Source organism: Falco peregrinus, chromosome 8 (genome assembly GCF_023634155.1).
Source record: "Falco peregrinus isolate bFalPer1 chromosome 8, bFalPer1.pri, whole genome shotgun sequence".
Classification (NCBI taxonomy): domain Eukaryota; kingdom Metazoa; phylum Chordata; class Aves; order Falconiformes; family Falconidae; genus Falco; species Falco peregrinus.
In genome coordinates this window covers 64,033,206-64,088,371 of record NC_073728.1, presented here as the reverse complement: position 1 = coordinate 64,088,371, position 55,166 = coordinate 64,033,206, and the positions used below count along the sequence as shown (strand labels likewise).

At 42.4% G+C, this 55,166-nt stretch overlaps 1 protein-coding gene and 1 long non-coding RNA gene across 2 annotated transcripts; one reads left to right on the top strand and one right to left on the bottom strand.

The window, feature by feature from the left end:
* Nucleotides 1-280: 280 nt before the first annotated feature.
* Nucleotides 281-10,528, top strand: LOC129785028 (uncharacterized). The gene is made up of 6 exons (XR_008748437.1): nucleotides 281-2,945; nucleotides 3,967-4,102; nucleotides 4,187-4,303; nucleotides 5,578-5,713; nucleotides 6,990-7,080; nucleotides 7,826-10,528. It is a non-coding gene; the product is annotated as an uncharacterized LOC129785028 (long non-coding RNA).
* A 136-nt stretch (nucleotides 10,529-10,664) lies between these two features.
* RAD50 (RAD50 double strand break repair protein) lies at nucleotides 10,665-33,798 on the bottom strand. The gene is made up of 26 exons (XM_055812310.1): nucleotides 33,725-33,798; nucleotides 32,428-32,604; nucleotides 31,941-32,024; nucleotides 31,556-31,707; nucleotides 30,761-30,946; nucleotides 30,407-30,611; nucleotides 29,815-29,943; nucleotides 28,880-29,045; nucleotides 27,858-28,051; nucleotides 27,074-27,280; nucleotides 26,024-26,206; nucleotides 25,681-25,838; nucleotides 24,602-24,777; nucleotides 23,663-23,900; nucleotides 22,056-22,245; nucleotides 21,007-21,133; nucleotides 20,579-20,772; nucleotides 20,189-20,299; nucleotides 19,522-19,614; nucleotides 19,329-19,442; nucleotides 18,399-18,526; nucleotides 17,435-17,659; nucleotides 14,299-14,384; nucleotides 13,809-13,951; nucleotides 11,479-11,612; nucleotides 10,665-11,130 (listed from the first exon to the last, which is right to left on the bottom strand). Exons 2-26 carry the CDS (start codon nucleotides 32,554-32,556, stop codon nucleotides 10,944-10,946), a joined length of 3,939 nt encoding a protein of 1,312 aa, XP_055668285.1. The 5' UTR covers nucleotides 32,557-32,604; nucleotides 33,725-33,798; the 3' UTR covers nucleotides 10,665-10,943.
* Nucleotides 33,799-55,166: the final 21,368 nt, after the last annotated feature.

The following is a 55,166-nucleotide window of genomic DNA, read 5'->3' as shown; positions in this document are numbered from 1 at the left end:
TGCAGAGGCTGGGTAATGTCTGAACCATGGCACTTGGGTGGAAGGCTTGGGAGATGCTGGGGAGGGGACATTTCCCATCATGGCTGAGCGATGCCGTGTGCCCGGCGTACCTGCTGGGACTTGCTGTTGGGATTGCACTGGGTTAGGAGGGCTGGGGGGGAGCTGAGGAAGTGCATGCAACGAGGAGCAAAAGAACTCTGCAAAACCGATCTGAATTGCTACCAGCAGTCGGATCCCTGGGCTGGGGGCTGGCAGCCACCGCTCTCACCGGAGCAGTGCCTGTCTCACTGCGCAGCCGACGTGGCCAGGCGCCTGTACATCCCCTGGGTGAAGTTTCCCAGCTTCGGCAAGAAGTTGCGCAGGTAGATCTCGTTTTCGTTGCTCAGGGAGCAGTTCTGGAGAAGGAAAAGCATAAATACATTAGAGCTGACAGTGAGATGTAGCAGCTCAGGCAGTGGGTAGCCAGGCCACCAGCCCACACAAGATGCTTTGTTTCAATTGCTTCTGTCTCCATATAAATAATTCAGCAAATAATTCAGAGTTGTGAGGATGATGCCCCAGGATGTTGGGAACTCATCCCTTGCCTCAGGACAAGCACCCAGCCCCCGTGCCTGGCAGTGTGACCCCCGTGGCCATGGGTCTGGGGTGGCTGGGGCTGGCGGGGACATTCACCCTCTTCCCGTGGAGGTGAATTATCTCACAGAGCCGCGCAGGTTTGCGATGCCCCGGTCTGGCCCCATGCAAGGTAAATACCGGCCTGCTCAGCCCTGTGGGTGCGTGGGGGAGCCGGCACGGATACGGGCCCCGTGCTCGGCAGAGCTGGCACCGGGGGCAAGGCTGCGCCGGGGGGCTGGAGCCGCACAGTGGGGCGGCGAGCGGGGAGGCTGCGGCTCCTGCTTACCGTCTTGCCGTGCAAGCTCTGCAAGTTGATGATGAAGGGCTCGTAGTCCTTCCTGCACCTGGTGACTTTCATGAGTGCCATGGCAGCCTGGCACAGCAGCTCCTGCTCTGACAGCTGGAAACCACAGGGAAGAAATCATTAGAGCCCTGTGTTTGATGTAAGTTGATGCTACTTATCGAGGTGTCCAGGACTGGTGGGAGGTTTCACAGAGACTTTCTAAACTGTTTTCGTTTTATGGCTGTAATCACAGCCCCGTGTGGTGACTTGGGCCCTGGGCTGGGGGCAGGGGAGCTGGGGGCAGAGGTGGTGGCTGGGGGCAGGTCCTTGGGCACAGCCGGCATCCATCTGTGCACTTGCCCCCAGCGATGGTGCTTGAGCGGCTCTAGCCCGGTGACTAATAAAACTACCTCTGCTACGTGGGCTGTGCACTGCAGTGAGGAAGGTGCTGGTGATGTTGGTGTGTATTAAAAATGTGTTTTCTGCCTGTGTCTCTATCATCTTTTACCTTTCGATCCGTGAAGGCAACCTGTGCCACTCGGGTGTCATTGCAAGGGACCTGGAGAGGTGACACAAGGGAGAGCCATTGTTACGAGAGACCATCATTACAAGGTAAGACCTTCCCCAGGAGCTGCCAGCTGCACCCTCCCCTGGGAAGAGGCACCATATCCCAGTCCCTCCGGCAGGACACAGTGCGGATGCACCCTGGGTGCTGCACCACCGAGACCCATCTTTCAGCAAATTGTTCCATAACAGGCTCCTGGGAAGTCGGGCCCTGGGGTTGCACAGCATTTGCAAGCAGTTGTTTGGGAAGGGGCAGGAGGGTCCCTGGGTGCTCTGTGGGTGCTATGGACCAGAGCAGAGCAGAACCCCCCTGCAGCTCGCACTGTGCCAGGCCACTGTGTCCCCTTCACCAAGCTGCCCCAGTCACCCTGACACAGCTCTGTGTGTGGCACAGGGAGGTTTGGGGGAGGTTCTCTTGTTCCTCGGCATTTTTTCCTGCAATGTGCCTAATGTCAGGTGCAAGACTTCACCCTGGCTGCCACCAGCATCCTCCTGTACCACCAGGTCAAATCCTGAGCACCCAAAGTCTAGGCTGAGATGGGCCAGGGTGCCCAAAGCTGGAGGTGGGATGCAGCGGGCTGAACCAGTCAGGAATGCCTGATGGCAGTGCCGGTGCCTGGCCTTCAGCACCAAGGAATATCATCATCATCATCAATAACGTTCCTCTGTCTGTAAGCAAAGAAACACCAGGAGGTGTAACAGCATTTACCTGTACTCCTGAGTTGAGCTGTTGGATGCGGTGGGTGATCTCTGACAGCTTTACTTTGGGAAAGGTGGTCATCAGTGGGGTGGACGAGATGAGCTCGAGCAGGGAGAGGAGCATGAATGCAGCCTTCAGCAAGGGGAGCATCCTGTCACCGCTGCTGGGTGCTTCCCGTGCTGGCTGGGCTGGCTGGCCGGGGCCTCTCTGCCTCGCTGCTTGGCAAAGCACCATTTTTATAGTGCGAAGAGGGACCGGCGTCTCCATTGAGTACCAAATATAGGTGTCTTCCTGTGCTGATGAGGCGCAACGGCCCAAAGAAGGCATTATGTAATGACAGCGCAGACTTTTCGCCCTTAACCAATGTTATCTGTTATTCAGCTACCATGCAGATTTTAATCACCTAATTGATAGATGAAGAGATACTGGGACAAGTTGAGAATTTCTCTTTGACGTTTGAGTATCTGTTTACTATTGAGTGTGTTTGCAACATGCTGCATGTGGAAAATGATGAATGTGTGCACGACTTAACCAAGCGCGTTGCAAGACCCGTGTAAAGTCAAGCCATCTTCTAATGTGCAGAGAAATATCTGTGAAGTTTTGCTTGTCTCCACAACGGAAAAGACAAACAGCTACACAGAAGGACCAGCTCTGGGATGTGTGTGCCTGGAAGCCTGCCGGGCTCCTGCCTTGGATATCGATGTCTCACGGGAGGACAACATGACCCCATCAAGTATCTGGTTGAATTTGGAGGTGTCTCCCCACCACAGCTTTGCTGTCCACGTGGGTCTGTGCCCAGCAGCTGCAGCTCGGGGATCAGTGTCACCCTCAGGTCAGAAATCCAGGAGGCGAAGTGACAGGAAAGCAGATATTTACTTTTGCACTTAAATGTGCACCTCTGCTGCCTGTGCACCTGCAGCTGGCTCAGCACCCACCTGCCTGGGGACACCACCATCACGGGGTGCAGGTGGGAGCACCCCAGTGTCTCATGCTGCTTTCCAGGACACCCCAGCCCCTTGCTGGTGTGGAAGACCTCTCCTCCTGCCTGGCCCCTTTGCCCTGGCATGGCCCTGGTGACATGGCAGCACTGCAGTGCCCCATGCCACAGCTCGGCCATCACCAGCAGAAAAGGGCATCACAGGTGATGGCAGCACTTTGGAGAAGCAAATGGCGTGTGGCTGCTGTTGAAGAGGAACAGCCGAGCCATGTGTCAGAATAAATTCATATCATTTGGTCATAATGACAGCAGCTCTGACAAGCTCAAGTAGCCAAAGTCAGATCTGAAAGAAAACAAAACCTCAAAACGTTTATCAAGATGTTAAAGATCTGCAGACAAAAAAATGCTCTTGCATGTAAAGGAAGAAGTAGCTGAGGGGGTTTTCTGCCGTGTGGGTGTTTGGGTTTTAACTAGGACTTGCTCAGCTCTGTAGCACGTATCCCATCCTGCGAGGATGGCTCCTGCAGCGCCTGGCTCGGCACGGCGCCTTGCAGCCTCGCACGGTGCAGTGCCCATGGGCTGTGACATCGCATGCCGTCCCACACCATCCCACATTGTCTCATGCCATCCCATGTTATCCCATGCCATCCCATGATGTCTCATGCCATCCCAGAGACATCAGAAACCCAACAGTAACTCAGGGACCCAAACCACCACATCCTGGAGCAGAAGAGCAGGTGTAAGCCCACAGTTATTTCTCACCATGGCTGAACTGTGGTGTTAGTGGGAATTTTGTCGGGAAGAAGGTTGGCTCACCAAAATGGCTCATTTAATTTCTCCTCCAAATTCTCAAATGCCTTTTTCCAGGTGCTGCTGCAAGCACAGGTGGAGCGGCTCGATGCCGGCGGCACCGGTGGCTCTGCTCACACTGGCACCCCGCACTGCTGCGGCCCCGGCTCGGGCAAACCCCCTCCGGGGAGACCCAGCCTTCGCCTTATACCTGGTTAGAGGCTTGTAAATTGTAAATTGTTAAATTGATGTGGAAAAGCTAGAAATATAAGTTTAACCCCCCCCTTTTTTTTTAAAGCTTTCAGTGAAGTCAAGGTGTTGCATAGCTCGAGGAAATGCTGAACTTTACCTTTCAAACAAACTGCTTCCAGTTCCACCGCATCCTTTTTGTGTTGGAAGAGTTAACGTCGCAACGGTAGGGCTGGGCTGCGGCATTCCTGTTTCATTGCTTATATTAGCCCGAAAAAGTTGATTTTACTGGGGAAAAAAAGATGGTGATGATTCTCAATCATCGAATTTCCTGCAAAATTGAAAGGCTGGGTCAGAGCCAGGTGGGAACCTGGAGGTTTCCCATCACAGGTATCGGGAGGAAGGTGTAGGAGCTGGCGTGTATCCAGGGCAGCACAGTGCAGTGTCTGTATGTCTGTCTGTCCCAAAGCCGTCTGTGGTCCCACAGCCTGTGCCCTGGCATGGGGCCCGGCACTGCTGCAGTGGTCCTGGAGGATTGCGGCGTCCTGGGGGGCTGTGGGGAGTGGGAGCCCCTTGGCTGGGAACACCCAGTTCTGCAAACCCTGCACAGAGAGCGGGTAGCATCTTCCCCAAAGGCAGATAAAATCATTCCCCCAAACTATTAATACAGTAACGTAAACCTGATAATGGGAAAAGCTGACATGTATCAATTTGGCTCGTGTGGGTGGAAAGCGATAGCTACAGAGCTGGTCCCAGTTCTGAGAAACGACGTAGAGCCGGGGGCTTGGGTGAGAGGCGGATCGGGAGAGGGGATCGCAGCCCTTTGGGAGCATCACTGACCTGAAGGGAACCAAAACAGCTCGTTCAGAGGCTTCGGCTGTGCTGAGCGTTAAACCTGGTGGTGACTGAAATAACGAGGGCAAGTTCTGACTGTGCGTCACCCCCAGTGCCGGCGGTGAGATGGGCGCTGCCCCGCCAAGGCACCGGGGTGTGTGGGGCTGGGACACCCCCCGAGCCCGCTGCTGCCGCCAGGGTGGGCACAGAACCCCAGGCGTGTGAACCCAGCCTGAACTGGGACTCCTTGTCATGGAAGCTTGGCTTTGCTTCCAGCTGTGGCCAGTGGCAGGATGCAGGCTTGTCCTGGGGCTCCAGCAGCTGGGGGTCTGTGCCCACCCTGTCTTGTCCCTCTCATGCTTTTCATGCCTGATTTAAGCACAACTCAGTCTCCAACCAATTCAGGAAAATGGTCTAAGTTGTTAATTTAGATGTTGCCATGTCTCCTATCAGGCTCCTCTTGGCCCCACGTGGTGGAGAGGCTGAGGGATGAAGGCACACTGGGCTGGTGCTGTTCGGGTCTTTCCATTGCTGCATCTCTGGATGATACCAGAGAACAGAGGAACCAGCTGAAAAGACCCTCAGTGCAACCAAACCCCGACATTTTGCTTTGTTCTGTGGCCAAAGCCAAGGCTTTTTGCTTTTTTTTCCCTTTCTTCCCAGCAGCAAAGCCCAGGTTGGTTGCCCCAAATCATCACACATAGACGAAGAGCAGTGGGCTGGGCTGGAGCTGTGGGCACCGTGGCACGGAGGGCATTGGTGGACATGGATGGAATCAGTGGGAATCAACAGAAAGAAACAGGTATGTCCAATGGCTAAGTCAGATCTACAGGGCTTAGAGCTCCCCGTGGCAGTGTCCCCTTCCCTTTCCTGGCTCTGTAGGAAATGTGGGAACAACGGTCTGTAATTTCAGATGGGCTAAATTTGTGCCTTTCCAGTTAAAAAGGCAGTAGCTTTGTCTGGGTACTGGGCCGCCTCAGCAGTCGGCAGGCAGAAGGGACAGGGGGCTTCCCAACCCAGCCGCATTTGGCCACCCCTGGCTCAGGATGGGGCGAGGACCCCGGCACCGCGGGCAGGGAGCGCACCCGCTTCTCCCAGGCGGTTCCCTCCCAGGGCTGCCCTTCTCCTCCCGCCGCTCCTGGCACGCTCCGCTTGCCCTCCCAGGCTGGTTTGGCAAACCAAAAGGCGTGCCCTCCCTCTGCCTTTGCTCTAGCAGCCAAGGGGACCCCTATGGCAGTCCCAGCTGCACCGAGTTGTAGGTTCTGTGCAGGGACAGGACAGGATCATGTCATTAAGAAACAATGTCAGAACTCATAATGTCCAGCAGATGGTTTAATTGAGGTGATATAAACAACTTCGGGTCTCTTCTATCATTTTTGAGGACCTGATTTTGGACAACCCTCCTAACCATTTGCATGATTCCAATACTATTCCAGCTTTGCCTTGTATGAAATCGAGAAGCCTCAACATTTATTTCCAAGCCATTTGCTAGCCTGTGCTGTTCCTTCCTTTCAGAAGATGGTACAGAAGTTAAATAAAACATTTTATAACATGAAAAAAAAGCTAAATGTGGGTCACCATGTAACATCTAGCATCAGCACATGTAATATCTCTTGAATCAGTGGTTGAGTTTACAAACTGTGTTTCAGACCCTGTGCTGGGCTGGCACTGCAGCCTGGCTGGTGCTGGAGCCAGCCTGCTTCCTTCAGCCCGTGCAGCTGGAGGGAAAGGCATGCTACAGCTACAGCAATTTATTTTTTCTGCAAAAAATCAAATTACACAGAGTAGGATGAAGCCGGATGAAGGAGAATTTGCAAATTGCATCACATTTCCCCAAGGTGTAATCTTGCAGTGAGTAGAGAATAAGTACTGGCTCCCAGCAGCTTGCCCCAGGGTGGTAGTAAACAGACTGTCATACTGAAATAGATTAGAAATGATATTGAGTGTGACATTTAAATGTTAACAATGTTACATGGAGACATTAAACAATTAAGCTTACGAAAGCAGCACCTATATTTATTGGTTTGGTTTATGGTGGTTTGTTTGTAGATAACCACGTTTGTTTTTTCACTTTTTAGTGTATGCAAAAGCTTTTTGCCTAAAATGTAGCCTGCACCAATAGAAACTTCATGGAGAAGTTGCTCCTGGGAGTAGCAAGATACATGTTCTGTAAGTCACTTTTTTACTTTAGGCAAGTCACAAAGCTCTGGTTACAAAAAAAATAATAAAAAACCCGCAACCCCAAACTCATCTTCTCTGAGGTTTTAAACACCCAAAGTACTTTGGGCCAAGTGTCTGTCTTTGTAGCACTGTGTAAGTGGAGAACAGTGTTGTACTGCATTAAGTAGTACTGAGGGAATCATCAGAAAATCCAAGTATTGGTTTTCCACTGCTAATATGAATTCCACTTAGAAACAAGACTGCCCAGACAGAGATGTCTGGAGGGCCTCTTTTTTTTTTTTTTTTTTTTTTTTTAGTGAAAGTATTTGCCACCTTGCTTACTAAGTGCAGATAAACCGAAAAGAACTTATGTTACTGAAGAAACAAATGATGTGGCATGGAAGTGGGAGGAAAGTCACTTGCTTGAGCAGTGCATGCTGGAGCCCTCCACCTACTGCAGATTCCGGGCTCTAAAAGCCTTGCCAGGGCTGAGGCTGCAGTCAGACCCAAATCCTTCGGAAGGGGTTGACACCCCACGCACCCGTCCCCAGCCTGCCCTGCCTTTGCTTGTGCAGGCAGCGGAGGCGCCTGGTGCCCTGGGAGGGGTGCTGGGTGCCAGCTTGGCTATGAAATCACTGTCCTGGGCCACTGCCTGGTTCTTGGCCTCTGAGCCCACTGCAGTCATGCTCACTGACAGTTCTGTGAAAGCATTTAAAATTATTTTTCGTTGCTATTTTTGGCTCTTAAATCATAGTGCATCTGAGCGAGAGCCTGCCTGTGGCTGTGCCCTCCTTGTGGCAGTGTGTGCGTGTATCTCGGCACGGAGGCCAGTGCTGCAGAGCCGCTCTCCTGCGCTGGCGTTTGGCTGCTGGAGACCCACCGCAGCGGTAAGTGACACGGCACGTGGGCAGCCAGGCGTTGCTCCTGCCCAGTGAGTTACTGCGACAAATCTGTGCCTCGCTTGCCTCAAAACGCCTCAGCTTGGTTCCGCACTACTGCTGGCGTTGAACATCTTGGATGGGCAACAACCCCTTCCCCGCCACCACCCTCGCCTCCAGCCCACCACCCAGGCTGGAGAGGAGGCAGAGCCTGACCCGGGACGCCAGCGGCTGCCGTGCAGGCTCCATGGTGGTGGCCACCGTCACTGGTACGGCACAGGAAGCCACAGCGGAGCAGGGATCCCCCTGACGTGGCACTGGGGGCGGCTGACGGCACCCATGGCAGCAGCCCTGCTTCCTGTGGGTGCAGCAGGGGAGGCAGCGGCAAAGCCCGCGCCGCAGCCAGTCGCAAGGGGGGCCCGTTTCTGTCCTCACTATCCCAAGGTGCCCATGAGCAGAAGATTGTGAAAGTATGTGAAGTTTCTCCTATGCTTGATTCAGACAAGCACGGTTTTTTTGTTTCCCAGTCCATATCAAAAGCATGGGGCTGGTTGAGTCTCTTTTCCACGCTGTTAACTGTAGAGAGCCTATGGTCTATTCAAATTAAAAATGTGGAACACAATCATTATGTGGATCATTTCTTGTCATTTTAACACTAACACTTGATGTAGGAGATGTTAGTTTCCCACCACATTTTCAGTCTTTTTTTTTCCAGGTTCTGGCAAAAGCTTAATCCCCAAAGCCTGTGCGTGTGTGAGGATAAACTTTGCAGCTGGGGAACGGAGGAGGGCCAATTTAAGTAAAAATGTGCCCGTTTTTATAAATACCTTATAAAGGAATTGCAAGCCACAGCTTTAACTTGGGGGAGAAAAAAGTATAGAATTCACAAAGGCTGGGGAGTTGCTTCTGAAGATAACTTAATTCTTCATGAGCTGGGATGTATGTGTCATGCTAAAACAAACAGGTAGTACAGGAAAATTTGTAAATTCAAAGTATTTTTTTTTCTTTCTTCTGTTGATTATATCTTTAAGAAAATTCCCCTTCAGGAAGTAGTACTAGAGTCAGTGAAGCTTTTTATTTAAAACTGCAAACGTAATGCATGTTAGTAGCATTTTCCTTTGCCTTCTCATCCCCAGTTTAATTCCTTTTACAGGGGATTGGTGAGAGAGTGTAATTGCTAGGAAGTCCTATTCATTTGCTTATCTTTGAGTGGTTGCCTAATGACTGGGGCCACCCTGACTCTAGTGACTTGCAGTTTCAGAAAATTCAGGTGGAAATAATTCTTAGTTCAAGTGCTCGGTTTCTGGCACTTACCCCTTTAAGACTCCTCATTGCCAAGTCTACTTCGCTCTGGCTGAGGAACATCAGCTGTTGAATGAAGAATCAGACCCGGGGTTCTGCTGGGTTTTGCTCTTTTTGGTGCAGGTGTCCAGAGCCCTTAGCAGGTGGCAGCAGTGGTATGAGTGAGGGGTGCGGAGAGCCGGGCCGGGGCCGCAGCACAGCCGTGGGCAGGCAGGGCAGGCAGCGCGGGCAGCGCCCTCCCCGTGGGCAGAGGCCTCTGTCCGTGGTGCTTAACCAGCCCCGGGCCCTGCCGGCGCCCGCCAGCTCTGCCCGCACTCCTACCCCCTCCTCGCCTGCTTTCGGAGACTTTATCCTTGTGAAAGAAAGGGATTCCTGCATTCTGAAGGAGAAGGCAGTGTGCAATGTTCTCAGCCTTATTTGTGTTATTTGCCAAAAAACAAATGTCCTGATGTTACAGAGATTAACTTTTTTTTCATGGTGGTTTAAATATTCTTCCTCTGAAACTGAGCTTTGGTCAACGCTGTCTGCTAAGGAGGTTCAGCTGCTCACTACTGTCTGCAAGGGCTTGAAGAGCTGTAAGTCTGGCTGCTGCTTGTGGACTTGTACCTGGTACCCAGAGTTCAAGGTAAAAGAGGTGGGCCCTTACTTGGTTATAAAGATATAGACCCGAAGTCGCATCCCTTGGCTTGCATGGCTTGAGGTGGTGAGGCACGCTGCTGAGGAACCCTGGTCTGAAACCTCAGGACTTGTGATGATCATTCGTCACAAGTGATGCATGTGTGGTGCTTTGCATTTTGAAGCGTGCCATCCCTGTCAGCTTTCTGTTGTCATTCTGAGCCGTTCCCTTTGGCCTGTGTTCTGCTGGGCTGGCGGGTATTGCTGTACCAAGGAAAAGAGCTTCAGGAAGAACACCAAGTGGTGCAGGTGAGGCTCAGCATCCACACACATGACCTCTCTAAGCCATTTTTGTGGCATTTTCACAGAACTTGATTGTATCTCACAGGGAATCAATATATGATGTAACTCTTATAAAAGTCATCATCTTGAAGCAGCAGAGAAGAAATGACAGTAAGCAAAATGACACTAAGCAAAGACAATGTGGTAAAATATGCTTCTGTCATCCATTCACCCATTCATCTAGCTAGAGATGGGATTTTCCTTTATTCTAGACAGCTGTTATATTTTGTGAAGATTCTGTCTTTGAACAGCCAGAGTAATGTTCCCTTGAAGAGAAAACAGTAAAAATTCTCTTTGAAGCTTGTGAATTGTGTGTAGACTAGGTGGCTGGCCACAAACACACCCTGACTAGAGATACACAAACGCCCCTGAACTTGCCATAACGCAAGCCCCATTCTATCGACAGACTGCAGCTGTTCCAAACAATCTGCATCTGGAACTCCCCAACAGCACATATGCAAAGAACATCATGACTTTATTTTCACTTTTAAAGCATCAAATGTATTTGAAAGTTAAGTGCATTGTATTTAATGGAATTATTCCAATTCATGGTGATTTGAACCCAGGCACAGAAGTATATAGAAAGACAGGAAGTTTAAAAATCTAATAGTTTAAGACTCTAGCTAAAATTCATTACAAGTCTTTGACATTATATGATACAAAGAATCTGTACTTTCAGATGCCTTAATATGACCTCTATCTAAGCCAGTCTATAATATGTAATTACTTGAAATGCTAATGAACATATGAGCCTAGGGAGCTGACACTGCATTTCATGATCTCAGAGCACTGGTCAATGTTCTTCTTAATCCTGTAGAATGACTCCACATATTCAGAACGGCCCAGAAGTTCCACAAAATCTTCATCGTGAGTGATCACCAGGAGCTGAAAGTTACGCTGGTGTGAGCGGCTTTTAATTATCCTACAAAGAGATATTATTCTGTGTATGTTTATCTAAATCGCATTCTAGTTTTAGAGAACTTGTACATACATAGCACAAAAATATTTAACTATTGATAACGAATGACATGAACCATCAAGCAAGCTAATACTGATTAGCAACTCTTCTTACCCACATAACACCCCCTCAAATTATTTAAGAAGTATTTTTTTCTTTTCCATATAAAGGAGAGGGAATCTAAACCCACTGCTTTGCATGTATATTTGCAGATGCCAACAAAGATATGTCATCTTAATCATAGTCAGCAGAAGGGAATTATATTTTAACATTTGAAAAATATAAATCTTTAAGCTTCATAAGATCACTTACTCCACCAGGGCATGTGCAAGAGACTCTATGTTTTCTCGATCAAGATTGGTAGTAGGCTCATCTAGTGCCAATATGCCACAGTTGAGACAGAATGTTTCTGCCAGAGCAAGACGAATAATAAGAGAAGCAAGCACCTAAGGAAAAAAAACCCCAAAACACACCATCAAAATCTCACTCTTCAAAGTGTTTATAGAAGAACTACATGTAACATGCTATTTTAAAGCCATTAGAAACCATAAGTAAAGTTTATATAACCATGTGCTGATAGTTCTCCAAATGATAGTAAATAATTACTGAAAAACTACATTAAAACCAAGTTTGAATTGAAAGATCCATTCTACAAAATACTGCTGGAAAAACATCAGAGAAGTCAAATACTTAAAATTCAGGAGATTTTGGAAGGACTCCAATCTGCGGTAAAGATGCTACGACACTGCCATCTGCATTACCCCTATACTGTTTCAGCCCCTCCTACTGCAGCAGGGATGGTGGATATGTGTACGCTTATCACTGAGTTTGAGTTACTGCACTCCTGACTACTTACTGAAACTGAAGACAGTAGGATTTACCACCTTACATGTTAGGTTTTTATTAACATGCCTAATCATATTATTATTAGATCTCCTGAACCAGTGAAAATTACAGAACACTTGATGGAAACTGTGCTGCCAAAAATACTTTCCAATTATCACAACTGCTGGCATCACAGTTCATGATCAAAGAAGAATTCTCAGAACATAAGCTAAGAAACTGAACAAGTTTCACTCTCATTTACATAGGACTCTAACGTAACATCCTAGACTACTTTAGGAGAGGACACATTTTTTGTCTATACTGCAGTTTTAGATGACTTGGATTTCCCCCAAAATTAGTATGGAATTTCAAAACTAAGTACACATCAACACTCAGGTGGGAATTAATTTGAACAGCATTTCATATTCAAGCAACATGTTCATAAAAATGAACAAGCAACAATACAGTATTTATCTTCTCATGAAATATCCTTTCATGATTCTTTTGCTGTATGTACTTAAAAATATTGTGTAGAATTTTGTTCTGTTCCTTGATTTCAGGTAAGGAAGTGGGCAGTTTGTTACTTCAGATAATGGCAATTCTTCCTCACCATCAAAGAGGTCTAAATCTGGTGCCATCATATAGCCCTTTCAGTACAGTAGAAGAAAGGGAACAAGAAAAACTCCAGCTCCGACTGCAGAAGGAGGACGGATCTCCCTCACACAGGCGCAGTGTGGGCTAGGCTGTCAGTGGCACCTTGCATAGACAGCCGTAAGTGTCTTAAGACCGGCTCTCCAGGTCTTCTACTATCAGTGCAGCGGGCACAAAGGATGGGCAGAAAATGTTCCAGCAGGGAAGAAATGTCTGCATTTTTGTTCCTTTCTACTATCTCTGCTTTTAGGAAGATGGCTTGTTCCAGTGGAAATGGTTTATCTGAGGAAGAAGCAGTGTTTCCTGCTGTAATACTGCAGTTAGCTTTGGTTGCCTGAGTGGCATAACCAATATGCCAAGTATCAAACGACTACAAGTAATATGTTCTTTTAAAGAGCTGACGTATGGGAAAAAAAGTACAGACGGTGATTTTGGAGGCAGATGAACAAGACTGGTTCTTTTCTCTTGCTTAGGACTGTTTTAGATGCTCAATCATAACATAACAGACAGGTGGAAACAACAACTTTCAAGCCCCAATATGTGAAAGAGGTGTGGTTGGTTAACTGTGATGATCTCTGATCATTGGTACTGTCAAGGCAGGTGTGATATCAGGCTGCTTGGCCAGTGGGCATTATTAAAGTTCCGAGACAGCTGAATGGCCAGACTGCAGAACTGATAGCTGACACAGATAGGACAGAATGAAATGCAATGCCTGAAAGTATGGCATGGTATGATTATTTGGTGACAAACACACAGTTGTGAAAAGAAAACCAAGGGCCGGTCCTCAGAAAGGAAAAAATATGGGAGCAAGTCAACAGAGCTAAAGATATGGGAACCCTCTGTGGTAACTAGCAAGTGACAGACTAGGAGGGTTTGAACTGTAGGAGAGAAGGAAGCTGAACCCTTCTCTCCTACAGGGACTCTGACCGCCCCCAATCAAAACAATGGATTCTGGCACCTCAAAATAGGGTTCAGATATTCAGAATCATATATTGCATACTGTCAGCAAAACCCAGATACAGTGAAGGAGAGGTGTACAGAATTGTAAATTAGAGTTGGAGCCACCTGTTCTTCAGGGTCACTTCAGAACGTGTTACTCTCTTGCATTCACCTACGTCCGTTTTCAGAATCCTAATTACTGCATACTAAACATAAAATGTGATTACCTTTTGCCCAGCACTACATCTTCCTCGCATATCCAGTGCTGTATCTCCCTTTATCATCACCACTCTATAATTGTAACTTCTTCTTTTATCAGAGGCTGAGACATTCTCATCTGCATCAGAACGGATTTCTAAATATTCAATATCTGAAAACAGGAAGGAGACACTTTTACATTACCAAAAAACTTTAAAAATATCATAGGGTTAAGTGGAAGTTGAGAGGTACAACAGGCAGTAACCACAAAATTCTATTCAGAACTCCCACTAATAGATCCATCTTTGAAATTCATTTTTCCAGAATTGAAAGAATGAACTCGTGCAGTTCCTGTTTCAAGGAAACCCTACCTTTGGAAAACATGGAAAAGGGAAAATTAGCTCTATTTATTCTGTAACTTACTACATAATGTGTAATACAAAGATTACAGCGGTGAACAACAAATGTAACCTTTAGAATGGAAACTATTTTCAGATCCTGGTTTTTCAATATTTATACCTTGTCCTTTGTAGGTGTTTCGCCAAAGGTCACGAATTATTTTGTTGATTTCTTCCATCTTCATGCTATGAAATGTCATTATTGCTCTAAAGAAGAACAACAAAAAATGGAAGTTGTTATAGGTGCAACCATGGACTGCTATGGACTACAGGAACTTTAAGGAAGGCTGCAGCTCCCTTCCTGTTTCTTAAATACTTGCACTAAAAATATAATAAACACTAGTTCTTTTTGAATGCAGAAGCATCTAAAGACTAATCACACTCTATTGCGTAAATAATTCTACTCGCACAAACAGCTCAGTCTCAAGAAGTAGGAGAGTAACAGACAAAAAGATTTGCATTCACTCAAGAGAGAGCAACTTCACCTGACTTTTAAGGAGATTTCTAATTTATGTGTGAGGTGTATTTTCAGACCGACACCAAGAAGACAAACCTGATGTTTAAGTCTTCCAAAGCAACAGCAGTGTTACTCACTGGCACAGTCCTCCAACAATGCAACTAACTGGGTCTCAGTCAGGAAGGAGAGCCTGTGAAGTTCCCTCAGAGCAGAGAATTCTTATCGAAAATATAATTACCCAGACAATCATTATGACTAGAGCTACCTTTACCTTCAGCATCAAGAGTATGATAGGATGTCATTGATAATTTTCCATTTAATTTCCCTGGTTAATGTATGAATGTGACTTTAGTTCAATAATAGATGATTCCTTATGAAAGCATTCAAGAAAGGACAGGATGCTACATTTCTAACTTGGCTTTTTAAAGAAAAAGTACTCTGTAATGAAAAAAATGCTTGCCTAATTTATGCCAATGTCCTCTTTCAAAAAAATATGGTGGAAATAAAATATCCTTCTGAAACGGACTTTTACATCTATTTTCCCTACCTCCCCTCTTACAGGACTTAGTCCTGGGGAATACTGAAGTATCAACTCTACTAGGACTTGTTAACTCTGAAGAAAGCGTCTTCAACTATTTACTTACTTAAACCCAAGAATGCATTCCTCATCAATATTTATCATAAACCTCTAAATATTAAGTCAATAAAGATGAACTGATAGCACAGAACACCCAAAATGTTGGTTTCCCCAGCTACAGATACAGCTTTCAATCTCCGGCCATTAGAGTTAACATTTCGTCTCACCGATTTTTCAGACGATTACCAATAAGTGATGCTTATCTATTTTTCTTGAAATTACAAGACTGATTTCCTGTTTTGCCTTAAATAGAAACAATAGATGATTTGATACCATACAAAAAGATTCTGAATTCTACAAGGGAAATTCTTGGAGTGCATTTCCATTTAAGCTGAAAGGGAAGAATTACACATGCTCTGAACAATTTAGATCTTCACAAAATACATTTTGGTTTAGCTTACATTCTAATATTATGTTTAATTTTATTTTACTTTATCATTAAAATGGCTTAAAATGGGATTCCTCTACATTGTGTTTTCAACTTGAAAAGTTCTCGTCTGTTCAGTTTCTCTTCTCGATCGTTATGCTGTACCCTCAACGCATTATTGCTCTTCTGTGCTCCTTTTTCCAGCACTACTAGACCCTTCTTAATACAGGAGACCAAAATTCCTTGTTGTATTCAAGACGTGGCTGTATTAGGAATTCATACAGTGGCCAAAATGTTTCTCTTTCTCTTATTTCTGTTCTTAATCAATTTATCTTTCTGTCACTGAGCACCAGTTTCATATTTCCTGAAACGTGTCCACTGATTCCAAGATCCTTCCCCATTGTCCATCAAGTTGCAATAGCTCTGTGCAATTCCATCATCATAACTGAACATACTCGGTTTTTTTAGGGAGCCATATCTTTACTTTGTACATGTTTATGAATTTTGATATGCTATTTCTGGCCAGTAAGGCCAAGACTAGAAAACAACCTTCCAGAGGAAGCAGAAACAAACATGAAGTTTACTGCACTTTCCACCAAATACAAGACATGTTCTTTTTGATCTTGCCTTCTCTAATATAAGCACAACCCCCCCCCCCCCACTGGAAAAGAGGAAAAAAACACCTCTAAACTGTAATATCCTTAAACAAACCCACAATTGTTTACCTGAGAAGAAGATCAGAGGGAAAAAGACATCTACGTAGCATATCTTATTCATGTTAAGATACTACCAGAAGATGCTAAAATACACTGCTATAGAAATGAAAGTGGTATGACAGACTATGCAAGAAAGACCTGGAATTAATAATGAGGGACTTTAAACACAGATTTCACCTTTCATAAACTCTTACTGTGGAGTTTATGTGTTTGAGATAACATGCGAAACCAACTTTAATAAACACATTCTCCCAATTATCCATTGCATATCCTGTGATATTTTCCTCTACTTCCCTCAAAAACAAAACCCACCAAAGTTACAGGAAAAAAGAAAAACTGTCAGCAATTTTGGGACACACACTTAAAGAAGCTTCCTAAAAATGCCTCCAAGTGGGAAAAAAAAGCTACAGAGGCATAGGGACAGAGGAACAGCGTGCGGCTCCACTGGTTCTTCCACATGTTTTCATATGAAAACCAAACCTGAATGTGTTTATTGTCTGGACTTCTCTAACCACAGGCAACCCATCAAAAGATTACTTCAGACCAAGAATTCAGCACAGAAGGCACAGACAGGTGATGTGTTGGGTTCACTCACTGTTCTTTCTCTCGACTTGAATTGTTGCATTGCAAGCATGTACAGCCATAACTCAAAATAGCTCCTACAGAGAACTGAGAATAAAATGATAATGATCACTAGACTTAGTTAAACTCCAGTTATTATGACCAATGCATTAACTGTATGTACATTATATGCATTATCTTAAAAATTTCCTACATCCTACCAATCCTGTGCAGTTTGTTATTTTCATTAATTTACTTTAAAAGTTGTACCTTGATATGTTATCTTAATGTTTAAATGCCGGATTTTATAAAGAGAAGTGATTATATATCTCAAAGAATTATATCAATTTACTATTTATATAATATGTATATTATATATAGTAATATATATGTTACTATATATAATATTATAATATATTAAGTTACCTCTGAAAGTCTGAAACTGAAAGCTGCTTTTGTATCCAGGTTATCAGTAAAGACAAAAACATTTAAGAATTACCATCATATGACAATACTTACTTATCAAGAGCCTTGTAATAAAGGTCCAGATCTTTGTTCACTAGCTCTGTTGTTCTCATATCAATCATCATCTCCCTGTATTTTTCCTCTGCATCTTTGAACTGAGACTCTTGAAGCTCCCTTTTAAACCGAACAATCTCTTCCTCAAATCCACGTTGTCGGCCAAGTGCAACATGATGGTTTCTTTTCAGAGATTCTATTTTCTCCTCTAAATGTTTTTGTTCACTGTGAAACCATAATTGATATACAAGTCTTTTGTATTTAATGATTTAATATTAAGTCTTTTATAATTAATGATTTAATTTTTTAATCAAGGTTCTAGTTTTGAGTTTATGTTAGACAGTAGCTCATTATATTGTACCTATAAAGACTGTAACAATTGAAACTGTAGTAATCCAAAATCCATCACTGAAATCAAGACATTATTGAAATAAAAATATCTTTGTTTGTTAAGAACATATTCAAATTGCTATTCTGATTGGGAGAAGCAAGTTAATTGTATGGAATTCGAACTTGATAATTTCACCAGTAGAATTAAATTGGGATACTAAGCAAAATAAGACTAATTAATTGGGTAACCTCTAGAAAGCTAAATAAATAGTTCACACGTAAGAACCAGCATAGGGTTAACTCCTTTTCAAAAATGTTTATTATCTAAGCAATTAATATTAAACTATTCAAGTAAATATAAAATTTGATGCTGAGACCTAAGTGAGCAGACTGAAAATGAAAACCAAATATTCTTATCCAGAGACATGCATTATTTTTTAAATGTGGATTTAGCAGTGGAAGTCATTAAAAAAAAAGGATTGGACTATGCAAACATGAGTTTGAAGGAGGAAGTAGTCTATGTGAATGCGGAGAAACGTGGACCAGGAAACACACTAAAGCACAGTGAGTATTGCATTCGGATATTCAGTGCATTATTGTGCAAAACATGCCATGCTGTTTTGAAGATGCTTACTTTTTCATTTGTGGGACTTTCATTTCTCCCATCTCCTTCACCAGTTGTTTTATATTGTCTTCAACTTCTTTGAGCTCTTCATTCCGTTTCCTCAAAGTAAGATTATCCTCCAGCCACCTTTCCTGTATCTATCTCCACAGAAAGAAAGAAGGTATATGCTTCAGTATATTGATTCTCAATTACAAAGTACGAGTTCTGCGCAACTCTAAAACATGCTGCAAGCTAAAGTAATTGACAACAACGAATATTATCACAGTGAGAACTTACCTTGTGCTAGAAATAGGGTATAATAGAAATCAGAATTATTATTCCATATTCCAGTCTGAAATAATGCCCAACAGTATTCATTGTCACAGGTGAACACAAGACCGATCCTACGTGCAAATATTAATCAAGGTTTCAAATGGGGCAAGTAATTTAGGATGAGATTTAACAAAGTCCCCCATTTCAGTTCTGCAAGTTAGACAGTAAGTGGTGGGGTAGAATAGGGAAAGACATCTCTCCTAAAAAGAATGTAAACAGTACTTGAAATATATACCCAAAAATTTAAAGTACACGACAAAAACTGGAGTAACTAGCAACTTTTGGTACCTGCAGTTTGGTACCTTACTTCAGAAGGCAGGTATTCTCCACACAAAGGCACTTTTGAAAATGCTGGCTACTGTCCCAGCAGATTTAACCCTTTTGGAAATACCACAAAATGACAGTTAGAGATAAAAGTTTTTTAAAATGCATCTATACTTTTGCATACACAAATGTCAAGACTTTTTCCAGCCTAATGCATGTATAGCAGCTATTCTCATTAACAACTGATTAAGAAAACAGGAGGAGACAAACTTTGCACCACTACGGACCTAGGCAGACTTAAACCAAAATCTGAAATTATTTAAGCTATGCAAAATATACTTTAATGTTAAACAACTCATCTACCTTTTGAGTGTCAATATCTTGTCGGATCATTTCCATCTCTTTGCTTATCTTTTCTTTCTGTTTCTCACAGGCAGTTAACTGAGAATTTACTTCACGCAGTTCAGACTCCTTTTGCTAAAGAAACAAAATAGTATATGACTTAAACACGAAAGTACTTTTGAAGTAGTATTTTAGTGACTGTTTTTTAGGTTACCTTTTTATAATCGTCTTTTCCTTGTTGAATATAGTTTTCAATTTCTTTCACATACTTGTTTATGTCTTTAGCTTTCTCTTTTATGACATCTATCTGCAGGGAGAAGATTTCGAATGAAATGTAGTCTTATGTCCAAGAACTGATATGCTCTGTATCAAAGATTAGATACTGGACAACACTACTGTCAAAAGTACAATTCCTTATCATAAATCCCTTTAATTTACTAATAAAGCCTTCAGCTTTTGAAAGCCAGATACACCTTTTTATCATGAAAATGTTTTCCAAAACAAACGGTAAGTCACTCATCCGTGCTTACACAAGAGGGACACTTCACCTGAGAAAAAAAGAGATTGTCTTTTGTCAAGGACAGATTACAGTCATCCCTGCTATTCCTCTTGGATCTATTAGAAAGGCTTTTTAATATCACTGGTCACTAAATATTGCCATGTGTCCCTAGAAGCTTTTTGACATGACTGCCAAAGGTTAATTACAATTGAGTTAATCTGATTTAGGGAAGAAAAGGAACATAACTAAAAGCTCCACCAATCCAAAGCATTCACTAAAGTCACTGCTGTTTCCTAAAACCAAACTCATTACCACAGCTTCCATCCATGCCTGAAAAACAATACATAATCCTATCTCTGAGATACGCCAAAAGCAAACAAACCTTCTCTTGTGTTTGTTTATTACTTGCAGTCCTTTTATTGACTAGATCTTCCTTCTCCTGCTGCAGTGTCTCTAAAGTTGCATTCAAAGGCAGTATTTGTTCTTTTGCTTCCTGAAAAGTAGTTGGAGAAAGTCCTTTTTATTTTCTCAGTTTGTTAAAGATCAATAATTTTTCAAGTGGTAAAAAAGTCATGTGGTTACTTCTTTCTTTTTTTGAGTGTGTTAAAAACAAAAGATGTGATAATATCTGTTAATAAAGTTCTGGAAGTTTGCAAAGATAGCAGCACAGGAGAAACTTTTAAAAATGTATTTTAATTGCTAGTATACAGTATTATTTATTTTTCCCCAGGACAACAAAGCTAAGGGTTAAATACTTAGGAGTACTTCCTACCTCAATCTCTCTGCATAAGGACTGAACCTCAGTGGTTAATTCCACTGTTTGTTCCTCCAGTTGTTGACGACGCTGCATACTGCTGGAAATCTGAAGTTTCTCTGCTTTAAGCTCATTAACTGTACTCTTTAGCTGCTGAATCTGATTTTGCTGGTCTTGCTTGAGTTTTTGATTTAACTCAATTTTACCAGTAACTGCAGACGAAAGCAAACACGGAGTGAAACAATCTGTTATTAAAAACATTTATTGTCTTCCTTATGAAAATTTAACTCTAAATTAAGCTAGTATGACTCCAGAACACCAAAACAACAAACTATTAGAATACAGCTATTTCAGAAAGTAAAATTAGTCAACTAAAATTTTAATGGTAGGAAGTCTGGAACACTTTTTTCAATACAAAAATTAAATACCAGTTTTGCATGACCTACCTGTATCCCACAAGTGTTTTTTCTCTTGTTTTTCTTGGCTTACTTGTAGAACAGTTCGACTTAAATCAACCCCTAGTAGCTTAGCCTCCTGCTGAGCAATTTTTCGTTCAACATCCCTAATATCAGTCTGAAAGTATGAGGGAAAAGTACTATTACTATTGTATTATTGTTTAACAATGTAGTTTTTACCTTTAGCACACAAGAACAAGCTTGGGGCTGGAGGCACACATGACTCAAGACCTTCAAATTTACCTCCTCTGTTGGAGCAATGTCACATCACTAGCAATAAGGTTATGTCAGCCCACAGGCTACTAGAAACTGGAATTCCTAATTGATAGAGGAAATCGGTCAGTACGGATGGATGGGCTTTTGACATCAGCCCACCTCAGAACAGTTACATGTGCTATCTGTCCCTCCAAAAACAGAACTGTTGGAGCCTCAGGAGCTGCTGCACCTCCCACTCGTGAAATACTCAGTCCTTTGCTCAGCCCCAGGTTCTCTGCATAACTGTTCATCTTGTGGTTCTCAACAGAGCAAATATTTTGTGTTGGTAACAAAGGCACGAAGACTGTTCAAAGCAGTCTAATAAAAAGTGTAGGATATCCATTCCCCTTTACCATATATTTGAAGGGCACAGAACAAGGACGCACATGTGGCAAGATTTCAGAAAGTACACAGCATAGATCCTGAGAATACACTGAACTATAATGACTATGAGGACCAAAAAACACTTTGGTATACTTGTGATCATGCTCAAGTTCTGGATTAGACCTCTTTTCCCAGTTACTATAGCACAGAACTGAGTCAGAACTCAAGGGACTCTGTGGTCCTCAAATGAAAAAATCATTACATAAAACTTAGAGGGGTTTTTCTAGTACCAAGATCACCTACATAATGCCATCTTTTAAAGTCTTTTTACTTGCTTGAAAAGTCTTTAGGCTTCAAAGTTTTGTTATATTATTGTTTTGTTATATTATTGAATAATTACATATTTAAATGCTAGTAAGTGAGTATAATTTTATGTATCAAAAGAAATTACCAAAGCATACCTGGTACCTTTCCATTAGTGTTATATCCTGTAAACGTGCCTTGGCACCTTCCTCCTCAGACAAAGCTTTTTGCAAGAACGATTCCTGTTCTTCTATCTCACCCTTCAGGCCTGTTAAATCCCTCTGTACATTCTGTATCTTGTTCCTCAAGTTTGGTATGTCCTTATCTTGGAGTTCAACTACAGTTTGCCTTAAGGAAAATACAAATCCATTAAGTTTCCTTTGTTAAAAACAGTAGCATAAGCTTACAACTTCTGAGATTACAAAATTGGTGATATGATTTAATAGTGGAAGACTAAATTTAGCTGAAATAGTATCCCCTTAACCTTGCCTACATTTGATTAAGCTTGTTTTATATTTAGCTAAGATAATACATCTCTCATTTTAGATAGGTGAGTTGAAACAAAGAAGCAAACAAAATCTCTTTTGGTTTTTAACTTAATTACAGCAAGAGCTCAGACTGGATCTAAACCCACTGTACAAGAGTGCCCTCTTGTGAAGGGAAGGTCTACCCTCGAACATATATATTCTCCAAACTCTCTCAGAACAATGGTCTGCAAATTTTTTGAGACTAGACCCTCTTCGCCGACTGGCAGGAAACCTGCATGCTCCACCCTTACTTCAAATGCTGTTCATTTGCTAAGAAAAAAAAACCAGGACCCTTGACAAAAACCCTTTAGGGCTAGTGTTACTTATTTATGTTTTGGAGGGAGGCAACAGGAAGAGAAAAGGTAGGCAACAAAACACCCTATCTAGAATTTTCATAGCTTTAAAAACGCAGACTAATTCAGCCTGGAAACTGGAAAATACTGTAGGCACTTTTCCTGAATTTGTTAGTACTACCTACACCTTGTATTACCCTGCAAGTTAAAAAAAACAACCACAAACCATAAAATCCACAAGATAAAAAGATTTTTTAAATAACTAAAGGAATAAATCCAGTCCAATCTAATACGGATTATCAGTACCAGGGACAGAGATGCAGTCCCAAACGATGGAACTGAACATGACTGAACCTCAAGGAAACATAAATGGCATTGGCAATCCACTACAAAATCCAGAGATGCCTTTCTGGAACATTATAATTTGTACAAAACTGCCAGCAACAAAAGTATTGTCAAAAGAGATACAAATCAAGGTATTATTAAAGGGTGTTTAATAGAAGTTCAGTTCCCATTCTGTCTGTACAACCTTCCATTTCAGCATTTTTAAGAAACATATTTATGATGACACTGTATGAAAAACAGTAACAATAAAACCAGCCTGTCCATTTTAAATTACAATGATAAATAACAAGGAGGGGAACTATGTTTGTATAGGGTAAATAATCAGTAGAAAAGTAAGTATATAAACATGTTTTCTGCCTCACTCTCATGAGAGCCTTCAAAGGACCAGAAATACCAAAAATATAAAATAGTTGATTATTAAAGTCCAAATGAGCAGAGAACAAATGCTAGCAAAATACATATCTTAATAACGAAAATTTTTTTATGAATTAACTAGCCCTGAAATAAAGCCTCCTTGATGTCTACATAATTTTTAATAGTAAAAACCCAAGCATTTGAAAGAAAACAGCTTGCAACAATATAGTTTGTGAAGTACTTTACCTAAGTGGTTTAAGACTCATCATTTCATCACGTTTTTTCTCTTTTCTTTTAAGCTCAGACTCTGTTGACTTCAGTTTGTCTGGAGCAAGACGCAGCTTAGACTGTAGATCACTAATTACATCTTGCAGTTCAGCCTCTGTTTGAAAAACTCTTTGACAAACTGGACAACATGACTGGTTCTCCTCTGTCAGTTGTGTAATGAACTGCGAATAAACTGCAGTGGCTCCAGCAAGCACAGCTGGTTTAAAAAGAAAGAAAGACTTTATGTTGAATAAATACTCTATAATCAGATCTAAACTAGGTATGTACTTACCATAAACAAAGACAAAACTATAACCCACAAAATCACAAAGGCAGGAAACCGAAATGGCCATAAGTGACGCTGTCTGAATTCAGCACTGCCCCTGATTTCAACAGGTTGCCCTACATCACCTCCTCAAGTCCTTGTAAACCTGAATTATTCTAAAGAGTCTTGTTTTACTAAACCACGCTCATCCCTCTGTAATGAACCAGTGGAAGTGTGGACTTCCTGCAGAAATTAATTACTTTCAGACTGTAGTAGGCCCTATGGGCCAAGCTCATGCCAAAAGGCTGGCTTCGTGCTTGTCTTCACACCTGGCAGATGCACACACGCAAACATCTCCTTAGCTTTGAGAAGGTCACGATCTACGTACACAGTGACCCAAAGCATACATTTCATTTACTCATAATAAGATAATTAACTGAAAGAATTCAAATAACTGATTGCGATTAAGTGTAAAAGAGAAATAGTAATAAAGATAAGGAAAAATTGCTGAAGAATACTAAGATTCAGTAATAATCTCCCTTAAGTTTCCATGCCTGCTGTTTGCTCTGCAAAAGCAACAGACGATCTCAGTATCTGTGGCTTACATTTAAAACAAGCTTCAGGGGAAAAAGTAGAGCTATGTATGAATTTACCTCGCTGTTTTGAACTTTTTTCAATTTCATCCTGAAGTTTCTTCAGATCACTGTCAAAATCTTGGCTTCCACAAACATCAAAAAGTTTTGCTTCATGAAGAGACAACTGTGCTTCTTTTTTTCTCAGCTCGTTACTGACATATGTTTTATGATATTCTGCTGATGCCAGTCGTTTGCTGAAACATCAATGCATAAACTCTTTTATTACAAAACCCCAAAGATTTTAAACTGTTTAAGCAAAAACAAAAACATGGGAAGTTAATTTGAAATTGGTATTACAGAGCTGTTCACCAGTTCTTCTTTAATGACTTTTCAGGAAATCCATAATATCAACATTTTATGAATCTACAGTGTGTGTAGTGTTTCATGTGTGTGTTTCATTTTAATTCTTATTTGTTTTCTAGATGTTTACTGATGAGAAACTAATTCCTAAAAACAAAACCATACAAAACTTCATAGAATAATACAATACAAACTTTTCTCCCCTACAGCAGTTATTGCTTATGAGGTATTATTGAACATCTTACGCAAAGAATGCAGCATCTACCCCTGTTCCGTACATACTTTTGAATTATGAAGTATTTTTATACTTCAATCTTAGATATTTTTTGTTTTGTGGAAGTTTAATGTGTATCACTACACAGTGTGGTGATGTTACCTACTCTTTTAAACAAATTGTTTGATATAATCAAATGAAATCAGGAACAGGTAAATGAAATTGTGATACAGTCTCTTAACCACTCTGTGACTTATAAGAAAGTCAGAAGACCAGTAGTTTCCACTCCAGCACATACAAACAATTAAGGATGTTCCAGAACAGTGTTTTGATCTGCTTTTAGTGCTGCCTTTGACATAATAAAATCACAACATTTGTAGTAACTAGCACAAATTGTATCAGCTATACATTACGCAAATTCTGCAGGATGCTTTCTTTGACTTTGCTTTTTTCTTTTTATTTTTATAAGTAAATAATAATGAATTAAAGTACCAGGTATGTTAAGCATATTAAACTTTCCAACATTTACATTAATGATTGCAGAAATACTTATGGAGACATAGTCAGTTAAATTAATACCTACTTAAGGTCAGCAAGATCATCCCTTGTCTGATTAATCTTTCTATTTTTACCATGAAGCCAGTCTTCAAGTTGTTTTTTATTCGGAAAGTATCCTAAAAGTGATGTCAGTTCCTCAGAATGTCTTGATTTTACTTTTCTAATCTGCTCTTCTTTGTCTGCCTGGGGAAATGAAGCATTTAAATTAATTTTTTCATATCTTCATATTTATGTCGCTCAATACATTCATGAAGTTAATGGCTTCTGTGAAATCAGGCAGAAGCTTTACATATGATTGTTGATAAACACCTGAAAAATACACAAATCTTTCATGTCCCTCTCTTATGAGATGATGATAGAAAAATTACTTTGTCTTTCTTCAGCATGTCCATTTGGGTAATTGTCGTGGTATGTAGATTCAGCTGTTCCATCTCTTGATCCAACCTTCTAAGAGCTTTGTCCAGGTTTATTTTCTCATTTTGCAGAGTTTGTACTTCCAGTTTGAGTGCTTCTACATTGTTGTTCTTCTCAGCCTTCTCCAGCTCATGTTCCTAAACAAAAGCCCAGAAGACTTAAATAATCACACTAATCAATAAAGTTCTAACTAAAGGAAATGAAAGAAAGCTCTTAAGCTGCCCAGTATCAGTATCATTAGCTGTTACAGGAATGACACAAGATTTGTAAAGAATATCTGAAAAAGGACAAAGGTTGTGATGTTGGCACGGGGAAAGTCAAGCAGATACTGGATGCACCGTTCTGCAATGTAGTACTGCCCCAAGTTCCTCATGCTTTTACTGTAAGCTGTAATGTTGTGATTTAGCTTCAGGAAGCTCACTCATATATAGTTTGATTCTCTGTATTTGAGCATTTACTGTACACTAAATTTGGAATTATCCTAGTGAGGCTAGAAGAAACGCTGTCAAGCACTGAATTCACACGCTACTAACAAACATAAGATATTTGGCTACAAAGGCATAACCAGCTGTTCAACTGGGACAAAAAATGCTTGTAAATTTACAATACTTCATCAGATCAAACACTTACAACCAACTAGTTCACTCACAGACAAGTTATCTGGAAAAATGTAGGTAGTGTAGCACTTTAGGTCATATTCTTCTGGCCCAATAATTTAAGACTGACTAATCTTATGACATCCCCAACTGTGGGTATTACCCTATTTATAACTCACCAAGCAGAAGCAGTATATTTATGCATGCACTGTACAAAAACAAAGTAGTGAATAGTCCCTGCCCAAAAGGGTGCACCACCTAAACAGACAAAGCATGGAGAGGGTATTAAAAAGGTAAAAACGCATCAGATGGAGTAAACATCAAGAGGTTTGTTCAGGGGTTTTGTAATGATAAAGCCCAAAGTTTTTACTTAAAATTTCTACACATTTTTCAATTATATTAACTTACTGTCTTGACAATCTCCTGATCCAACTCCACAATTCTGTCTGAAAACGCCTCCAACTGCTGCAATTCGTATTTTACATTCTTCAGCTCAACTTGTTTCTTATTTTGAATGTCTGATTTCAGGTCAATAGTTCTTTCTAACCCAGTTTTCTTGTCTCTTATTTCATCTATCTGTTTTTGTTTCATTGCTTCTTTTCGTACAAATTCTCTCTGAAAGAAGTCAGCAACAACATACTCATTGTTTTCATAGGAAAAAAACATTTAAAAACACTTCTTCACACTAGCATGCAAATATTCACCACTGTAATACAAGACATTGAAATACTTAGGTAACTAAAACTTGTCAAAAACTTTCTGCTGAAATATTTCCATAGGAAAATGCACATGCATCATACCAGCAGCGTTCTACGAGAACAACTCCATTTTTGAAGATGACTTCAACAAAAAGTTGCTTATTTTTAAACCACTTGTCTGTAATTCTGCCTCAGTTTTTTTTAGCTTGTCAGTGATCCACCTGCACAAGAGGGCTGCTAAGAAAAACCTGTTTGAATAACTGCCTGTCCAATAGATTTGGCAATTCAGATCACTTCATGACCACTTTTAGTTCCAAAACTGATTTCCATGGAAAGATTTAGGCAACCCATAGTGAAAAATTCTAGAAAAAACCCACATGGCTTCAGTTTTTCCCCAACAACATTCTTCTTCTTCCTCCCAGCACCATGAAGACACATATGGACCAATAATACACTAATAACTAACTACACTACTAAAAACCCAACATTCTTACCGTCAAATGATTCGCAGCTTCTGTATCTCTTTCCTGTCTTTCCTTCAACAACCTCTGAAAACTGGTAATGTGCCTTTCATTAAAAGGTGCTCGCTCAAAACCATCTAATTCCAGCTGTGCTGCCAAAGACTGAATTAACGAATCCCTCGTCGAGATGTATTCTTGGTGACGATCTGCTTGCAGTTGAAGACGACCTTCACAGAAAGAAAACATGACATAAACGCTCCAAAACTGAGGCATAAGATACATTTAAGATGTAACTATTTTCTTAAGGTGTTTGAAACTGAAGCATTTTTAAACACCACAAAAAGCTCCACAGTACAAATAAGCTGTAGCTTAAATGATTGTGATTGCACGTAACTAAATTTGTATTAATTAAATAAATCAATAATTTAAAATAAAGCCTCTTAAAACATGAAAGAAATATTATTTATGAACAAATAAAGTCCACATATACTTCATGTAAGCATATATTCTGCATCTCAACTACTGCAGCTTTACTGAAATAGCCATAGTCCATCAAAATAGAACACACAATGTATGAAAGAGTATTATCCTAAAGCCCTCTGACTAGTCCCCAGCCCTGACTCTGGGAATGCCAAGCATTCAGCTTTCACATTCCTCTTGATTAAAACATAGTTATACAATCACATCTGGCTAGCAGGTATTGTCATCACCTAAAGATGCTCAGACAGTGAAAACAACTCTGTTGTAAACTGCTAGACTGACACTGTTCTATGCCACCGTATTTGGAATATTTTTATAAAGAATGGTCAATTTAAGAACAAATGTACTGCATGTTGTAACTATAGCTCAGAACAAGCGCACATTGGAAACTCCAGCAGAAAAACACTAAAACCCACCCACCTGTGAGATTTTCATACCATAGCGTGCAGCTGACCCCAAACTAATAAACATTTCAGTTTTGTCCAGTTCAGAACCCTCCAATTATTATCAGTAGTTTCATTTCAGATCTTAATTACACTAAAATACAAATACAAGGTTACAGAAGTCTAAAATACCTTGTTCAATAAGTAGTTCTGATTTTTCACTGTTAAATCTCTGGCATTCTTTAGTGGCTCTATCTAATTCACGCTTACAGTCTGACAATCTCTTCTCCTTCTCCTTCACTGCTCTCTGGTGGTTCTGGTATCTATCCCTTAGTTGTTCATCTGTTCCTTGAAAAACCTGTATTACCAAATACAAAAAGCTAACTTTATCCTGTATTCACTAAATTCACAAGCCAATTATCAATGTTTTAAAGAAAGTACAGTATTTACCATAACAGAATTAAAGAAAAAAAGAGATAAACACCTCCCACAAAGGATTTCTACACTAAGACGTATACTGAGAAAAACTGAATCTGCTATAAGCAAAACTGGAGAATCTATTTTTCCATAGGCTGATAAAACACATGAATCTGAATTTTCACCACTGAAGAATTTCCTTCCATTTGTCAAAACTTTTAAATGCCTTGGCACAATCATAAGAGGAGACTGACAATTATTTCTTATTTTAAGATAAAAAAAATAAAAAATCTCCCAGGTGATGAACAATATTAACATCAGGGGACATCCCATACCGGTCAAAACAAGTGCTGGCTATCATCTACATACTGTGAGAGGTAGGTACGTTCAAGTTGCACACTGCAGGGCATTGTTACCAGCAATTATCGCTTTGATGAAAACTTTTGTCAGCATTTGTCTTCCTGAAAAGCTAGTCTATGGTGGAAGGAAAAGTTAAAAAGCCATTTAAGCCAAATTACACATAAAACTAACATAACTTTATTCCGCCATATTTGCAATATCTGATAATATCACGAGAGCTATGTGGGCTCTGATAATATTTTTCACCAACACCTGATGCGTAACAGAATTATATACTTAGTTCACGGGGTAGCAAAAGACAGCCTGATTCTTCAGCAGAAAGGATGGCAGCACGGAATTTAGAAGGCAACCTTTTCCATCTTCTGTTGCAAATCTTGATTATCTTTCTCCATCTGCCGTCTCCTGCTCTCCAGGGCCTTCACATCATTGTCTAGCCTCATTGCTTTTATGAGATTCTGTTCAACCGCTGCCAGCGAAGTCTGCAAAGGAAAGAATGTTGTAAGTAAAATATCTCACCAGCTTATGAATCCCATAATCAATAGTTCTATACAATATAGTAGTCCAAGTGTAAAACCTTCACCTTTACAAAATATTTTTTTAAAATAGGTGGTTTTAAGTTTTAGTTTTTGTTTTAGTTGTCGTTTATAAGAGTTTTAGTTATCAGCTAAACTTGAGAGAGATTTTAAGTTAAGCTACAAAAGAACAGTGCTAGATGAATTTCACAAACTATGTTCTTAAACCTCCAACAGATTTAGACCAGCATCTGCCAGGTTTGCTGACATACATTTGATTCTGCTTCAGAGCCAAGGATTAGATAACACAACATAAAAGTGTGAGGCTTTATAATCAATAAATTTGTTCAGCTTTGACATTTTTCTGTGAGCTTTAGTACTTATGTATTGTTTTGTATTAAAGTCTTAATGCAATCGCCATGCAAATTACCTTTAGAGGATCAAGTTGACTCTCAATTGATTTTACGTTCTCCTTAGAAGCAGCCAGTTGAGCCTCTCTATGGCTAAGCTGATCCTGGATGTCCTGTGCTTTTTCTTTATTCTGTTTTAGGAATTTCAGTACTGTCTGACACTCTTTTACTTTAAAGCTTTGTTTCAGTCGTACTTGACGGAGAGTTTCAAGTGCTTTAATATACCTTAAAAAAAGACAAAATTTCAGATCCTATTGGCAATATAGCAATACTGATGTATGAAACAATGTCTTAGACATTGTCATTCACACCTACATTATTAGAGAAGACATTTTGTCACTTAGTTTTTATTTATTTATAGTAAAGAGAAAAACCTTGTTGCTGAAAAGATCTCATCAAATTTTTGTTTCAGGGCCTTCCCTTCACTTAGTGGCCAGTTGGATTCTTCTTGGTGGCAGAAAATGACATTGTTAATCACTGCTTTGGAAACACCAAGGGCGCTGATCATCTCTCGATCAATTTCTGCACACTTGGAACTCAGACTGACCTTCTCGCCATGCCTATGCAGCACAGATAAAGAAAATCACCAAAGTTTTCTAGTAAAACTTCATTTTTAACAGTATAATCTCATTGTAATGTACTATTCAAAATGTTGACAAGTAACAATTTTTAAGCACACAATTACCATTTTCAACACCTGCCTTTAACCCAGTCAATATTTGTAGTCAAAACTATTTCACATTTTAAAACTATGCAAAACCACCACAGGGAGAAAAGACATCTTGAATGAAATCAATACACTTTTTAAACAGTGGAGACTGGAGTTAAACATGGGCCAACAACGATCTGAAACTGCAAATGGTGCTAAAAGAAGTAAAGCCCACATACTCCACACAATGCTCCTTTCAAACCATATCATTATTAATACAATTTTCAAATAAATGCAAGTTCACAGATGTAAGTAGTTTTCAAAAAGTAGTGGCTATCAAATGTAGGATTTCTGAATCAACTAATAGATAAAGTGATGAAACTACACAGTTTTTGTCTAAAAGCACTGGTAGCTACTTCAAGGAATACATTATGAAGTTTTGTCTTCTCTTATACATAAAATTATACAAAACCCAAACTGCTCTTTATGTCAAAGTTAAAAAAAAAAACTGACAACTTACCTTGTTCTAGTAATGACAGCTTCCAGTGTTTTAAATTCTGTTTTCTTGCCTTTCTGCGTACTGACCATGGATCGCTGGACAGCTACAAGCTCTCCGTTTATATCTCGAAACTGTAATCGAATCTGAGCTCTAACATCTGTTTCATTGGCAACCTTTAGGAGAAACAAAAAAATTAAAGAGAAATTCTTCTCAACGTCCAAATGAATAGGTACCATCCCAGCTGTGCGTAATGTTCTAACCTCCCTCTCAGTGCTCTGTTTTTCCTGAAACGATAGTCAGCTCATGTCTGCCTAGAATTTTAGTATCCCTGTTTTCATCATAACCCTGAATGCAGTTATTCACTTTAGAGTAAACACACAGTTAATACAGTCGGTATGACTGTTACCTTTGGATCATGAACAAATGAGTTTCCTTTGGTGCCAGGAGGAAAATCTCCAGTGGATATATACTTAAGACATTCAATGATAGTCTAAGAAACGAGAAAAAAAGTATATAGTTATAATGGCAATTTAGAGTAAACAAGAGGGCCTACAGGCAAAACTAGTAAAAGCCAAAATATTTACAAGTGAGTTAAACATGCTAGGAAAGAGAAACAAGATATAAAATTATTTTTTTTTAGTATCATGAGAATATGGTACTTTGCAAAATTTGTTTTAATCAGGATCTGGATCAGTTTCATATGAAAAATATCGATCAGTGCTCTGCAAAATCCAGGTGTGAAAGCAGATCTCTAACAATGCTAAACACCACAATACTTAGTCAACAGCAAGATTTTTCATTATTATTAATACTTTGATGTAGAGATCATTATGCCCACTCTGAGGCCTTTCAGACTATTTAGAATCCAAAACTAAATATACAGCAAATCTTACCGTTTTTCCTGCACCATTTGGTCCCACCAAAATAGTTAATGGATTAAAGAAAGTGATAATTTGTTTGTCTTTATCCTCTACCCCAAAACTCCTCACTCCAAGGATACTCATTTTCTCAATCCTTGACATTTCTGCAGAACTTTTCTTCCAAAGTCAGAAACGTAAATGTTATAAATCCTGTAAAATAAAGTTTTGTGAAAAATCTAGAAGGCAAAAACCACAGCATATCACTGAAAGCTGACAACACATCTATACATGCACCAAATATTATGAACATCTTTAAAAACACAGCTAAAGCTCTTCAGCTGTGGCTCAAGGTAAAGAACATATGAAGGCAAAACTCATTTTTTTAAACTGAAAAGCTAATCAACTGCAAGTTAAGAGAGGTGCCATACTATTTATCATTAAATCAACAACAATGGCCAAAAATAACACTTTATTCCACATCACAAAACCCATGCACATGCTTTCAGAATGCCCCAACCATAACAGAGGCCCCAACATTTTCTTCCCTGTAAAAATCCACCATTGTACTGCAACACCCAACACTGTGCAAACTTTGCTACCTCCTGTTTCTCCCAGGGCCGTGTTCTAATTTGTATGGGACACCCAGCATTATCCTTGTCCTGGTATGAGGGGCAAGAAAAAAGCAGGAGGCTTGCCTGGCTGCAGCTGCAGGCAGGCCCAGGCCCAGGGGCAGAGGCACGCAGGCAGGGCAGGCCCAGGGGTGGGCAGGCCCAGGGGTGGGCAGGCCCAGGCCCAGGCCCAGGCCCAGGGGCAGGGGCAGGCCGGCCCACGGGCAAGCAGGCCCAGGGGCAGGTAGGCCTAGGCGGGAGCAGCCCCGTCCGCAGGGTGGGCAACTCCGGCCCTACCGAGCCAGGGTCAACACGTGTATTTCAGGCGTGCATTTCCGTGCATTTGAGATGTTTCACACGGGCGAAAGCGCGCTGCTCGGAGCGCTCCCACTCGCCCCTCTGGGCTCTCCCCGGCACCCCGCTCCCCCAGCCCAGACGCCTCCGGGGAGGCCCAGCGAGGCGAGGCCCGGCCCGGCCGCCGCTGCGGTTGGAGGCAGGCGGCAGCGGTGGGGGCACCGGGCGGGAAAGGGCATTTCCTGGAGAAACCGCGCTGCTGGGGCAGAGGTGGGCAGCGGGAGTTTCCCGCCCGGAGCTCCGCGCTGCAGCGGGGGTGGAACATTTTCCAGGGAGAGGCGATGGCACCGGCGCGGCGGGGGCGGCCGTGGCCCTGCCCGCCCCCCCCCCCCCAAGCCCGCCGCCGCCCGGTTCCCCAGCCCGCTCACCTCCGCTCGCCGCCGCCGTCCCGCGCGCCCCGGCAGCCACCGCGCCCGCCACCGCCACGCCCCGGCAATGGCGGCCCCGCCCGGCCGGCCCCGGCCCGCTACCGCCCCCCCGCCGCGGCCCTGCCCCGCGCCGCCGGCCCCTGCCTTCCTGCCGCGGGGCGAGCGGGGGCGCGGTGGGGGAGCGCCGCTCCAGCGGTTCCCCGGCCGCTGTCCCCCTCGCCCGCTCGGCTGCCTTCCTGATCGCCATGGCCCCTCTCCTCGTCATGCCCCTGGCCCCTCGCTTCCTCGTCCCTTGGCCTCTCTTCTTGTCATCCCCCCGGCGCCTCTCCCCATGCCCCTCTCCTCTCCCCCAGCCTCTCCTGCCTGCCCCGTCCTGGCGACCTCCAGTGGCACCCGTTGATTTTCTCCCCTCCGCTGAGGAGCCATTCGCACTTTTATTAAAAAGACGGAACAATTGTAAAATATTAATTTCAGAGGGTTTTAAAATAACGTTTCCAGCCTGGTGGCCTGGCTCGGTGGGCGCGGCAGCTGCGGCAGGGAAAGCTCCCTTCTTCTGACAGCCTGGTGAAGTGGTGGAGAGACCGGGGGGTAACTGGGTTGTGGGGCGCCTGCGGGCGTACTGCCGAGCCCCGCTCTGAAGGCGAATGTGCAGGTCCCGGCGGCAATGCAGCGTGGTGCTTCTGTCTCAGAAACCACGGGTCTGATGCTGGCTCTGATGTCCGCTCATTCTGCCCATTGCACGCCGCTGAGTCAGAGCCAGCATGGATGGCATCAGCGACCGGCGGGCAAAACAGTGGCACAGCAGCGTCGGAGCTGTGGTAGCTGCCTGGCTGGTGGCAGCGATGCCAGCGCTGTGTGTGCTCGCGTATTTCCAGCCATAGCATGAGTCCTCGGGGCTGTGGGTGAGCGGTGGTTCACCATGACGCTGTCAGTACTTGGTGATGCATCCCTCTCTCACAGTGACAATGAGAGTCAGGAAATGGCTTACAAGTCTGAGGTGGTGTGTGATCTGGTAATTCACCTTTCTTGGTGGGAAATCTCGAATACAAACTGCAGAAATCCCACATCAATCTCTTTGTGCTCAACGCAGGGAGAGGATAAAGTGTAGTCATAGATCTGATTGTAGGATTGCTCCATTTAGTTTTAATTTAAGGGGAATTTCCTTCAGATCCATTTGAAAAATAGGGAAAGAATGATTAAACTAAGCTGTTTTGGAAGTTAACATCTTAACAGGAAGCAAAAAAGTGTTGGGCATACAGAGAAGTGCTGAGAGAGCAGATGAGATGTATGAGGACCCTCCACCACATCCTCCCAAGGAGAACAGCTCCTCTTGCAGAGGGCAGCTGTTGCCAGGCTCTAGCCCTCCTGCTCTGGCTTCCTATTTTAGAAACCGAATACAGGTATTGTGCTTGTTCAAATACCATTCTGATGCACGGAGTGTGAAATCCAGACAGTCGGCTTCTCATTAAGCAGAAATGTTTCACTTAACGGCTTATACTATTCTTTTCTACATTGTACACCTGCCTGCAAAAATTGTGGCAACAGAATATAAGCTGTTTGGAAAGAAACAATATTACCTTCATTACCAAACCTACTTTTTATTTGCTAATAACTTTATGAATATCTGTCTTGTGGGCTGACCCTTGTCATGTATAAAGGGGATTTTTTTTTTACTTACCAAAATGTGAAAATAAATTGCAGCAGCTTTTCACGCTAAATGTGAATGGTTTCCGTTGTTCCACAGACAGTTCAACGACAGCTGACCAAAGCAACTTCAGGCTTCTAGGTGGTGACTCCAGCTATTTCTATAATCTGGAAAGAAACCCAAATAAAACCTCAGTTTCCTAATTAAATTAGAACAAAATTAGAAAGCATTCAGAAATGCCTCCTATCTGTATCTGGAGGGAGATTGCTAAATAATGGAGTCAAAATTCCATGCAGTTTATTGCCACTAAATCCACCTGTTTTATATACTTCCCTAGCCACAGAGCTAAGTCAGGTGGTTTTTTTTCTTTTTAGAAGAATAAGAGGAAACACTAAGAAATGAAAACTGACCTAATAACTTTAGCAAGGGTGCATGTTTTATACCACTTCATAGGTAATATGATACAGATCCTGCTCTCAACAGCAAAACAAGTAGTTACTAAACTGGCACAAAATAACACAACTGAAAACAGTTAAACAGGAAATCAGTGGATAATACCCATGTCCGTTAATTGGATATAATGACAGAAACTGCTGCAAGAGCTATTGTTCCTATCAATGTTCACTAGAACGGGGAAGTAGAAGTTCAAATCAATAAAATGTGAAAGTTATTTCTTACTCTGAAGAAAATAGGGAAAGGGGAAATAACCACTTTCCCTGCAATACAAAAAACCTTCAGCTGCTTCTGGTTAAGTCCTCAACTATTATCTATCCTTTTTATATGAAAACATAAACCTCTTAACATTACTGATTTTCTGACATTTATCATCGTAGTGTAGTTTGTTAAATACTTCCAACATTCCAGTCTGTCCTTGAAAAGAATCCAAGGAAAAATCTTGGACATTAGGAAAGTCTGAAATGCTAAGCCAAATCCAGAGTTTTACAACTGAACTTTATTTCCAAAATGAGAAAGTCAAGCTCTCACAATTTTAGATCACTGAATAACATCGTTAATAGTGATCATGTGCTCAAAGCACATTAAGAAGCCACCTAATAGAGCATTATAAGGATAACACAGTGTGTCAAGAGCTGTATATCATCAGATCTAAAAGACGTGGTCTGTGGACTCCAGCTATTGCACAGTTACTGCCATCGGGCAGTGCTTAATCAGAGGTTACTCAACACTTTGTAGATGCTTTGGGGTCTACAAAGGGGTTGGAAAGGAGTACCAGAGTTTCGAGTCAGTTTTGGGACTGCAGGAAGGTTTCAGGTGATTGGGGGTAGGACAAGGATCTCTCACTTTGGCTGCTCAAATCCATTTCTTTCTAGGGCCCACAGACTTCCTCACCCCCTTGTACCCATCTTCTCCCACATCCATTGCAAGAAGCAACTCTTCCTCTTTGCTCCAGAGCCCCTACTCATCATCCAGTTATAAAAAAATCAACCAGAACAAAAAAAGCCAGAGGACTGCCCCTTCTTTCTTTCTCTGGGGCTTTCTTACCCTACTCCTGAGGACCGGAGTCCCTCCAGGACTAGCTGCAGGGACAGGCTGCTGGCTGCAGATGCCATGGACACCCTCACCTCTTCCCTGCAGCCCCCAGCCAGGCAGGAGCTATCTCAGGTTCACCTATAGGTAAAGCGGTTGAGCTTCCAGTCTTGGGAATCTGATTTACCTGTGCTTTCAGCCAGCTCCAAAATTGATAAATAACTTTACCAGCATATTTTAGTGCTTCCTCTATGAAGGGAAGCAAAGCAGCCAGTCTCGTATCAAGTCAAGTTCACAATTAGGCAACAGAGGCAAACTTTGGAAAACAGAAGTTTGTACTCAATCTTACATCATCTGTAATGAAAATTAGTAACACATAAGTGATAGGTGAAGTAAGCCTGGACCTTATCATAAGCTGGCAGCCAGCAGGAGGTTTTGTGGCTAACAATTCAGGCTTTCTCTATGGTTGTAGTCTGATGATAATCCTACTTTTTATGAGTGCAAAAAAGGTTCACAAAACATGAGCTGCAGCCACTACAGATCTTGAGACAAGAAGAGGTTCATCTCATTGAGATGTTACTGGCACAACAGGCTGTAACAATACTGCCAGAATCAAAGATAAAATTCATATCCATCTTTCAGAAGAAAATACAACTCTAGACAGATGATAGTAGATTACACTCCATCTGTGTGTTGTCTCCTGCCCTGCAGCTGCCGCGTTATGACTCAGTTGTTCGGGAGCACAATGCCATCAGTCTCTGTTGTTGCTGCTTTCTTCACAGCAACACTTTTCCATGTTACTGTTGGATGATGCACAGACCATGTCCTGACTCTGAAACCAGTCTGGCCTCTGGAATATTCTCCAAAAGTTATTGATTAGGAGACTTAGTTATTGGCATTGTTTCTGGTAAGAGTTTTCTGTTTCACACAAGCTATTTTCATACCAATATGAAATCTGTTCTCTAAATCAGTGTTTATGCTGCTGTGAGGTGGTTTAGTGGGAAGGATTTCTTCACTTGTGATCTGTCTCCTTTGACTGACACTCAGCACAGTTACCAGCCTTTCAGAGTATATAAATCTGCAAATGTGAAAGCATGAACATGAAAGGCTCAGAAGCAGGAGGGACTACCTGAGTCACTGTTTCCAGTCTCCTGCAACGCATAAAATCATGTCATCCCTTCCAGAAATCTGTCAGTACTCCTTTATAAAACTGGTTGGAACATTGGGTACAAGAACAACTGGTGGTTACAAACTTTTATATTTCCAGCCTGAACATCTGATGGCTGCGGTGTTCCCCATTTTAATTTGTCTGAACATTGTCCTGCTTTTATCTCCCAATCTGTTTATAGACTGCACCTGTTCTCAGCCTTCATCTTCCTAGATGATCAAGCCAAGCTCTTCCACTGCCCAAGTTCTTTGTTCAGCTGGCCAACAACATTAATGACAGTAGGACAGGCCTTGAGGCCATTCATTATTTACCTACTTCAGCCTAATAACTTTCCTTTTCAACATGACTCTTAACATAGCCCAGTAGACTATTCCTCTGCCTTAATACTTCCACATCTTCTCCAAATTAACCAATACATTATAATTTGTTACAGCGCTTTACTAAACCCCAAATACCTAGGATCCTTGTCTTCTCCTAGCCTGAACTCTCTTACCATATACAAGGGTATCTGCTCACTTTGGCACGACCCATCTTCAGCACAATCAGTGTTATATTTTGTCTTATCCTACCATTTCCTTCTACTCCTTTAACATATGTTTCTTTCTAAACTTGTTCTAAAAGCCAACACATCCGAAGAGCCAGCCTTCACTAGTCCAGGTTGCTTTTTGTGTTAACAGTGCACCACTTTATAGCACTGGGGGAACGTAGACTTTATCATTCCCTGATTTGAAAACTCAGTTCAGCTCTAAGTCAGGCCTGAGGAATGCCACAGACACTCGACTGGCTCCCCAAGAGCTGCTGACCCAGCCAAATCATTTTGTCTTCCTTCTCATTTTGCTGCAGTCCACCCTGTCACTTCAGACACTTGTTCTTTACTCACTGCACTGCCTGTCTTGCAGTATCAGTATTTTTCCTTTGACTGCCCATGCTTCTTTGACACTTCTAACCACTGTGATATCTTTATTTATCTGATTTGGGTTTTAATTCCCATGTACCCTCAGTTCTGATTTCACTTTACACTATAAGTATGGATGCAAAGTCTAACAGACTAGATACTTGCACTCAGCTGGGAAATGGAATTTTATATATCGATCTCATTTGTTCCTGCTGCATTGGGTGCATGGCATTTTACTGGGAGACACCTATCCTATGTTGCCTTCATACATATTTTCCATTCTACTCCCACGTACCTCTTGTGATGTCACAAGTCTTGCTTTATTCAAATTCTGCAAGGCTCATGGATACTGTGATACAAGGAACTGCCACAGTTCTGTCCATGGATGATGATGGACAGAAGTCTTTTGTTATTAAAAATGTGCATTTTGTTCCTCTCCCTAATCATACCAAGGTGGTATGTCACCATGAGTGATCAGTTTGGAGCAAAATTTCTCATCATTTCAAAACCAGCTAAGACCTTGTTGGCGATTCAGATGCTGGTGACAGCCCAAAAAGATCAGATTGTTGCCCAATATAGCAAGAAACATCTATTCCTTTAATTCTTGTCAAATATAACAACATATATACTCTATTAGCATATCACATGATAGATATTCTAACATCTATACTAATAATTTTTAGTAAAAGTACCACTATTTGTGAAATATAACAAAAATGCTTGCTTTATATCCACGCTGTGGGAAAGGGAAACCTTTCAGAATATGTTTTTCTTCTGCCTAGTTTATCATAGATGCTTTTTATCCCTCTCCTTCTAGAACAGAGTGGCTATACCAGGTCAGGCAAAAGTCCATCTTACTTGGCATCCTGCCTCTAAGAGTAGTCAAATGCTGATTTCTGCAGATGAATGTAAGTATATGTTGTGTTATTCTCCACGTGCTTTTCCAGGATCCAAACATTTTCAGCTGAGGGCCTCTTGTGTTGCTTTTGATGTGCTCTGACTATAGGAAACTCTATAAGCCTAGTGTAAAAAGCTTTTTCAGGAGCCTTTTCAGTTAGGATCAAAAGATCCTTTCAACAGTTGTGGGGTTTTTTTAACTTCTAGTTACACTTGCTGAAATTTAGGACAAGAATAAGTATTTTAATATTTTAAAAATAGTTGATGGTTTAGCAGCGTTTTCAACAAGACTTAAACAGTTCATAAAAGCATGTACTGAGAAATTAATTATTTGACATGCAGAAGGTCCCCTTTGTTTCTGTGATTCTCAGGCAGATAGCTGTGGAAAACCAGATGACTCTTCTCACATTGTTGAATGATTTGTCTGATTTTGCTGGAAAATTTTAACCTTTTAATGAATGACTGTTACCCACTCACAAGCCCCTGCCAGCCATCTGAAAGTAGTATTTAGCCATTTATAAGCACTTCAGTATTTTTCAGTACATAAAGTTTTTCCGCTAACGTTGAAAGACAAGGTTTTTGCTTGATGCCAGGGATGCTAATTTCTGCCATTAATGCCTACCATGCTTTTACTATTTGGCTATTGCTAATTAAACCCATGCTTTTCCCAGCTATGTATTATATGCTGAATTTCACAGAACAGAGAAGGTGAAGGAGTGAAATCCGTTAAGTGGTGTTAGGATCTGTATATGTCTAAGAATTTGCTATTACCTTTTACTACACCTAGAACTGCAATTTATGTTAAAGAATCATATTGAACAAAGGATGTCATGTTACTGAGTGGAATGTAAGAACTACTTAGGTTTCCAGATCTCCATCTATTGGATTATATGATGCAAAAGTAAGAACAGAACCACATAAATTGCTATATACATGCGTTGTACAAGGAATACTCCTATTTCCTGTGATGAGTTTTTGATATCGTGTAAGAAAATGACATCTCTTATCTACAAAGGTATTTTCCCCTTATTTGATGTCAGAGGGAAGGAAACCCCCAACCTGTCCCCACGAGGCATCCCACAGTGCCCATAATAATTCACACAATGATCTTGTGCCTTTTCCTATATGAGAAAACTTTCCCTTTGATTTAATATTCAATGTGTACATGAGTATATATAGGCAGCATGTGGTCTTAAAAAAGCATGAATCAAACATAGCTTTCCTGGAAGCAAAAATGCTGTTGCTCTGTATCTTCTTAATGAGTTGCTGTTTATCTGGCTCAGTGGGAAGTGCAATAGAAGAATTTCAAGTAAACTTCAAGGCTCTGGTGGATTTAGCAGACAAGAAGGTGGGTCATTGTCTTTTTCATTTTCTACAGTTCTTTTGATGGAAGTATAAAATCAAATCTGGGCTAGTTTCAGCTCTAATTTGCGTGTCCTGTGTTTTGTTTGTTAAACTTGAGATGCTGAAGCCACTGCATATCAACCTCTCCTCAGAAGCTGGTGCAATTGTTTCCCCAAAGGAAGTTCAGAAATAGAAAACCTGATGAAGATGATATGTAGAGATGCTTAACATTATGGCATTCACTTAGAAGAGAAATACCTTCTAACGCTATTTTCTTCTTTAACATTTTAGATCTTTCTTCCAGTACCTGCCGGGAAATTTCAGGTATGACTTTTAAAGCTTCTTTATTACTGCTGTTATTAATAATTTGAAAAATGATGATGCTTTGTAGCAGATCTTGAGTGAAAGAGTTAGACTCCTAAAAAAGACCGAGTCTCACCAAAAGGGAATACACATGTTTACAGTATGTTCATGAGCAGTTCTATCAAATTCAGTGAAGTTCCTCATATGCAAAAGGTTATGGAAATAAATAACCAATTCTAAGACCACGGTCTCTGAGACTTGCTATATTCCTACCAGAGGCAATCTCAGGAGCTGTTGCAGGAATCTGAATACCGAGGCTGTTCTCAACAGAGCTATATGAGGTGCAAACCCTGAATGTGACCCGCTCTCCTTTAGGACAGAAGGCAGTGAATACCGTTTAGTACTGGAATCATGAAAATGTTCTTACCGCTTGGCAAACAGATGAGTTGAGCATAATGGAGTTTGTCTCCGAAGGAAGCAATTCACAGGCACGACAGACACAGCGTTGTTGATCAGTGGTTTTCAGCCTGTGGTTGGCAGGTTTCTCAGGCTCTGTGAACAGAGAAAAGGTTCGTGAAAAATAACTAAGAACAGGCAGCCTATTGTTGGAAGGCCTTATCTTTAGAGGAAGGTGAAAAGCAGCATTTTATAGACAGACGAGTATGGTGCTTCTGGGTGGAGATGGTAGCTGTGGAAGGCAATTAGCAGATCTAATCTCCCCAGGCTACTTGGTGTGATTTTGATAAAACTGCAATGGATTTTCATCCTCTTTTAGAACTCTTTTCCCTGTTTTTCCTTTATAATGATTTTTTTTTTGTTATATGCTTTTTTTTCTCTCCTGCTGTAGATTTATATCAAATCCCAGAAAACACAGGAAAGGCCCCTTTCCCTAATTGTACTGAAACAGAGTAGGCAATAGGTAATTTCTGTTTCTGCTCTGACTGCAGTTATTGAATTTAATGAAAGATAGAATTTAACTCATTTGGCAGAATATAATTTTGCTGCTGTTTGTTATATTTTTTTCAGTGCAACCATGTTCCCTGTCACCTTGAAAAAACCATGGAACAGCTGAAAGTTTACTCCAGGAATGATCAAATGAGAATACATGTTTCTCTGATGGAGAAAAACATGGACCACATAATAGCAACTGTAAATAAGGCACATGCAGTAAGTTTCTTGTCAGTAATTTATAATGATTAAACAGGTAAAAATGTGAAATTACTGTGAAATTACTGCTCATTTATTTTCAAAACATATGAAATGAAGCAACTCAGCACTCTCATCAACTAAAGTCAACAGCAAAATTTTGATGCCACCTCCGTACACTCTTAATTTCGCAATGTTGAGCATTGTGTCTGCCACTTAGCAATGGCTTTATAGAAAATACTGACCTGACATTCATGGAGTCTGGATGGAAGTTAGAGTTTTCTAAAAGATGCATCACCCTTAGACAAATCCTGGCCTTGGTGTTAGCCAGGATATTAATAAGAAAAGGCCCTAAGCCACACCTCAGTAAGCAAAGTCAGCCAGGAAGAAATATTCCTGATTCTCAAAAGCATTCATTCCTCAAAAGCAAATCTCCATTCATTCGATCTATCTTTTCTTCGGATTAAATATCACCTTGAACAACCAGCCAACAATTCCGCAGTGATATGCTGGTTTTATTCTCTCCCTTATTCTTGCTATTATCTGTTGTTATTATTATTCTTCTAGAAACCTGAGAACAACCGTTCCTGTCCCACAAAAGGGATGCTCCTGCAGAGTGCTCTGAAGTGCTACGAGAGGTTCTTTCAAAAGCTGCATGAGAGGTGCTAGAAACCCTGCTGATGGGTGCTGGCAACCCGGCTGGTTGGAGACGTCTTACTCAACACTAGAGCTGGTTCTGACGGAATGCTGCGAAGCTGCCCCAGTGCCCCACGAAGCGATAGCGCAACATTTACATGAATGTTTTCTATGTGTATTACCAGATATTTATGTCTTATTGCAGGTATTAACATATTTATTTAACTTATAGAGAACTTTTATATTTGTACAGAGTCATGACATTCAAATTGATAATGAATAAAAGAACTTAAAATTATTAATTCTTTTGTGGGTTTTGTGCACTATAATAATCAAAGTATATGTCAAGGCTTGGATAGAACTATGTAAGTGAAATTAATAAAATACAGATTAGAAGGCAGGTCCATTAACGTGCTCTGCTGCAGACATTTACAAAATTGGCAGAATCTTTATTTTCTGAAGGCAGGAACCACCCCAAGTCTCTCAGCCTGTCCCCATCGGAGAGGGGCTCCAGCCTCTGACCATCTCCGTGGCCTCCTCTAGACTCACTCCAGCAGGTCCGTGTCCTGCCTATGCTGGAGCCCCCGAGCTGGACGCAGCGCTGCAGGGGCGTCTCAGCAGAGCGGAGCAGAGGGGGCGAATCCCCCCCTCGCCCGCTGGCCACGCTGCTGGGGATGCAGCCCGGGGTGGGTGCCTCGCTGGGCTGCGGGCGCACGGTGCCCGGTCATGAGAAGGCACCTCTCTGAACAGCACCCTTCCCGTGCAGCTTGTAAGGAAACGGCAGCATGTTCCCGGAGGTGCAATAAGCCGGGAAACCTAACCCATGCAGAGGAGATATTAAGTGCCTGAAGGACAGCTTTCACAAGCAACTGTAACTGCACAACTGCTATAATTGATGCAAGGCTGGAGAACATAGGGTTTTTTCTTCTATTTCATGGCTCATTCCAGCTTTCTGCATAAAACTGAAAAACAGCAGCAAAGCCAGCACCTTACCATAGCGTTTGCAGAAACAATATAATCAAAATCCAAGCCAAAAGAAATTCCTTTCAACCAACCATTGCCAAGTGACTGTAACGTCATTACAAGTCGTGCTAAAAACTCACCTTTCCTTCCAGACCATGCCAAATGATGTTAAAAGTGTCAGCTCTAATGTGATGCACCTACGGGTGGGAATGAAACTGCTCACCCATGCCAGGCTAACTCATGAGGTAAACACAGACAAATGCTCCTGACTGCTTAAAAGACCACACTGGAACTTAATTAACTAATTAAGCAGATGAGAGCTCTAATTACAGTATATTTTAATGCAACTCACCTCACACCAACAAGCGTATTCTTTCACTACTCCTTCACATTACCTTGCAGCGGGTCCATCCACGCAGGACAGAGCACAGGGAAACTTTTCTTTCTATTTTGCTCTTCTGGAATGATTTTACTTCCTGCATTAGTTCAGGTTAACAGAGTTTGGAGCACCTGTAATTCTCACTTTGTGCTGTGTGTTCTTCGGGAAAACTAGTGCCAGGATTATAAGACAATTTAGAGTCCTTAGGAGCATTTAAAAAATACACTGAGTGGGACAAATGGATTTTCGGTGTGCTGACAATGTGGTGCATCATTTGTGTGCCATCTGGTTAAACTATTGAAAAGCCATTTCAGAAGGGAAAGGCAAGGTGCTGTTTCAAACCACAGTCATCGAGGCACATGAATGAGGCTTTTAGGAGCCCTGGGAGGGAAGGGTGGTACAGGTGAGGGCAGCAGGAGCTACGAGGCTGGCTGTGCAACCTTTACAATTCACATTCCACATCCACAACGCTCTTCTCCCCTGTGACTGAAGAGGAAAAGCCTTAAGGCTTTAATTTTCAAGATGTATAGGCCAAAAAAAAAAAAAATTAAAAAATCAAACAGGGACAGAGACTGCTCTTGAGAATGTCTCTTGCTAAATGCTGAGGGCACCCTGCACTGTGGCGGGCTCCACCTGCAGAGCCTGCGGTGTGGGAACCGAAACCCAGCGAGCTGCTTCCACAATAAACATCAGAAAACAAAGAAACAAAAACCTAGAGACAAATATACTGAATTGTCTAAGCTGAAAGAACTATAATCACAGGTTTCTGAGCTCCTGCCTGGAGAAGCCAAAGGATTTTAGAAACCAGAAGAGATGTTAAAGCTGCCAGAAGGAATTACTGAGATCCAAAGAGGAGAGCATCCCACCACTGCTCCTCTGCCTCATCACTTCAGGGATTTGCAGGACAATGATTTAGATTATTTTTTTAACTATCCTGGATACCATTCCCACTGACATTTCCCATGATGCTGAAAAGCTTTCTGGTGCAGCCTGTGCTGGCCGCTGGTCATGACTTAGCTCCAGACTGGGGCAGAGAGCGAGCAGCAGATGACACCCACATTTCCATCAGCTTGGGCTGAGTCTTGAGCAACAGCTGGCTCCTCTGGGTGATCTTCCTTTCCCTGGCTTCCCTCTTCTCTTCTGCCTTTCTTTTTCTCTCCAGGAACAATCCCATGTGGTGCAACAGCTCAGCCAAACTGGTCTCAGGGTGGCACCTGGCACAGTCCCCCTGAGAGCATTGCCCAGTGCTAGGCATGAACCGTGCTGCTCCCCTCACCTACCTGAGCAATTTCTGCCCTGGCTCGTCTTCAAGCAGCAGCAATAGTGAAAGTCAAGGGCAATAGAATAAAGAAGTCAAGGGCATCTGGCCAGCGTTTTGCCTTTTCTTCCAGGTGTCTTTAATGCCATGGAAGAGCCTGGCAAAATCAGGTGTTTCTTGCTATAGGTCACTTTGTGTGGAGAAAGGGAAAAACTGTGAAAAAACATACTCAATTATGTATGTTAAAGAATTAGTAGATACTTAATAAACTATACATACTGTACCCTCGACCCAGTCCACAGTGGCAGGCTCTGATCTCCCTTCTTAACTGAAGCAAAGTAAAAACCTTTCTCCCCTGAAGAAACTGGTCAGATACTGCACGTTTCCAGAAAGCAGTCACTCCCATGGAGCGTTCCAGAACTGTAACAGCCTGTTTCCTAAGAAAAGATTATACTCCATGTAATTTAGGTCAAGACCAAAATTTCTCAATTTCCCTGGCTTGGGACTGGCCTTTGAACAAGCAGCCAAGCAGTTTCTGTGGCAGGGGTGATCCAGGACCTGGTGCACCACAGAGCAGCACTACTTTGGGATGCTTTTCTAGCAAGAACAAAATTCAGGGATTTACCTTTTATCTCTATTGAGTGAAGCAGAATTTCTGCTCACAGCTGGCACATCCCAGCCTGGTTTTGCACACGCATATGTACCCCACTTCACCAGCACCCTAACAAGGGGCACACGCTGGAGGAAGGCAGCAAATAGCTGTGCATTCATTCCCTAAATAGGGTGAATACGACTCAAGACCCCCTGCTAGTGACTTGCTGTTTGCACTTATCCAGCTTTTCTCTAATTCTGTTAGAGGTGAGAGTATAACTAAAGGTTAAAACAGTCTCTACAACCCCAGGAGAAGGGTCAGTTTGGGGTTAGAAGATTTGCCAGCATAAAGGAAAATTCTGTTTCCGTTGGACTGCTTTAAACTAAGCACCTAGCACAAAATATTGAAACATAACTACTGACAGAAAGCATTTCAGAGCATTTCTGCAGATTAGTGAAAGTATATTCATACTCTAACAGAAAGGACAGGGGGTGGCTGGGAGCACTCGTGGCCCCTGCAAGTCACCAACTCATCTCTGGGTGCTGGGATGGATCGGATCAGGAGGAGGCAAACCCTGTGGTCCTGAGCAGCTCTGCTTTCCCAGGAGCGGAGAGAAGAGCTGGCCAGGAGGGGTTCCCACAAACCATGGTCGCAGCTTTTTAGGTGGCCAAGTACGTGACACTGGCTGCAGCTGAAATCCATACGGGCCACAGAGGCTGGGCATTGCAGCCACTTTGGAGATGCCCAGGAAACACTTATCTTTAATAAATGAGACATAACATCTACTGATGAGGTTAATCGATGAAAGGTAGTTTCCATGTACACGATTACATCAGTCAAAAGCTGCTTATTTATTAAGCAGGATTTAAAAAACAAGATATGGTCTCCAGAGTCCCATGATCTCCTCATACATCTAGCCTGCCCTTTCAGATAAGGGAGGAAAATGCAGACACAACTCAGAATCTGTCACAAATGTCACTCTGACCTAGGGCTCTGTTTACCCACACACATTCATCCCATTTACCACCGAAACACCCACACACCATTTTGTAGCACATCCCCTCGACAGCACCTGTGGGCTGCACGCCCTGGCCAGCAGTGCTGGTCATTAGGGACACCCCCTGGACACCCTTTGGACCCCCCCTGCTGTTAATACCTCAGGAAGGGGGGGGGCAGGGGAGGAATCACAGAGATCCTCACCTTGGAGCGTTGCCTGCACCCCACAGCACTGCTCCGACCAAGCCCTCCACCTCCTGGGGACCTGCCCCGGTGGCTTCGGGCAGCTGTGGCTGTCTTCAGGGAAAAGACAATCTAGGAAATGAAGTCTGTTCCCTGATTTTCAGAAATTTCCATTTTCCTGAGCCTGGCAGGCTAGAGAGACACAGTTACTGCACCACATCCATGCTACAATTTGTACTCGCACCAGCAGAGAAACCTTATCTGAGCATCATAACTTCATGCTTATCTAGATGAAGGAGCAAAATCAGCTACTGCAAGCAGTTGCAGCTTCCAGCTAATGATGCCAGGAAGAAGATAGGAAGTGACAGTAACATACAATAGCTTGGTAGCTCCTGCGTGCACTTCAGGTCCACCTCCTCTGGGCACCGCAGTGTTTCAAGCCATGGTTTCTGCAGGGACTTGGTGCTGCTACAGCTGGGAGGGTCAATCCTGCGCTGGGTACCAGGCAGCAAGTGCTGAGCAGCTTCCATGGCCGCCCAGGTGCTGGCAATGCAACTGAGCCGCCAGCAGGTTTGGGAAAGGCCACGCTTAAGCAAGCTCAGCATTAGTCTCGCCCATTACGGGCTTGGCGACTCACCCGCTCAACTCTCCCAAGGCGTTCACCAGCTCTGCCAAGCCCGTTATCGCAGGCACAGGCCATGGGAATCGAATCGGGAATCGCTGCTTCTCCACACGGAGAAGCCCTCGCCCCAGGGGATGGTCCCAGCTTGCAGCTCAGGCAGTGGCAGCACCTTGCACAGCTTCTAGGAAAGCTTTGTTTTCACATTCGTAGCATCACCTGATTCCTTTTTTCAATAATATTCCTAAATCAGCTATAACACAAACACCGCTTACCACACCCTGGCTCCCAGTGAAATATCTTTTTCACTAGTATCAGAATTTATGAATTCACCAATAACTACATTATTTACTCCCTTCCATACTCATGACCATTCCAAATTCAAACTGAGTCACTTTGTGTTAACCCAACAGTTAGGATTTCACTTGCTGTCCTTTTCTCCAGCCTTCAGGGTTTCTTCAGAATTATTTTCTTTGCTTATTCCTATTTCTATTCTTATTCCTATTGCTACCAATTCTATCAGCGTTTGTGGTGAATTTACTCAGCCCATACTCACAGATCAGACAAATTGCAGAGCTACAGGGATCAAAGACGGTCAACACTGAGATGGGAACCTATTGCTTATGTTGCCCTATTTTATTCTTACATTGTCCTTCAGCTTCTTAACCCTGCACTCACACTAAAAAAACACCCCGAACCACCTGAACAACAATGAAAGTGGAGCTGACTACAGTTTGTGTAGGGACACTGAGCCAGCTTGGAGACAAAACCAGTACTTGAGTGCTGTCTTCTCAAGCAGAAGAGGAAAATAAGCCAAAAAAAAAAAAAAAAAAAAAAAAAAGAGAACCCCCCTGCATTGCAAAGTCCAATTATTTTGGATTGTGCCATAAGAAGACAGAGGGGTCATATGGTGGTGAAGAACCAAACTTGTTCAAAGGAAAAAACTCCCCTGAAGGGGAGCCAGCCAAAGCCCTGCTGAAAGACCAGCTCGTGCTACTGATGCACACAACAAAAATACTCCATAATTCCTGGGAACTGGGAATTATCTCCTCAACATAGAATCTGCCAAGGGGAAAAAAAGAAATTATATGGTTCGATCAAGGTTCTGAGTCAGCGCCAGGATTCTGCAGAAGCAGTTGAAAATCCCAAATGCAAGAGAGGGGGAGAAAAGGAAAATCCTGAGACATCAAACGTGTGTGCAGCGGTGCCGGCCAGGAGCAGCAGTGGAGACCAACGTGCTGGCTGCACCGAGCGGCCCCAGCGCGGGGGGAGCGGCTCCAGGGGCAACCTCTCACAGTGGGGATGGGATCCGCTGTGCTGCGGGATGGACCAGCCAGCGGCCCAGGAGAAGGTGAAACAGGGAGATGGACCAGCTGCCCACGGGGTCCCGCAGCCACTGAAACCCAGGTCGTCCATGGAGGCCTCCAGTGGTGGGGTCAAACCTCAGCCTGGCTGGTACAGCCCAGGGAGAGGGGGCTTTGCCTGAAAAATCAGTATGAATTTCTTTTGGTCTTCCACAAACGAGCTGTAAAACACCAAAACCACAGCAGACCAAGAACAGAGCTTCATATTTTCAGCTGCATGATTCACAAGCTCAGCCCAAGGGTGACCGGCCGTGCCAGGCAGGTTCTCCGCAAAGCTCCCAGCAATGAGCTGGTGCAGAGACCATGTTCCTGCAAGGACACGATTCTTGGAGCTGCATGATGAGAAAGCTCTACAGATAAACATACAGCATGAAAACCCCCTACTGTTCCTGTTAGAGATGACAAACTGGGTATAGTGAAGTTGGTGGTGACCGGCTTGCAGGTTACCATGACACGAGCCACACAACCACTACTGACTTTTGACTTCCCCAGTTCAAAGTGTTGAGATATTGAGGCACTTACTCATAAGTGCTGCGGCATCGGGCTGTGGGCCACCAGGCCACGTGGAGGGGAGCCAGCAGAAACGGGGCTGGATGGGCCATCACCATGGCTGTGCCCTTGCTGTGACCAGCAAGCAGAAAGCAACAGGAGCACTTCTTGAAAAACAGCACCATTCTTTTCATAATGAAATCCAAAAGCACTTGCTCCATCTTCCAGAAAAGCGAAACACAAGTCGGCTAATTCAGCCAGATAACAAGCCGCGATGCTGTCAATGAACTAAGACCTTAGAGGTGACCCCAGCAAAGCTGGCAGGCTTCCCCCTTGCCAGCGGAGTGGGCACGGCTGTTCCGGCAGGGAATCACCCCCTGGCCCCAGCAGGGTCCGGGCAGAGGTGCTGCCCCCCTCCCTTCCCACGCAAAAGGGACCACTTGGCTGTGCCCACCAGCAGCATGTGCTCCAGGGCAGTGGCTTCACCCACTGGAAATCATTTAATTCTTACAAAACACCTGCGTTTTGACAAAACTTTGTCGGAAGTATTGCACAACTGCTGTCATTTTCCCTTTCTAGGCAGTGGTCCACATATTTTCTATGGGGTTTGATTATTTTTTTTTTCTTACATCACAATCTTTTTCCTATCGCCTATCAGAAGACTGCAGACTGTTATCAGAAAAGATCCAATTTCTAGAGAAGTGCTGTGGAGACAGCAACTGCTTGGTCATGCTTTGGGTCATTCTATGTTTTACTGATTTCAAAATTGAAAAGCCACATCTTTATATATTTATTACCTACTTCTGTGGAAACAGTGATTGGGTAAGGAGTGTGGCCCAAGGCTAAACACCAAATTTACTGGAACCTTAATCTTCCAGAAAGTCACAATTGGCCTGTTTTCTATCAGTGTCAAAAATCATCGGAAACAATTATTTCCGTGCAGAGAGACCATAAAATGATAGAGGGCTGGTCCAGAGGCACTTACAGGTTCTCTGAGCACATCAGGAGGATGCAGACCCATCTCTACCTCCTTTTGCTGGCTGTAGGCATCTCTGCTGCCCCCCACATGAGCAGCATGGCCGAGTTACTGACATTAGTACAGCAAATGCGGACATCAATGGCAAGGGACAGCTGGGTAAACAATTTCCACTTTTCTAATCTAAAATTGGATATACTGAACCCTCTTGTTCTTGAATACTTCACTCTTCTGAAAGTCAAACAATCTATTTATGTGACTGTCTCATTAGTGTTACTGATGATGATATTTGAAAGGGTTAATTAATATATTGTTTTTCAGGATATGAGGATTGAAACTCCAGACAATATAGACGTAAGTAAAACTCATTTTTTTAAGTAAAAGTAACTTTTTCATTAATTTAGTAATTGGAAATTGAGATAATTTAAAAGTTTTTATCTCCTAAAATACTCTATTTATATTTAAGAGCAAACAATTACATGAAATGTAGATTTTATAAGATATAAAATGTTATTAAAGATATAAAATGTTATTGTAAGATATAAAACACTACTAAAAACAAACGTGGCACTGCCAGGGACCTCAGCAGGGGAAGGGATGAGTGAGTGGACATGACAAAACACACTAATAGAAACTATCATTTGCCAGGTTTCTGCAGAGTAAATAAATATGCACATCGGCTAACTGTGCTTGCCGCAGGCTTTTGCAAAAATAAGCCCAAAAGTCAGTAACAATTTATTTGCCAGCAGGCAGCTAGCCATAACTCAAGATGATTCCTAATAAACTTTTTGCAGTTCATGGTTACGTATTCTTGTATCTCAGTTTTGCTATTTCTCCCATCTTAGGATGTGAATTGTGTCAGCACGATCTTTGAAGGAGCAGAACAGCTGAAAACTGATGCAGCTATGAAAAACTTCAGCATTTTTTTCCAAAATTTGAAAGACTGAAGCAATCACTCACACCAAGCCCGGCAAAAGAGGTAGGAATTAATTTCTTGTCTATCAGAGGTCATGCAGCAGAAATGTAATGAAATGTGATCCATAACTCATAACCGAGCCCTTACACCTACGAAAGAGAGAATAATTTTAGTACTTTCATGTGTTGAATACATGGAAGAACTCCCAGCATCATTTCACATATATAGCCTTCCCTTGTTCTAGTCTTCAGCTTGGCCCACCTTTAAAATAAGGATTCATATGTATGACCAGTATCTTTAAGGTTTAAGAAAAATCATGTCATTTACAGAACTATTTGAAGATGGAAAAAACTCTATGTAATGGTTAAATACTAACTAATTTAATTTTCTTCATTAACTTTTCAGGTGAAATGTGATACAGAAAGAAAGAACGCAATAATGTTTGTAGAAAAGCTGATGACGTTCATTCGAAGAAACATCAAAAAAGCTAGAGTGTAGTACAAGTTTCTAGAATTGCGGTATATTTAAATGACCAGTAATATGTTTATTTGTTTTAAATGTACTTTGTGCTAAAATCTGGCAGGGTGCATCTTCAGTCCCAGTGGTACCATGCTGGTTTGTGTTTGGCATACATCTCTGGAAGTATCAATGGCAAAATGTTGTTCATATTTCTAGATGAAAATTTAAATGCTTGATAAGCAAATCGTGCAGGGGATTATGAAGCCCCTGACTAGGCATAAAACTTTTGGGTTTCTCATGAAAAGGTCAGGTTAATTGCTGTACAGTCACAGTGAGAATGAATACAGATGGATGCAAGCAAAAGCAACTGGTTCATGCTACGCACCTTATCTAACCATTGCCTGGCCCTGTGGGTTTCGCATGCTGTGCTGTAAGAACTGAGTGATATATCAAAATGTGATATGAATATATTTCCTTTCTTGTGGACCAGTGCTGGCGTAGGACAGCAGGCATTCCAGCAATACGGGTCGGAGATCTTAGAACTTCTCAGGTCTAAGGTCAAATTTCTGCTGGGAAGTTTTGCTGGTGTCATACAACCTAGGTGGGATGGGTATATAACATTTCTGGAAGAGCAAGAACCCATGTATAGGACAATAAACCAGTATGCAACTGGTGCTGCTGAAATAAGTGATTTAGCTCAGGGAACTGGTATGGCTATACTGGGAAAATCTCAATGTCGCAAGGCCTATCTACAGTGGAGAGGATTAATCGATATAACTACACAAGCAAAACTTTTCCAGCACTGAGCCAGCTTTGCCACTGCTTTGAATCCAGATGAGACTGAACTGCAAAATCATATTCACACAACAAACACCCCCCAGCTCGGCCTGAGCTTCGCTATCTGTATGTGTATCACTTACCGGCAAGTAGCACAAGGGCACCGTGCTCATGCGTGCAGCACCGCACCTCCGTTTAGTATGCTCAGCACTCTGCCCAGAATCTTCCACAAGCACGGAGAAGAAGCACTTCCTGAGATTTTGCTCTGCCTGCAGCTTTGGTCGACAGTGTAAATTTGGCAAGTAAAGATTTGTAAGGATTTGAGAGTACGCCACTTAGAGAATTAATGTTTTTTTCTAAAGTTAATGGAGATAATAGGAGTGTTTAGATCAGTATGAATTTATTTCTCTGGTGTCAATTAAATAATAGTACCTTTTATAGATATATGTATTTTGGAGAAAATATTTATTCTGTATTTTTACTTTTTCTGTATTCACTTAATAAAGTGAATAAATGTTTGTCCCTGCCTTTTTTTTCCCCACAAATTTCTTTCAAGCTCTTCCCACACAAGCAAATCTAGTTATTGTAAAACCTCTGATGGCCAAGGGAAAATGATCTGTGAGGTGAATGAGCAAGTGTATTGCTAGAAGCTATTTCTAACAAGGCACAAGTTAAAAAGCAGCGAGACCACTAAGGTGCACACCTCTGACAGAGCGGAGCTCGCACGGTTGGTTTAACGGAGCTGTTGAGGAGCTGCTAGGATCTGGAGTGATGGCTCATGGAGACCAGAGTGGTTGGTTGTAGAAAAGCTTACTGGTCTCACCCTCCTTTTCAACAATTAACATTGATTGAGAGAGAACCCAAGTGACAGCCTAACTGCAAACCCTGCTCCAGGTGGTGCCAGAGTCTCGGGCTCAACGCTGAATGGCTTTTGGTGCTTATTCTCAGGTGCAAGCACCTGCCTGCCGCTGGGCAAGCATCCTACATGCTGATTGTCCACCTTAGCCTGAGTAACTCTAGGCAAAGGGGAAAGGCATGCTGCAGACAGAGGGAAAAACAGCTGGTGATGTTTCTAATGTAAAACAAATACCTTTAAAATAAATAAGGAAGCATCTCCTCGGAACTGCAACAGAAATCACAGCCCTTGCCATTCACAAATAAACATTTGCTAAGAAAGTGCCTTTGGTGGAAAACGTTTTCACTTTCCTCCTGGAAGCTGCCGCAACAAGAGCATCGCCAGGGTGTCCTGATCCCCACCTCTGGAGCACCTTGCTAAGCAGAACCCTCGCGAAGACACCAAGACCAAAACACCATAGCCGACCTGTATTGCTCTCACAGCTCAAAACAAAATCCTAGTCTGCACTGGGAGGCAGTTTCAGCCTTCTGAGATGCTTTCAAGCTCTGAACGCTCTCCCCTGCCCTGTTGTGTAGTTTTTGTATGAGTTTCTTTCACATTTTCTCAAGATAATTTGGTAGTTAAGCACTTGCATACTGACCTCAAAAATATATGTTGTCAAACAGCTGCCTGCCCATGTGCAAAAATTTGGACACAAACAGATGGAAGTTTCTGATACTTGTATTTGAAGTATCAGCTCCTAGAAAGTGCATTAGGTTGGAGAATCTTAAAAATCAAACCACGCTTTTCTGAAAGCCTGAAATCAGGGGAGTCTTGGGCACATGCATCCTCCTCCAGCTCTGCTGAAAGGACAAAGCCACTCCAAAATGTCCAGCCAAAGCAGCTTTCTCAAGGAATACGCCTGCAGGCTTGTGGCTTGTTGGGTGGGACTGTCCTTAACCACAGTCCTAAAACCCCTCTCAGTGGCACCTCAGATCAGTAGAGCTAGCAATTCCACCCCTACAGGAGCAACTACAGACCTGGTTGGCAGCTCTTATGGTCATGGGTGATGTATCTCATTGCAGAAAACCCTTATGCCAGGTGCTTCAAACAAACC

What these genes read in the sequence shown, in the direction of transcription:
- RAD50 (XM_055812310.1), bottom strand. Translation starts at nt 32,556, where the DNA reads ATGTCAAGGATTGAGAAAATGAGTATCCTTGGAGTGAGGAGTTTTGGG. An exon ending in GCTGTCATTACTAGAACAAG is followed by an intron (nt 30,947 to 31,555) that starts GTAAGTTGTCAG and finishes TGTGCTGCATAG; the next exon opens with GCATGGCGAGAAGGTCAGTC. An exon ending in AAAGTCCCACAAATGAAAAA is followed by an intron (nt 17,660 to 18,398) that starts GTAAGCATCTTC and finishes ATGGTTTCACAG; the next exon opens with TGAACAAAAACATTTAGAGG.